This window comes from Myotis myotis, unplaced genomic scaffold (genome assembly GCF_014108235.1).
Source record: "Myotis myotis isolate mMyoMyo1 unplaced genomic scaffold, mMyoMyo1.p scaffold_m19_p_1, whole genome shotgun sequence".
Classification (NCBI taxonomy): domain Eukaryota; kingdom Metazoa; phylum Chordata; class Mammalia; order Chiroptera; family Vespertilionidae; genus Myotis; species Myotis myotis.
In genome coordinates, this window is record NW_023416313.1 from 151,488,098 (window position 1) to 151,560,186 (window position 72,089).

The window sequence follows — 72,089 nt, forward strand, 5'->3', positions numbered from 1 at the left end:
ATTTAGATTGTTTGTTTGTTTGGTGTTGAGTTGTATGAGTTCTTTATGTATTTTGGATATTAATCCCTTGTTGGAGCTGTTGTTTGCAAATATCTTCTCCCATTCAGTTGGTTGCCTTTTTCTTTTGTTGTCAGTTTCCTTTACTATGCAGAACTTTTTAGTTTGATATAGTCCCATTTATTTATTTTTTTGCTTTGTTGCTACACAAAACTAGCCTCAAAAATTTTAATGAGATTGAAATCATACCAAGAATATTTGACAACCACAAGGCTTTAAAATTGGAAATCAACTGCAAAAAGGAAGAAAAAGTCTCCGACAAATATGTGGAGATTAAGCAACATGCTATTAAAAAATGGCTGTGTCAAAGAAGAAATAAAAGATGAGGTCAAAATATGTAGAGAGACAAATGAGAATGACAATACAACATATAAAAACTTTTGGTATACAAAGCAGTAATAAGAGGGAAGTTTATATCATTTCAGGCCTATCTCAAGAAACAAGAAAAACCCCAAATAAACACTATAGCATTACATCTTAAAGAACTAGAAAAAGAAGAACAAAAGCAGCTGAAGTCAGCAGAAGAAATGAAATAATAAAAATTATAGCAGAATTGAATGTAATAGAGAAAAAAAGACCATCATTTTAAAATTTAATTAAAAACATTTTTAGAATAATTTTAAATTTACAGAAAAGTTGCAAAGATAGTACATAGAGTTTTTGCATACCTAACTCCATTTCTCCTTTTGTTGACATCTTATATTACTCTGGTATATTTGTAACAATTAATGAGCCAATACTGATACATTATTATCAACTAAACTCCATATTTTATTTATATTTCAATAGTTTTTACTTACTGAATAGGCTTACCCAAATTATCTAGTTTTATTATCATGGTAGTTATTGATTTATTGTCTTTATGCTCTTTATGTTCCTAAGAAGCATTTTGCAATTATTCCATGAACAAACACAAGCATGTGGTGAGTTTCTTTTACTTAAAGGAAATGGCAATATATATTATGTAAATACAGTGCAGTCAGTTTCTATCTCTTCAGTGAATACTGGTATATAGTGCAGTCCTTGCTCAGGCTAAAATCAAACTAACTGCAGCTGGGTTGGGGAGCCCCAAACTTATCAACAAAAGGCCCAAGACCTGGCACCAGCACCAGCCTGCCTTGCTTCATAGCTGGGCTTCATCTGGGCACTTCCGAACCCAGTACAAAGAGGAGAAATCTGCAGATCTCTCTGTAGCTCCCGCTGGGTGACCCCAGGCAGTGGCTGACTTTGCACTTCCCTGGAGACCCAAGAGCCAGTGTACAAAGTGGTCAGTTTCAGACCATATCAGATTGCAACTCTACACATCCATAAGAGACACACTCAAGGGACAGAATTAGTGAGCACCAAAGTCCCACTAAAGCAAGTCCTGCCCCATAAGGGTGTCTCCTTCATAGCAGCTCTTCCATTGTAGACACAGTTGGTTCTCATAGCCAATTGTCCTAAAGGCCAATTCCTCCCAGTGACACCAACAGCAATCAAGTCTCAACTACAACAAGACTGTGCTCACAGCCAACAAAGGGGCACACCTAGAGGGCCCAGCTCAGGTGACTGGGGTCGCTGAGCCACTGGGCTCTATAGGACACCTACTAGGGCCACTCTACTGACTCAAGGAGACATAGAAGCTCTACCCAATACAAAAACAGATAGAGGGAAGCAGCCATGATGAGGAGATGAAGAAACATGTCACAAATGAAAGAAGTAGAAGAAAGCAAACTACAGGATATAGAGTTCAAAACCACGGTTATAAGGTTACTCAAGAATCTTCTAGAAAACTCCAAGGAACTTAGTGAGACCTCCAAGGAACTTAGTGAGAATGCCAAAAAAATGGAAAGGACCAGTCAGAAATTAAGCATACACTGACTGAAATAAAGAATAGTATATAGAGTAGAGGATCCTGAGAATCAAATCAATGATTTGAAATATGAGGAAGCAAAAACCACCCAACTAGAAGAGCAAAAAGAATAAAAAAATATGAAGATAGTGTAAGGAGCTTCTGGGACAACTTCAAGTGTACCAACATCCGCATTATGGGGGCGCCAGAAGAAGAGAGGGAGCAAGATATTGAAAACCTATTTGAAGAAACAATGACAGAAAACTTACCCTACCGAGTGAAAGAAAGAGACTAAGAAGTCCAGGAAGCACAGAGAGTCCCAAACAAGAGGAATCCAAAGAGAACCACACCAAGACACATCATAGTTAAAATGCCAAGGGCTAAAGACAAAGGGAGAATCTTAAAAGCAGCAAGAGAAAAGCAGTTAGTTACCTACAAGAGAATGCCCATAAGACTGTCAGATGATTTCTCAACAGAAACTATGCAGGCCAGAAGGGAGTAGCAAGAAGTATTCAAAGTGATGAATAGCAAGGACCTACAACCAAGATTACTCTACCCAGCAAAGCTATCATTTAGAATTGAAGGTTAGATAAAGAGCTTCACAGACAAAAACAAGCTACAGGAGTTCATCACAACCAAACCAGTATTACATGAAATGTTAAAGGGTATTCTTTAAGAAAAGGAAGAAGAAAAAGAAAAAGATAAAAATATGAACAACAAAATGGCAACAAATACATACCTATCAACAATTGAATCTAAAAATCAAAATAAATGAGTAAGAAATCTAATGAACAGAATAAACGTGAATAAAATAGAATCAGAGGCATGGAAATGGAACAGACTGATGATTCTCAAAGGGGAGGGGGGTACGGGCCAGGAAGAGATTAAACAAAGATCTTATATGCATATATGCATTACCTATGGACACAGACAATAAGGTGGCGAAGGCCTGGGATGGGGCTGGAACCAGGTGGAGGGGGTTTATGAGGGGAAAAAAGAGGAACATCTGTAATACTCTCAACAATAAAGATTAAAACAAAACAAAAATGACAACAATAAAAAAGCAATACATGGTACAGTATTGTTAATTGTAATCACTATGCTGTTCATTAGATCTCCAGAATTTATTCATCTTCTAGCTGCAAGTTAGTACCCTTTTAACATTGTCCCAATTCTCCTTCCCCTAATCCCTAGTAACCAACATTCTACTCTCTGATTCTACAAATTTGACTTTTTTCAGATTCCACATATAAGTGATATCATACATTATTCATCTTTGTCTTGATACGTTCTTTTTGAGTGAAGAAAGGAAGGGAATAAAAAAAGAAGGAACATAGAAAGGAAGGAAGATAGGAAGGAAGGAAAACATAGGACAAGATAAAGTCCTTCATCACAAAATGAATTGAATAGAGAACCCAGTAAAACCAGGACTCCCACAGTTAGCCATTTCCTTGTATAAACAGCCCATTTACTTATAAAGCAGAGGCATAGGATAATAAACTGTTGCCAATTACAAAAAAGCACTTTATCCTACAACATGATAATCCTTTTTGTCTTAAAAGGTCACTAACAAGGTGAATGTTATTTGGATTACTACATATATTCTATTGTATGGTTGTGCTATTCAAACACATGGAACTTCAGGCTTGAACTGAAAGTTTATGCTATAATTTAGTGATATATTTTATAATTGATTCCAGAAGTATAATCCTCATCTCCAACAAGCTCCCTTGACCTACTTACCTTAGAAACTCATTCATGTAATAGGACTGAGGCAGTATCTACACAGTGCCACTAAATTAAACATTGTGCTTGTCTACTTGAGCTTTAACAAATCTATATATTTAAAACCCTAATATGCAAATAGACTGAATGACAGAACAACCAAACAACTGAACACCCAGTCACTATGACGTTCGCTGACCACCATGGCGCACATGCAGAACATGGCGGGTGTTGGCCACAGCAGGATGGTGGAGCAGGTGAGCGGGGGCGCCAGACCAAGGCGAGGTGCTGGTCGCTGTCATCGGGGCAAGCCTCGGGTGGTTACTGGAAATTCTTTGCTCCCATGTGTTGCAGTCCTGCCTGGTGCTCGCACCTATTGCCGGCACCAGCCCCACTTGCACCCACTGCCGGCGCCAGAGCCACCACTCTTACCCACTGCCAGTGCCTGGAGCCAGCCCCAATCACTCGGTGCTGCCAGTGGGTGTGAGCAGTGGCTGCTGGCCCCAATTGCTCCTCAGGGCTTCTCCACCTCTCCCTGCTCCTGAGGGGAGATTGGAGTCAGCAGCCACCTTTCGCATCCACTGTCAGCAACTGCCCTACTTGCACCCACTGCCGGTGCTGCCCCGCTGGTACCTATAGCCAGTGCCGGAGCCGCCATTCGCAACCGCTGCTGGCGCCCAGCGCTGGTACCAATCACTTAGTGCCGTCAGCGGGTGCAAGAGGTGACGGCCGGCCCTGATCGCCCCTGAGGGCTTCTCCATCTCTCCCTCCTCCTGAAGGATGATTGGGGCCAGCAGCCACTCGCAGCCGCTGCTGACTCTGGCCCCAGTCACTCCGTGTTGTCAGTGGGTGCAAGTGGGACCACCGCCATCAGTGCATGGGAATGGAGGTGGCGGCAGAGGGCTGCTGGCAGGAAGGGGGGGGGGGGGGGGGGGGGGGCTGCAGCTGGAGGGGCTGGGCGTGGGTGCGGAGGATGGGCCAAGATCCATCCCTGTGCCCAGGGCAGCCTTGCTGCCCACAGTTCCTTTCAAGGTGCATGAATTCGTGCACTGGGCCCCTAGTTTTAAAATAAAGTAAAATATTTTAGTAGTTTTAATAAACCAATATTTTGTTGTTCAGTTAGTGGTTCAGTATGGTGCCAAACTTTAGAAATAGCCTCAATATTTATCAACTACTTACCAAGTAGCCTTTTATATATTTTAATAAGGAGTCATTTAGTGGTAATTACACTTGCATTTTCTCTGCTTAACAATACTCTCCAGCTGCTACCCAGTCACTGTCCCAACAATTCCCTCAAGGTTGTGATGAGGCATAAAGCTTGCTTATGGTTTTTCTCTCTTGAAATCAGGAACATAAAAAGCAGTTCTTGCAGACCAAGATCAGAAGCCATGGTATAATGATAAACTTATAAAATTGAGAAGGGGTGAGGTTGCTCAGGACCTATTGTTAGGCTGCAGGCATAATCATTTTTGTGAAATGTGGCACATATATAAAAGAATCATCACTAGATGTACTTCAATTTTTTTAGTGTGAATATCTGGAAATAGATCACATTTCTACCTCAGAAAAGTTTATTGATCCCATATCTTAGATTGTTTAGATCCAAGTGGTGGGACCACTCTCAAGAAGACAGCCGAAGTAAGTTTTCCAACTGGAATGGCAAGTTAGCCAGTGAAAGAGGCAAGTATAATTTTCATTGATTCAAATCATATTCAAGGATAAAGAGGAATTTTCAAAAATTTTACCTACTTTGCAACATATGTTCTAGTAATTCTATTAAATAGTGCAAAAAGTAGTTTTAAGTGTGTATAATATTATTTCAATTGGAATTTAGCCTTTGCTGTAACACTAATAGTGAAAGCTAGATAATTCAATTTCTTCTCTGCTCCTAAATTATTGGAATAAAGTCAAGTGATCTTTAAGATTCCTTTAACCTATATGAATATAGAGCTTTACATAAATCTAAGATGATTTGAGGAGGTTATTTAAAGGTATTACTGTAAGATGAATGACTTATGCCAGGAATAGGGTTTTATTTATCCTTTTATATTTATATCACAGTACCAAACACAGAGAATGTGTACAATAAATATTTATTAAGTGAAAAAAAAATATTGGTGCTGTGTGAAATGTAGAAATATGTATATATTGGTCTATATTGTGTTGCATTAACTTATTTGCAGATGTCTCAAGACATTTGCTCAGACATAATTGCCCAAAGAGCTCACTGTGAAGCTTGCTGTTAGGGAAGAGATCCAGAATATTTGATCTCTGCCCTTTGCAAATTGCTCATAGGCGAAATTAAGACTCAATCTCTTTACAGAGGATTTCAGGGAGCTATTTGTTCTACTTGAAATAATTAAGCTTGGCTCATGGTGGTAAATAAAAGATCAACCTTGTTTTTTTTTTTTTTTAACAGTATAGATCCTTTCATAACTAGTATATATTCTTTGGCATCATCCTAGAAAGGTCAAATTTGACCCAAGAACCTGGGAGGACCTGTGGAAATATTCAATCCTATGGAGGCTCTGGTCTATAGAGTTCAGATGTCTGATTCTAATGCTTTTGAAATTCCACCACTAAAGTGATTATGATCTAGATGTGCAGGTCACTTATTGCTTTATGTCTATTATTGTAACTATTGTCTAAGAGGGGAGGACTCAAGTTAACAGAAATGAGGAAAATTGTGTTAATATCACACAGTCTGTAAGAGGCAGAGCTGTGAGTAAGCCCAGTTACTCTATTTTTAAATCCTGTGCCCTTTCTCTCAGTAGAAGCAAGTAGAAAAATCTTGGGTCTGAGACTTGGATTAATTTTTTGGGTTTCTAAAGGATACCCCAGATAAAGTAACGATTATCATCATTCTGGAAGAATAGAGCAGCTGCCTAACCATTTTTGGGTATCCCTGCTAAAGACAGCCATGGAAAGGATATGGCCTATACTTTAAAGAATATATTTGAGAGAGTGGATTTCAGAAGCAGATTAAAATTTTCTGTAATTTTGACAAGCATAGAAATACGCATAATGGGAATTAGGAGATGAATGGTGTAAGGAGGTAAGTGTTTTAAGATGACTCCTATCCAGGCTTCTCTCTTCTTGCAGTTGGCATGTTTCCTAGTTACTAAAATAGGTAATGAAAATTATATATTTACCTACAGTGTGCTGTGTACATAAGTGCTTTATGTGTAGCACACTGTTAAACTATAGAAATTATGTGGTATGGGATATTCTTACCTACATTTTACACTTGAAAGAATTGAGGCCAAAGAAAGTTAAGTAATTTACCTGATGCCATAATGTTAGCAAGTAATAGAGAATTTGAACCTAGGCCAACTGGGTTTCAAGCTTCTTCTTTTTTTATTTTTTATTCTTTAGAAAATACTCTCTACTACCTCTATTGCTGTTGCCCCCCTGCCATGGGAGAGATCTTTCTTTATGATCCCTCAAATCATTCAAAATACATTTCAACTCCTCAACTTGTCAAACAAAACAGGAGACCGTGGTATGTGACCTGGGCGTGAGCAGGCCTGTGCTTGCCCGCTGGTCAGTGTCTGTGCTTTCTTAAGACTGTGAAATACACATTCCCTCACTGTGAAAAAAAAAAAAAAAGACTTTATGATCTGGGTGCTCCTCTTTTTTAGCCTCATTTCTTGACACTTCTCTTCATGGATTCTGTGATGAGGCATAGAAAATCTGTTGGCATTCTTCACAGAGGATGCTATGATGATTTGTACCCTTTATCTTCATATACATATTCAGTAGTCCTGGTATGTCCTTCCTGCCCCATCCACTCTTCTGTGCCTATACCCTGCAGTCTCTTCAAGTTCTACTCAATGAAGACCTTCTCTGGAAAGGTGTCCCTGACTCATATGGCTTTTTTACCTTTATCTCAGGGAACTATGATTGTGAGTTTACACGCAAGCTTCCTCTATTTGATGGTCAACACATGTCAAATGAAATAATGTCTAGATTAGCAGTTAATTCACATAACTTGTTATTGCATTCTTATTGTAAGCTTAATTTGAGCAAACTTGGGAACAAACTGTGTATGTTGTCATGATCTTGCCAGTTGCAACCATAGTCTTTGTCTCTAAATACGGGATGTAATTAAAAAAAAGACACCCAACTCTTCATAATTAGCAGAAGATAGGTGACTTTAATACCATCAAACTCAGGAGCATGCATATTCATTAACAAATAAATTTTGAAGTCCCATTGCCTAAGTTCAAATGCTAACTCTGCCAGTACCTAGCTCTATAGATAGGAGAACCAAGATTCAGAAAAAACCAAACAGAAATGGATTTAGCCAAAGGTACCAGTTGGTGAAGGTGCTCAAACTCGACTCACTCAGCTCCTGGGCAGTGCTCTTTCCACTGTCCACGCAGAAATGAGATGTTCCTACTAAAGATGAAGAATGGTCAATACTTTGCATGACTCAGAGTGTTATCTTTATTCTGAACAATTCTTTATTTTTTAAAATTTTATCTTTATGGTTGAAAGTATTACAGATGTCCTTTTCCCCATGTAAGGAACTTCTTTAGATCTTGTCTCATAATTCATCTTTTCAAGAATTCTTTCCTGATTGTTTTTATCCAATAGTTTTTTTGTATGCCTTAGGTATTTTTGTATATAGTTTGTAAAACAGCATCAGACACTTATTTTGTAAATGCCATTTATAACATCATCTGTATAAAAAATTTATTACTAATACTAATTCTTACCTAAGATTGCACGGATAGAAAATTATCTGGGGCTTTTTCAAGGCAAAAGGATTGAGGATGATAGAGACTTTGATAGCTTTTCAGCTTTTCAACTCTTTATAGCAACATAGGAAAAAGTATTTCTCTGTATAGTTTGACCACTCCTTATGTATTCCTTACTGGCAAATAATATTGAATTTTTGCACGTAGTTCAAGTCTTAGGTCTCAAACTGCTCCAATGTTGATTAATAAGCATAGGATGTTGATAAGCAGGAGGCCATTGCATATGCTATTTTCAGTCCCTAAAAATGACTTAATTTCTAATTGTATTGAAAATTCCAACCTAATTTAGAAACTGGAAATGGAGTATTTCTCACTTGATTAAGTAAAATGTTATTATTTTAAAGTCAATCTGTATATATTATATTAAAAAGATTTAGCTAGGAATTTTAGAAATCATATCTCAGATTCCAACTTCTTTTATCTCCAGCTTCAAAAATTAATTTGTCCATTTAATAATTAATTTAAGTTTTTCATCCCAAAGAGAATTTCTGATACGAGAAAGAGGGAGGGAAGGAGGAAAAGAGAGAGATGATTAGGAAAAAGCCATGAAATTCAATAGAAAAAAATTCATATTCTCTAAATTCTTGTTTGGGAGAAAGAAACTGTCAGTCTAAATGTAACAGAAAATTAAATGTAAGTCAATAATGTGGTCAGAAAATTAATGAGAAAAATGTCCATTAAGACATTTAAGAACTGTGAATAACTTTTTCTACTATATTTAGCATCACCTAAATATTTTTACAAGACTTGTTTGTTTCAGCTTTACCAGACTTACAAGGTTCATAAACACTTATTTACTTTTGCAGAGAGCCAGAGCCACTCTACCAGTCTTACGTGGGTCCCCATGGACGTGGCCAACAATGTCACTGAGTTTATATTCCTAGGACTTTCCCAAGATCCTGGAATGCAGCTGATGCTCTTTGCCCTATTCCTCCTCTTCTACATCGTGACCACGGTGGGAAATCTACTCATTTTGCTTACAGTCTTCTCTGTTTCCTGGCTCCACACACCTATGTATTTCTTCCTCAGTAACCTGTCTTTTGTGGATATTGCCTATTCCTCAGCCACGGCACCCAAGATGATTGCAGACTTTGTTTCTGACAAAAAGACTATTTCCTACTGGGGCTGTGTAACTCAGATGTTTACCTTCCACTTTTTTGGTTGTGCTGAGATTTTCGTTTTGACTGTCATGGCTTTTGACCGTTATGCTGCCATTTGCCAACCTCTCCATTATACTACTATTATGAGTGCCAATGCTTGTATTGTGCTGGCATCACTGTCCTGGTTGGGAGCCCTGGGTCATTCCTTTATTCAGACCCTCCTGACCTTTCAGCTGCCCTTCTGCAATGCTCACGTCATTGACCACTACTTTTGTGATGTCCACCCAGTTCTAAAACTTGCCTGTGCGGACACAACCCTGGTAAATATGTTGGTGATTGCCAACAGTGGTGCCATTTCCCTGGGGTGTTTCCTCATTCTTCTAGCCTCCTACACAGTCATTCTATTGAGTCTTCGGAAGCGGTCTGCAGAAAGCCGGCGCAAGGCTCTCTCTACCTGTGGGTCTCATTTTACTGTGGTAACTTTCTTCTTTGTCCCTTGTATCTTTATCTATCTTCGTCCATCTACTACTTTCCCACTGGACAAGGCTGTCTCTGTGTTTTACACAACCATCACCCCAATGCTAAACCCACTCATCTATACTCTGAGGAATGAGGATGTAAAGAATGCCATGAAACGGCTATGGAGTCGCAAGTTCTCCTTGAGAGAAAAGCAGCATGGGTAGATTGTCAGAACTGCAAAATCAGAGAACTAGCTGATACATTCAATCATGCCTAACATTAATTTTAAGGAATTGTCTCTGAAATTCAATTATCTCATACTTTTAATTTAACAGGAAATACTTCATTTCTCTGCATTTAGGTGGGTTTATTTTTCCTTTATTGATTAAGGCATTACATATGTGTCCTTATCCCCCCATTGCCCTCCCCCCCACTCATGCCCTAAGAAACTGATGAACAAAAACAAATCCGTCACACCTCAGAGGGAAGGTAGGGGAGGGTGGGGGTAAGGGGGAGAGATCAACCAAAGGACTTGTATACATGCATATAAGCCTAACCAATGGACACAGACACGAGGGTGGTGGTGGTGGTGAGGACATTTAGGTGGGTTTAACCTTAAATCTTTCCATATTGGCAAGGTTTATCCTCTCATACTTCTAGAGTGGGAGAGTAAACACTCCTACTTGGTATTTCATTTAGTCCCTTCAATTCAAATCAAGCTCTCTTAAGCTATCATTTAATGATTTAGAATGGGGATACATGAGAAATATATCTCTGAGGAATCTAATAATTTCTCCTAAAATCAAAAGTCCAACTTGTCTATCCTCTCTCACTGCCACTTCTCTTTCTTCTCTAGTCTTCCTCCAGAAATATCCTATAATATAGTAGAGGACATAGATTCATAAAGAGAGAATTATAATACAATATAAGAAATGCAGAACATGTAGACATAGAAGTATACACTGCAGGCATGGAAGAGGTAAATATGAACTGACAAACTGCACAGTGGATGGTTTCTGTATGAGTGGGAAGTGAAGAAAGGAGCATTTTACATATTTTGGTCTTGAGCATTTTTAAAAAGAACCTATTGGAGAATTCAAATACTCTATATCATCCCAGAATCATATTATTTTTATTAAAAGTAATCTTATTTTATATTTTTCAATACATGGAAAAGACTATAAGAACTAAAAAGAATTGACATTTGAACTACTAAAATTACTAGTCAAGGAGATATATTTTTATTATAAATTTTTAGTTAAAATATTTTCTTTAAAAATATTTACTAATCATTTTATTAGAATAGAATAATTACATATATCATTAAAATTAAAAGACAAAATGGATTAAGCACATTTTTTTCTTGTGTTCTTAGTAAAGTTGGAAAACATCTGGATATTCTCAATTTTTCAGAACAGACATTTTTGTCCTGAGGAACTTTCTAGATATTATTTCATTACTCATATCCTTCAAGAATTGTGCCCTAATTTTTTAATCTAAAATTTATTTTTTGTACTTCTTAAGCATTCTGTATATATTTTATAAAATGGTATTACATACTTATTTTTTCTGTTTATTGTTTAAATGTTTTTTAAAATGTCACTTCCATATATTGAGGGTATAAATAATGTATCTTCTTTGATATTCCCCCCAAATGGCATAGTACTGGATGCACAGCAGATACTGTGACAGAGTCTGCTGGTTGTTACACAATACTCATTGTTCCTTTTTTTCCCTTAGTAGCACAGACTTAATATTATTCATGGTGACCCCACTAAAATATTGCATTTACCAGTATCCCCTTTGCAGCTATGGGGTGGAAAATATGATGTTAATAGTAGCTGGTGAGTGGGACTTTTGAAAATTCTTTAAAATGAATAATCTGCACCTTCAGCCTTTCCATGCATGATCACCACTTTGTTGCATTTCCCTATAGTTATTTTTCATATTGCCTTTCCTCTACAAAAAATGAACATTCTATCCTCTTTATAAATACATTTTTAAAAAATCTTCACTTAAGGATATTTTTCCCCATTGATTTTTTTAGAGAGTAGAAGGGGGGGGGGGAGAGAAAAACAGCAACAACATTACATTCACATGAGAAAGACACATCAGATTAGTTGCCTCCCCGGCTCACCCCAACCCGGGTGGGGAATCCAACCTGAAATGGAGGTATGTGCCCTTGACTTCCAATTGGATTGCTGCGACCTTTCAGTCAGCAGTCCCACTCTCTAACCATTGAGAAAACTGGCCAGTGCAAATAAATACTTAATTTTTTGCCCATATTCCCCTCACTTATCTCACTGTATTTATTTTTTAAATTATATTTATTGGGGTGACATTGGTTAATAAAGTTTTATAGGATGCAAGTCTGTGATTCTATGAGACATCATCTATATATTTCATTGCATGTTCACCACCCAAAGTCAAATCTTCTGTTTCCATATATTTGACTACCTTTATCCTTTAATACCCATCCCCACCCCTTTGGTTTTTGTTTTTATTCCTAAGAGCCAAACAAAATAACAATGATAATAGTAATAATAATACAAACAACAATAAAAGGGGGGAAAGTTTAGACTCATAAGAACAAAGAAAACAAGACAGAAGTTAGATGCAGGCAAAAGATTCTAACAAATGTTTGGAAGAGACAAAAGCATGGTTACTGATTTGACAGAGTAGGGAAGGCTAGCTGTAAAGTACCAGCCAAAAGGAATACTCAAGAGAAATACAGAGATTTCTCTACCAGAATCTCTGTCATCTTTGGGATATCAAGACTCCAGGGAGAGAAGATGGTGGCATTCATGGCTAGTAATAGAGAGACCAAGATAAATTATTGGTTCAATCTCCCATTCTCTCTTTTCACCCATCACTCCCAGATGCTCACACAGTCATATGCTTCCCAAACAGAGTGTTGACATATTTGCAGTATAGAAATTGAATGATATTAGAGAAAAGTCTTTCACATTCTACCTTCGGAGATCACAAATGAAATGGCTGCCTCTCTTGAAACCCTCATCAGAAGGTTCTCTTTTAGAGAACATTTGGAAGGACAACAGGATGATTACTTAGGTTCTCTGACCTAGTGCAACTGCCATGCATTCTTCAATTGGTCTCTGTTACATGAAGCAGTTCTAGGGCATGTTACATGTTAAAATCTTGTTAGATTAAAAAAATGAATTCAGCATTATTTTATCATTAACTAGAGGCCCGGTGCATGAAATTTGTGCAGGGCGGGGGAGGGTGTCCCTCAGCCTGGTCTGCACCGTCTCCAATTTGGGACCCATCAGGGGATGTCTGACTGCCTGTTTAGGCCTGATCCCTGTGGGCAGTGGGACATTTCTCTCACAATCTGGGACCGCTGGCTCTTAACTGCTTGCGTGCCTGCCAGCCTTATTGCCCCCTAACTGCTCCCCTGCCAGCTGATTGACACCTAACTGCTCCCCTGACAGCCTGATCTCCCCCAACTGCCCTCCCTTGCTGGTCTGATCGCTCACAACTGCCCTCCCCTGTGGTCCTGATAGCCCAAAACTGCCTTCCCCTGCTGGTCCGATCGCCCCCAACTGCCCTCCCCTGCCATCCCAATCGCCCACAACTGTCCTCCCCTGCTGGCATGATCGTCTACAACTGCCCTCTCCTGCCACGACCTGCTTCCTCCACCTGGCTCTGCCTCTGCTGTGCACGTGGCCATCTTGTGATGGCCATCTTATGATGACGTTAGGGTGTGATGCATGAGGGCGTGATGACCACCGAGGCTATTATTAGTATAGATTAACACTTATTCTCACTAGAACTTGGAATACATTATTTGTTAGTCTTAATCACACTTTCATTTTTTTTGTTATCATGATTATAATTTATGGCATTAATATGTGCTAGATTCTGTTCTGGGCATGTGACATATGTTTTCTTAATTTTATTTCATAATTTTATATGCCCTTAGCATCTCAATTTACAAATAAGAAAAATGTTTTTCTAAGAGGTAGGAACTTGCCCAAGGAAATTGAGTTAGAAAGCCTTCTAAATGAAAAATCAGTTGGAAAGAAACTCAAAATTTTCTACTTTTGTGATAATCTGGTAGATTTATAGATAATATCACACTTTCATTGTTTGTGTATCTTTATGTGCATTTAATAAGAAGTTGGAGAAAACTTAATTGAAGTTTTCAACCATTAAAAGTGAATATAAGTGGAGAAACCAAGATGGCAGCATAGTAAACACTGGAGTTTGCTGCCACGCACAACCACTTCAAAATTACAACTAAAAGACAAAATGGACATCATCCAGAACCACAGGAAGGCTGGCTGAGTGGAAATTCTACAAATAAAAGGAAAGAGAAAAGCACACTGAGACTCAGAGGAGGTGCGGAAGTAAATTGCAGAGGTACGGAGGCACTCGTGGAAAGGGCTGGCAACTGAGGATGTGGTTGTCTTGTACAATTGGGAGGGAGACACAAGCTCCCGCTCTGAACTCCAGTTCCAGTGTGTCTCTGGGGACCCAGACTCATATGGGGAGAAACTGGACTGTTTGGCATCGGGTGGAACTTGAGGGCCGCTCTCTCTCAGAGGTGCTTGCAGTGATTACCGCAAGACACTGAGACCCTGGGCCTCTTAGGGCAGGACTGAGGACCAGCCATAGCTGTTTGATCTGCCCTGTTGATTCCCCGAGACCCTGCCCCACCCAAGCTGTGCGCAGAGGCTTTTGCATATGAATGACCTGGCCCTTTGCAATCTAAAATTACCTAACAAACTGCAGCTGGGTCAGAGAGACCCAGAACATCCAAAAGAAGGCCCAAGGCCCCACAGCAGCTTGCATTGCTTCACAGCTGGGCCTCATCTGGGCGCCTCCAAATCCCAAACAAAGAAGAGGAATCTGCAGATTTCTCCATAGCTCCTTCTGGGTAGCCTCAGGAAGAGGCTAAATTAGCACCTCCTTAGAGATCCAAGAGCCAGTGTACCCAGTGGTCAGAGTGGGACCATCCAGATTACAACTCCTCAGATCCATAAGAGACACACTCAGGGGGCAGACTCAGCTAGCACCAAAGCCCCACTGAAGCAAGTCTTGCCCCAGAAGGGTGTCTCCAGCACAGAAGTTCTCCCACCTTAGACACAGCTGATTCTCACAGACAATTGGCCTGCCTGGACGTCAATTCTTCCCAGTGATACCAACTACAATCAAGGCTTAACTACAACAAGACTGTGCACACAACCCACAAAGGGATACACCAAGAGTGTCCACCTCAGGTAATTGGGGAGGTTGAGCTACTGGGCCCTATAGGACACCTAGCACAGAAAGCCACCATATCAACACAGGAAAGCAGCCAAACTGTGGAGACAGAGAAGCAGGTCACAAATGACAGAAATGGAGGAAAGCAAACTACTGGATAAAGAGTTCAAAACCACGGTTATAAGGTTTTTCAAGAATTTTCTAGAGAGCAGCGCGCGGCGGGACCGGGAGACCATGGCGTCGCTCAGTGGTGGCACCGTCGTCTGTGTCATCTGCTTGGAGAAGCCTAAATACCGCTGCCCCGCCTGCCGCATGCCCTACTGCTCGGTGACCTGTTTCCAGAAGCACAGAGAGAAGTGCAATACCGAAACTCATCTTGTTGAGGAAAAAATATCAGCTTTTACTGCAAGAACTATAAAGCCCAAGGAAAACAAAGATGATGATGACGACTCTGTAGCTGATTTTCTCAATAGTGACGAGGAACAGGACAGAGTTTCTTTGCAGAATTTAAAGAATTTAGGGGAGTCTGCAGCATTAAGAAGCTTACTGCTCAATCCACACCTTAGACAGTTGATGGTCAGCCTCGATCAGGGGGACGACAAGGCCAAGCTCATGAGAGCCTGCATGCAGGAGCCCTTGTTTGTGGAGTTTGCCGACTGCTGTTTAAGCATCGTGGAACCATCCCAGAATAAGGATCCTTAAAATGGATTATGGTGCTGCTTGCTCCTTCTCCCAGGAGACCAGCTAATGTGGGGCCCCAAGCAAGGGCAGTGTTTCCAGGACGAAGACCTGCTGATGTAGGGTAGGTCATGCGAGTCTTCACCTCCATTGCTGTGGGCTTAGGTGTCAGACAGATGGGGGCACTCAAGTGGCACACATTCAAATGGTTGTTTTTAGGTTATTTATTTTTGGTACAGTTAAGGTAGATATCATGAGATAATTTATCAAGTTTCACACTTGTTTGAGTGAAAACTTGCTCAGTGTTACTAAATAAAATTAAGGTGTGGTTCTGTGGTATTTTATTTAAAAAAAAAAAAGAATTTTCTAGAAAAAAAAATTCGTGAGACCCTCAATAAATCTAGTGAGACCCTCGAGGATATGAAAAAGGACCAAATAGAAATTAAGCATAACTGACTGAAATAAAGAATATTGTACAGAGATCCAACAGCAGACTAGAGGATCACAAGAACCATCAATGATTTGAAATACGAAGAAGTAGAAAACACCCAACCAGAAAAGCAAAAAGAAAGAAGAATCCAAAAATATGAAGATAGTGAAAGGAACCTCTGGGACAACTTCAAGTATACCAACATCCAAATTATAGGGGTGCCAGAAGAAGAGAGAGAACAAGATATTGAAAACCTATTTGAAGAAATAATGACAGAAAACTTCCCCTACCTGGTGAAAGAAAGAGACTTACAAGTCCAGGAAGCACAGAGAACCCCAAACAAAAGGAATCCAAAGAGGACCACACCAAGACACATCATAATTAAAATGCCAAGAGCAAAAGACAAAGAGACAATCTTAAGAGAAAAACAGTTAGTTACCCACAAGGGAGTACCCATACGAATGTCAGCTGATTTCTCAACAGAAACTATGCAGACCAGAAGGGAGTGGCAAGAAATATTCAAAGTGATGAATACCAAGAACCTACAACCAAGACTACTTTACCCAGCAAAGCTATCATTCAGAAGTGAAGGCCAGATAAAGAGCTTCACAGATAAGAAAAAGCTAAAGGAGTTCATCACCACCAAACCAGTATTATAAGAAATGCTGAAAGGTATCCTTTAAGAAGAGGAAGAAGTAGAAAAAGGTAAAGATACAAATTATGAACAACAAATACACATCTATCAACAAGTGAATCTAAAAATCAAGGGAATAAATAGTCTGATGAACAGTATGAACTGGCGATTGTAATAGAATCAGGGACATAGAAAGGGAATGGACTGCCTATTCTTGGGGGGGGGGGAGAAGGGGTGTGGGGGATGCGGGAAGATACTGGACAATAATCATGCACCTATGGATGAGGACAGTGGGTGGGGAGTGAAGGTGGAGGGTAGGGTGGGAATTGGGTAGAGGGGAGTTATGGTGGGAAAAAAGAGTAACTAATGTAATAATCTGAACAATAAAGATTTAATATAAAAAAATCTGATGAACAGAATAAACTGGTGAATATAATAGAATCAGGGGCATAGAAAAGGAGTGGAGAGACAATTCTCGGGGGGGAAGAGGTGTGGGGGTGCAGGAAGAGACTGGACAAAAATCGTACACCTATGGATGAGGACAGTAGTGGGGGTAAGGGCAGAGGGTGGGGTGGGAACCGGTTGGAGGGGATCTATGGGGAGAAAAAAAGAGGAACAACTGTAATAATCTGAACAATAAAGACTTAATTTTAAAAAAATTGAATATAAGCTAAAGTTTTTGAAAATATTTTGTTCAACCAAATTCTCTAAAAATACACATTTGTTCAGATTTGTCCTGTTGAGGTCATTAAAAACAAATTACATTTAAGCTCTCTCTGACTCTTTCTTTCCATCTCACAAGGCATCAGAAGTTTATGGGGAAATACCTGATAGACTTTAATGGATCACCGAGAATACAATTTTTTAAAATCACAAGGTAATTCTCATCCTCATTTTATAAACATCAAGTATGGTCATTGAGAGTATAATTTGGAGATAACTTTAGGAGGATACATTTCTGAAAGATTTGAGGTGGAGATCATATTGATAGAAAATTGAGATAGAACCTAATTTATTTCTCATAGAATATTTCTAGATGAGGGATACAGTCAAGAATTTGTAAATTCATAGGTGGCAGAGTTAATTATAGGTTGATTTAGGGAAATAAGGACTGTTTCTTGTTCATTATTATATGCTTTGCCTCGTACTGTGTCTGACATGTAGTAGATAATGAGTAGGCACATGTAGAAGACTCTCCTCATCCAAGGAAATTAGCCATTTACCTTGTCCTGGGCAATTCAAATGTTGTGTTTCTGTGGTCCTTGGATGAAGCACACATCAACTTTTAAATTATTCCCTCAGGGTTTTGATTCCTAGCTGGGTAGACCTGGCCTCCTGAGAAATGATTTTCCTAGTCACAATCCATGGTGCTAGTTAACTCATTGTTACATCAGAGAAGAAACTAATATATACCAAGATAGAAGACAAAGCTTTCTGTGTGGATGGGGTAAAGGCATCTTCCACCTCCTCTATTGTTCCTGACTGCACCAAGACTAGCAACAATAATTGGTAGGTGGAAAAATGGTATAATAATATTTACATCAACCCCTCTATTTTGGGGACAATGTGATGAATGTAACGATTGGAATAACTATATAAAATACTCATGGAATAGTGTTAAGAAGTCAGAAAACCTTTAGTAAGGAAAGGTGTTAGAAAAACATAGAGCAGCGGTTCTCAACCTGTGGGTCATGACCCCTTTGGGGGTCGAATGACCCTTTCACAGGGGTCGATGAAGACCATCACCATCGGAAAACACATATGTAATTACATATTTTTTTGTGATTAATCACTATTCTTTAATTATGTTCAATTTGTAACAATGAGAATACATCCTTTATATCAGATATTTAAATTACGATTCATAACAGTAGCAAAACTACAGTATGAAGTAGCAACGAAAATAATTTTATGGTTGGGGGTCACCACAACATGAGGAACTGTATTAAAGGGTCGCGGCATTAGGAAGGTTGAGAACCACTGACGTAGAGATTGAATACAGCAGATCTTAAACATAGAGCTAATTAACAAACTTTCTTTTCTTGCTTGATCCCCACAACTAACCTATATAAACTCAAGTCTGAAAAGAGCATTGAGAAGACACCTTGGTCATCTCATACTTGCAGTATAAACCATTCTTAAACAATCTCAAACAGAGAAGGTTGTTCTGGTTTATGGTTCTTCAGAGTGCCAAATAATTAAAATAATTTTCCAAGCATTTCAACCCTGTCACTCCTGAAATGAAATCAGGAAAAAACAAACTTATGGTTTTTCAAGATGCCCACTGTGAGGAAGATGGGGGAGATAGGGCATGAGATGTTTCATTTTGAAGGGATTAGAGTTGGTAGTAACAATTACTTTGGAAGTAAATAAGAAAAAAAAGAGACTTAAAAGCAAAGAGCCTCTTGTTTGAAATTAGTATGGATAGCATAGGTATTTTAAAAAGAGGTTCCAGGAAACAAAATTAGAAATAATGAAGCAGCATCAGAAAACACCAAATGAAATATAAAACAATTATATTTGGAAGGATTTGACAATTTGTTCTACTAAGTCATCAATTATGTATTTATTTACTTGAAAATCTGTTTTATCATTCATTCATTCATTCATTCATTCATTCAATAAATGCATATTAAGGATCCTAGTTTGCCAGGAGCTATCCAGGACCCCTTGGGGGATGTTGGGCTGCTGGTTTTGGCCCAATCCCCGCAGGCCAGGCCAAGGGAGCCCACCAGTGCACAAACCAGTCGAATGGTCACTTAGGCTTATATATATATATATATAGATTTTTGAATGATTTTCCCTAATATGGATCTTACAGAAGTAGAATACTCTCTAAAAAAGTAAAACTTCACATATCTTTATTTTCTAAAAATTTAGTGCCTTCCCTTTGTACTTACCTTCACACTCCCTCCCTCGCCGGGCCTCACTCCGAATTTCTGTGTTTCCTTTGCTCCTTGCCACAGCTCAGGCGAGCTAAAGCTCTACTGCCTTCACCACATTCCCATGATCAGCAGGTTTGAAAGACTAGTATCTTCTCTGGGAAAGGGTTTTCAATAAATCATCACTTGAATATATTTATAAACAGTTTCCTTTTTATTTTATAAAACTATTTGTTACTTTTTTATTTAAATAACAAAATGGCAATGTAACCCATAAAGATGGGCTGTTTTCATCCTCAGAAGAAATACAGGACTAATAACTTCTTTTTTTATATATAGCATTCTTTCCCTTCATCAATACAACATTTTTCTTTTCTTCCATTTTCCTGCTTTTCCAGTTTTAGCTTAATCCTTCTACGTGAAGTTATTGAAGTAATTTCTAAAAGCATTTCTTTTAGCTATGAGGTATTTTGGGATTTTCTAGAGGGGTTAGGATTAGTGCCTTTTTCTCAGGGAAATATGGGCTTCTCCAGTCACATCACCTAAGAAAAAAAAGGGAACAATGGTTACAAATGATAGCTATTTTTTTTAATAAGCTTCTTGCATGAATGTAACCCAGTATCTCTCGAGTCATTTAATCTTTTACTAGTTCAGGATCTATGTGATACCCTCCCTAAATTTCTCGAATTAGCAAGGTAACTATTCTCCATGTGATTACCAAGAGCTTGCCTAGATGCATGGATGAACATCGCCTTGTTAGTAAGGAAGAATCTCTACACAGATTCTTGTTTTTCCACCAAAGCTTTTGTTCCCTTGAGGAGAGTTCATAGTTCATTCACCTATGGGAATGGCCTCTGTAATCCTAGTTATCTTCATAGTCATCCTCTAGATACTACATCCCTGCAGATTAAGTACAGAATGGAAATTCATTAGATGTTGTGCAAAGAGGACCAGGCTTTTTAAGATTCCACATGTAAGTGAAATCATTCAGTGTTTGGCTTATTTCACTTAGCATAACACCAGTTTCAAACAGGTTGTTTCAAAAGGTAGGATCTTCTATCATCTATCTATCTATCTATCTATCTATCTATCTATCTATCTATCTATCATCTATCTATCTTCTATCTATCTATCTATCTATCTATCTATCTATCATCTATCTATCTATTCTATCTATCATCTATCTATCTATCTATCTATCTATCTATCTATCATCTATCTATCTAGCTGTCATCTATCTCATATTTTTATACATTTAAGAGTAGAATGGTGTTTACTGGATGGGAGAGAGGTAAGGGAAATAAGGGTTTGTTGGTCACAAGGTACAAATTGCAGTTATGTATGATGAGATCTAATGTACAGAATTATGACTAAGATAACAATACCATATTAAATACTGAAAATTTGCCATGAGAATGGATTTCAGATGTTTTCATCACAGAAAAAAGTGGGAACTATGTGAAAAGATGTTAATTAGCTTGTACTCATTAGGTAGTACTCATTGCATTATATATATGTATATCGAATTAGTGTGCTATACATCTGAAATATATACAATTTTTAATTTAAAAAAAATAGCAAAAAGAGAGAGAGAGAGGAGTAGGCTTGCATCCAGAAACTTAAGAGGTGTAGATGGGTGAATGTAGGATGAACTAAAACCCTCTTGACTAACTGATACAGATGCTTTAAGAGTAAGCACTCATAGATACAGAGCGTTACTAGAGGGAAGTGGGTGGGAGGGTTGATAGTAAAGAGTAAAGGGGGTTAAATATATGTTGAAGGAAGATGATTTGACTTTGGGTGGTGGGAACACAAAGCAATCTACAGATCATGTATCATAGAACTGTACACTTGAAACCTATATAATCTTATAAATAAAACTTAAGCTTTAAAAAAAGAATAAGCACTGGTTTGGAATAGCTATCCCTCTCTAAATGGAAGCCTTGGAAAGAAATGCCCTAACTCAGTGTCCATGGATGGCTTATCTGCCCAAGAAACCCCTTAAAACATAATTCCTTGCTCTGGCTTTTATTGGCATAATCCCAAGCTTTTCTTAGAGTGTGACAGGGCATTCTTAAATATTTATGGAAGATTCAGTCAAATTTTATTAAGAATCTTGCCGAAACCGGTTTGGCTCAGTGGATAGAGCATCGGCCTGCGGACTGAAAGGTCCCGGGTTCGATTCCGGTCAAGGGCATGTACCTGGTTTGCGGGCACATCCCCAGGAGATGTGTAGGAGGCAGCTGACCGATGTTTCTCTCTCATCGATGTTTCTAACTCTCTATCTCTCTCCCTTCCCCTCTGTAAAAAATCAATAAAATATATTTAAAAAAAAAAAAGAATCTGGAATGTGCTGGTTGAACCTCATTTTAGATACAATATATAAAGAAAGGTAAGTTCCTTAGAAGTTTGCACTTATGGTGCTCAAATTCTAGCTGACTTTGGTAGTTAATAAATTATATATGTTTCAAATATACAATTCTATAACCCATCATCTGTATATTGTATTGTTTGCTCACCACCGAGAGTCAAGTCTCCTTCCATCACCGTTTATCTTCCCTTTACCCTCTTCTATCTCCTCCGCCTCCTTTCCCTCTGGTACTCACTATACTGTTGTCTGTGTCTTCTTTTTTTCTCTTAATTCCTTTCTGAATGAATTTCACCCAGCATCTCAACTCCCCTCCCCTCTGATAGCTGCCAGTCTGTTTTTTGTATCTATGAATTTGTTTTTAGTTTGTTTATTTCAAAATTCCATTCAATTCCACATATAAGTGAAATCATATGGTAAATACAGCCTTTGTTTTCTTCTAGGAGTCTTATGTCTTTCTCTGACTGGCTTATTTGACTCTCTAGGTCCATCCATGCTGTCTCAAAAGGTAAGATTTCCTTTTTTTTTTTTTTTTTTTTTTTTTTTTACAGCTAAGTAGTATCCCATTGTGTAAATGTACCACAACTTTTTTATCCACTCACCTACTGATGGGCACTTGGGTTGCTTCCAACTTTTGCTACACCAGTCTGCATTCCCACCTAAAGTTCACAAGGGTTCCCTTTTCTCCACATCCTTGCCAATACTTCTTGTTTGCTGATTTATTGATGATAGGCATTCTGACAGGTGTGAGGTGGTATCTCCTTGTGTTTTCAATTTGCGTTTCACTGATGATTAGTGACACTGAGTATCATTTCATATTTTTACTGGATGAGGGCTGGGCCAGGAGCGGGCCTGCCTCAGGCCAACCTGTAGTGTGTGGATTCTTGATTTTGTGCAGGAGAGATTTCAGAACACAAGTCCAGGTGATTTTGACAGTTAAGTTTATTAAAGCTAGGGGTAGTACAACAAAGGAAGGACTTAGGGTAAAAGAAGTAACAGGAGAGAGACTAGGTAGTACCTTGCTTTGACTCTTTAGAAATGTTATAGGAAAGAAGTGATTCAAGATGGGGCTGCTGTTGGCTACTGGGAAGTAAAAGTCACAGACAGAAGTGAGCTAAAATGGGGCTTCTTTTAGTTCACTGGAAAGTCAGAGAAAATGGGGGTCCTTGGAGACAGGTTCAGGAGGTAAGCCCAGGCTGAGCTGTTGCTGCCTGCTGCTTCCCTGGTTGCAAGTTTCATGGTAAACCTTAGAGTTTAGAAGTAAGAAAAATTTCATGCCAGAGAAAAGGAATGGGTAAGCTTCAGAGTGGACCCATGCTGGTATCCTTTGTTTTGAGAGTTTTTATCTTTCTGCAGGCAAGAATCTTAGGGGAGGGTTTCATCAGAATATCCAGCAGCTTTCCAGGTTCATTTTCAATATGCTGATGCATCAAAAGGACCGTATAGGGAAGCTTGGGATTCTCCTCTGCTCAGCTTCAGTGCTTTACTTTTATCCTGGGTCTGTCTGGCTCTAGTTGGGTTTTTTTTATTTGTTCCCCTGCCTTCATCCGTCTTGGTGTGGCTGGATAAATGACATTAATTTGGTCTCTGTTCTCTGTCTCCCTGGCCAGCGTGGTTTATTCTCTGGTCAGGGAGGAGAGGTATATGCTATTTGTTCTCAAATGTTCTTGGTTGGGGAAGATAAGGTCTTATGATTCCCTTGCTGGTTGTCAATTGGTTAAATTGTTTGGACTTTCTAAACTATTTTGTCTCAGTTTCCCCATTCTACCTCCTTACTATCCTGCCTCAGTATGTCTATTGACCATTTGTAAGTCCTTTTGGAGAAATGTCTATTTAGATCTTTTGCCCACTTTTTATTTTCTTATTTTATTTTCCCAGTGTTCAAATCACAATTTTGGAAAGAATCCTATTTATTCTGGATTTTGCTCAATTCCACACATACTTCAGGGTAGAAACATCCATAGGAACAGCCAAAAATGTCATTTTACCAAACTCTAACATGGGATTATGCTCTGCTGGAGAGTACCAGTCACATCTACAAAGTACAAAGGCAGAGGGTTTCAGGTATAGAGACCAATTTGCTTTTGCTGCTACAGTGATTCATAACCATCATCTTGGATATTTCCATGCTGTTCTAGAATAAGGAGTAGTCCTTTTTTAATCTGGTGGCTTAAAGTAGGAATAAACAGGCACTGCTGAGTACTCGGCATCGGGATTTTCTGCCATCATTTTCAGCTTTGCTTCAATGGCTTTTATCTTTGCAGTGACGCTTAGGTTAGATTGAGTGGGCTCAGTGCTAGAGGATGGCTCAAGGATGATTGGAAGGATCTTATCATTCTTGTTATGACCATATCTCTTGACTTGAGTATGGGCCCATCGCACCACCAGCTTCTTAGACAGAACCAGCTTGCCACTGAGACACTGGATGGCTTGTTCTGCTTCCTGCTTGGTTTCAAGGTTAATGAAACAGTACCCTTTGGGCTGTCCCTCCAAAGCACCTGACTTGTGGAAAGGCAGTCCAACTGCTTTAGCATGCCAAACTTCTGGAGGAGCTTCAGGAGGTGGTAGTCTGTGATTTTGGGGTCCAGATTGCCAATCCATAACCGGTGCCCTTCCTGTAGGGAACCCTCTGACAGGATGGATGCGTTCTCCAGGGGAAGAGTTTTGGTTTCTGCTTCCATCAATCTCTATTACTCTTGGCCTCGGCGTCTTCCCCTTGGCTCATGCCGCTAGAGCGGGTCCCCACCCTGCGGCCCACCGCGCTCCAGACGCCTCCGTCTCGACGTTACCTGCCGCCAGGCCACGGGTGACGCACTACCCATCTGCCCACTTTTTAATTGGATTGTTATTTTTTTTTTCTGTTTTTGTTTTTGGTGTTAAATTGCATATTTTTTTATGTGTTTTGGATATTAACCCCTTAGCAGTTGTATTATTGGTAAATAAGTTCTGCCATTTAGTGCGCTGTCTTTTCATATTGTTGATGGTTTCTTTTACTGTATAAAACCTTTTTAGTTCAACTTAGTCCCATTTGTATATTTTTCTCTTTTGTTTCCCCTGCCCAAGGAGATATATCAGAAAAATATTGCTATGAAGAATGTCCAAGATTTTACTGCCTTTTTTTCTTCTAGGAGACTTATGTTTTCAAATCTTACATTTAAGTCTTTAATCCATTTTTTGTTTATTCTTGTGTATTCTGTAAGGAGGTGGTCTAGTTTCACTTTTTTGCATGTATCTGTCCAATTTTCCCAACATCATTTATTGAATAGACTATCTTTATATCATTGTATGTTCTTGCCTCCTTTGTCAAATATTAATTGACCATAAAGGGATTTTTTTTTCTGGGCTCTCTATTCTGTTCCTTTGATCTTTATGTCTGTATTTATGCTAGTAGCTACTGTGGAAAACAGTATGGAGTTTCCTTAGGGAAGGAGGTTGGGGGTAGGCAGATGAGAGTAAAAGGGGAGTAAATGGTGATGGAAGGAGACTTGACTTGGGGTGGTAAGCACACAATATATTATACAGATGATGTGATATAAAATTGTATACTTGAAATCTATATAATTTTATTAACCAATGTTACCCCAATAAATTTAATTTTAAAAATAAAAGTTTTATAGAAAAAAAGTAAATAAATAAATAAATAAATAAAGGAACAGCCTCATGACCCAGCTATTCCACTTCTTGAAATATATCTAAAGAAATGTGAAACATTGATTTGAAATAATATATGCATCCTTATGTTCATTGGAGTGTTATTTATAATAGCCAAGATTTGGAAGCTTCTCTCCTACCTTAAAGTTAGATGAAATATCACCAATTCAGAGAAGCTTGTCTAAAAATGCCAGTAACAAGCATCACTACAACATGCCACCATCGTTTATCCTCTATCATAATTCCCTTTTCATTTCCTTCTTGTCTCTTGTTCAATAGTGGTAATTATTTATTTTACTTACATTTCATTCATTTACTTATTGTTTGTTTAATAATTTATTTTCTGTCTATATTTCTAAAATGTAACTTCAATGAGGCAGAAACTATCTTCCTTGTTCATTGTTGTATTCTCAGCTGTTAGCACATAACTGATACTCCCTAAATATTTGTTGAATAAACAAATAAATAACTTTAGAAGAAGTGACACAGAGGATATACATTTTGGTGTAGAGCTTTCAATGTCATATGTGAAGTTTTGTTCTGACATGCATTAAATCACAAATGCAGGCTAGGGTAAAATTGTTATGGATTTTATAGCATTTCAGGCCATGGTCATGTTCATGTAGAAAATATATGTGTTGGTTTGTCCTTCATTGAAGAAGTAGCATATCTTGGCTTATCAGACATAAAACAAATGTGTCCTAGTGTAATCTCTTAAGGACAGAAAACAGCAAATGATTTTGAAGGCAGTAATATAATTCTAGTTTAATGCTATTTCTAATAATTATAATCTCTTTATTTTTCATAGCCATATTATGAAAAAAAGCGAAGAAATGGAACCTGCAAATTATACCCGGGTGACAGAATTTGTTCTCACTGGTCTATCGCAGACTCGGGAGGTACAACTAGTTCTATTTGCTATATTTCTATTCTTCTATTTGTTCATTCTACCAGGAAATATTCTTATTATTTGCACCATCAGGCTTGACCCCCATCTGACCTCACCCATGTATTTTCTGTTGGCTAATCTGGCCTTCCTTGACATTTGGTATTCCTCCATTACAGCCCCTAAAATGCTCGTAGATTTCTTTGTGGAAAGGAAGATAATTTCCTTTGGAGGGTGCATTGCGCAGCTCTTCTTCTTGCACTTTGTTGGGGCCTCAGAGATGTTCCTGCTCACAGTAATGGCCTTTGACCGCTATGCTGCTATCTGCCGTCCACTCCACTATGCTACCATCATGAATCGACGTCTCTGCTGTATTCTGGTTGCTCTTTCCTGGATGGGAGGCTTTGTTCATTCTATAATACAGGTGATTCTCATTGTTCGACTTCCCTTCTGTGGGCCCAATGAATTAGACAGCTACTTCTGTGACATCACACAGGTTGTCCGGATTGCCTGTGCCAACACCTTCCCAGAGGAGTTAGTGATGATCTTTAGCAGTGGTCTGATCTCTGTAGTGTGTTTCATTGCTCTACTGATATCCTATGCCTTCCTCCTGGCCATGCTCAAGAAACATTCACGCTCAGGTGAGAGTACCAGCCGGGCCATATCCACATGCTATTCCCACATCACCATTGTGGTGCTAATGTTTGGGCCATCCATCTACATTTATGCTCGCCCATTTGACTCTTTTTCCCTAGATAAAGTGGTGTCTGTATTCCATACTGTGATATTCCCTTTACTTAACCCCATCATTTACACATTACGAAACAAGGAAGTAAAGACAGCCATGAGGAAGTTGGTAACAGATATATTTTATGTAAAGAGAAGTGAAAGATAAATGGACTATTCTATAGTCCTTCTGAGGATCACTGCCCTAAAGTAGGAAGCACTTGCAGTGGTAATAATGCTGCTTTCGCTAACTCCTTTCTTCTGAGTTTTTAAAATAGCACTAGTTTTTTCTCTATTTGGTGAAGAAAAAAACATACAAGGAAGTTAACATGGAAATAAATTTACTCACACCACCCCTAAAATTTCTGCCAGATCACTGTTAGAATTTACAGTGTAATCATCCTCTACTAAACATTTTTTACTAATAGTTTACTGAGTGACTACACTGGAGAAGCTTTGACTGCAAGGAGACAGCTGAGAAATAACAAAATGCCTAAAACCTGAGAGGCATGCCCACTGTGAATATGAGGAAGTAAGTAGCTTTAAGTGACCAAATTATATATTGCTGTCATGTCTCAATCTTATTGTAGTGGCATGGTGAGTCATCTTCCTGGACAGTAAAAACAGATTATTTTCTCCTTTACCTCTTCCCCTTGGCAGAATTAATGATCAAAATTTAGGACTCATTTATATAAGTTATTTCAACTGATATTTCAGTTGGAAGTCACATAGTTTTGGTGTCAGAACATAAGTTTGCTAGAAACAAATTTTATGAATTCAGAACAGAGCGTAGTACCAGAGACCCCTCTCTTTCCAGAGTAAGTCTCTAGCCAATTAGTGGTTTTTATAGCCAGTCTCTACTTATATCTTCCAGAATGAAAGTAGACTTTGAGGAAAGGGATTCTAGTTTGACTGGGAATGATAGACATCTAGCTATGTGATTTTTAAAAGACTGATATCACCTTTGCCATTTTTGTATGTTTTCTGTATTTGCTAACTCTGCCTTTTGTGTTGGAATTAAATAAGTAGGGTGCTGCTTTTATTAGCACTATAATACAGAATTATCTTTCATGAAACCATTTTTAGTACACATGGAAGAAACCTAGATATATTGGTTTTCATAATCCTCCTATAAATTATTTATTAATGATCAGTTTGCTATTCCCTGGCACTCAGATTCCACCTATTGACTATGTTTCAGAATGTAAAAGATAGATTAGAATATTTTAGTTCATACAAATTTATTTACTTAAGTTAACTTTTCAGTTTCAGAATGAGAGGTCTCTCCATCAAAGGGTGAGAACACTTTGTGTGCTTTGAGCTTTAGTCTTATATTTTATTTGACTAATTTATTTATTTATTTAGTCTTATATTTTACAACATGGCTAGACTTTAAGGAAAATAGATTCCTGTCAGCATCAGAAATAAAGATATGTAAGTGAATGCTGAAAACAGTTCTAGGATAGTTTTTACTTATATTTGATTTATTAATTGAAGAAGTAATTTGTGTCTGACTCAGTGCACCCCAGGTACACAGGATGGAATGATGGTACATAAAGTTTGTTCTTTGCTTTGGGAATTTTTCTCTATTATGACACTCTTTCATCTTCCATGTTACAGTGACTTTCCTTCAAAGCACCCAAAGGCGTTGATTAAAATTATAATTCCTGAATTTTGAGTTGATTTCCCATTGCCTGGAAATGTATAAAACAGTAGACTTCTTTAACATTTTACAACAGATATGAAAAAAGAACATTAAAATGCACATACATAATAAAAATTATGAGTTGTTTCTAGATTTTATGTTACCTTATTGTTATTTCTCTGTAGCTGAACAAGCCAGATTTCTATTCATGTAGTCACTTATCTTTCATTTAGCTAAGATTAATGTTCTTGAGAAAAAGACTACTGACTTAATATGTTCTTCAAACATTAGTATATTGCTACAGAGCATATTTGTGGAAAATATTGAAGCTAGGAATAAGAAGAAAAACCATCAAAAATAGTACTGTAATGAAGAATTGCCTAATTAGAAATCCTATCTGGAATTAATATTGGTAAAGAAGTGGGAGCTTTTGGTATTCTGGTGAGAAGAGACCTAGCTTGATTCATGGAGGACACAATTGCTATAAAAACTTAGATCAGTAGTTCTCAACTGGGGCAATTTCAACCTCTAGGGTTACATTTGGCCATGTCTTGTGACATGTTTGGCAGTCACAACTGGGGAATGCAATTGGCATCTTGTATATAGAAGCCAGAGATACTGCTAATCATGTCCCAGTCACTCCCCAGAAATTATCTGGTTCAAAATGTTATAGTAGCAAGATTTTGAATACTACCTTAGACAGTGAACAGGGATATAAGGCAGGCTATTGTAGGGAAAACAGGTATTAGTACCAGGTATTATCTTTTCATGCTTCTAAAAAACCCCATATCCTCAGTTATGTGGGTAGACTCCTTCTCCCTATGTAACTCCTCCTTATTTCTTCCCCGTTACATCTAAATGTCTTTTAATCTTTTATTGTTTTTTGTCTTTCAGTCTCTTCTAGTTCTCCTTCCTTCTAAAACTACTGTTGAGCTTCTATTTTCAATATCAGCAATATCTGGATTGAGTAAGTTAGTATCTTTAGTTCCAGATAATTATACTTTCAATTACTCACTGACCTACCTGAGATTTTTAGAACTCAAGTTTCACTCATCTCATAGCTTTTTTCTAATCTCAATATTAACTAAAAAGACTTTATATTGCACCTGGTTAAAAAAATCTTTATTATATGAACAAAAATAAAGTTCTCCTGTGATTTGTTAATTACTAAAATAATACATGTTCATTACAGATTAAAAATATATGAACTATTTTAAAAAAAACCCCACAACTGTTACTGGCAATTCTTTCCCCTCAGGAATTAGGGTTTCCCTTTAACAAACTTTGTGAAGTCTCACCCACCAGCTCCATTGGAAGCAGGCCAGTTTGCCTATCTTGATTGCTACGGAATATAATTATCTATCTTTAAGTAAAGGGAGGTAAAGTGGTACAAAAGGTACAAAATTCTTCAGATTAGTAAGTGTAAATCTTAGAATTTATTTCTAACAAAAGTGGCATTTAAATTAAAGATCTACAAACAATTTCAAACATTAAACAAAAATCTGTGAATGTTGTTTCCAAGAACCCTTTTGAAGAAACTACCAGAACAAACTTCAATCATGTGAAGACTGAGAAACTAGGACAAAAGACGGGCACTGAATATTATTGTAGACTATATCTAAGGCTGAAACTAATGTGAGGATTTGCATGACTAACCAGTATGAAATGTCACATGCCTCAACAACATAGAAACTATATAGTTGCACTCCATTTCCATCCTCTGTCACATTAGGTAGCTTTACCAAACCTCTCACTAAAAAATAAATTCACATGTTGGACAAACATTTTTTGAAATACTTTGATGAGATGCCTCCCCCCAAAAGGAGATGGTATGGAATATTGAGAATCTAAAAATCAAATGAAATTGGGAATCCAGGGAAATATGTGTTGAATAAAAATCAGCTTTCACTGTGAGGACTTGTGTTCTGTTTTCAAGGCCACAAGTATTCGTGGTAGAGACAGAGATGCATAGGAGACAAAGCCCAGCTCACCCAAGGATATATTACACAGCAAGCTGAGGTCTCAAAAAACATCTTCTCAGGGTAAAATAGATTTTTAAAAACTCACCACCCAAAAAGCTGAAAAGAGAAAAAGAATTATATTACTGAGTCCTCTGATTCACTGCTAGCTAATAATTTTGTTCACAGTTTCTGGTTCCAAGGTTATAATGCCTCCTGATAGAAGAAAACACAAATATCCTTTATTCGATGACTCAAAGTATTCTATAAACTTTGAAGAAATAGGAGCTTATAGTCAAACAACAATGAACAGAGGGAAGGGCATGGTAACCACCATGCTATTATTGTCTGTGTCTATGAGTTTTTGTTTGATTTTCTTGTTTGTTCATTTGTTGCTTTCAGTTTTATATCCCCCATATGAGTGAAATCATATGGTTCTTAACTTTCTCTATCTGACTTACTTCCCTTAGCATCACATTAAGTTCCATTCATGTTGTTGCAAATGGCAATATTTCATCTTTTCTTATGGCTGACTAGTATTCTATTGTATATATGTACTACATCTTCTTTATCCAGTCATCTGTTGAAGGGAACTTCAGGTGTTTCCATGCCTTGATCACCATAAATAATGCTGAAAAAAACATAGGGGTGCGTATATCTTTGCAAATAAATGTTTTCAATTTTTGGAGTAGATTGCCAAAAGAGGGGTTGCTGGGTTATATGGTAACTCTATTTTTAATTTTTTGAAGGACCGTCATATTGTTTTCTATAGTGTATATACCAGTCTACATTCCCATAAGCAGTGAACGAAAGTTCCTTTTTTCTCCACAACCCCTCCAACACTTATTATTTGTCTTATTGATAACAGTCATTCTAATAGGTGTGAGGTGATATGTTGTACTTTAAATATACATATCTCTAATAGCTAGTGAAGTTAAGCATCTTTTCATATATGTGCGGGAAATTCATATGTCTTCTTGAGAGAAGTATCTATTCAGGTCTTCTGCCCATTTTTCTAAATGGATTGTTTGGTGTTGACTTGTATGAGTTCTTTATATATTTTGGATATTAATGCCTTGTTGGAACTGTTGTTTGCAAATGTCTTCTCCCATTTGGTCAGTTGCCTTTTTGTTTTGTTGTTGGTTTCTTTTGCTGTGGAGAAACATTTTAGTTTGATATAGTCCCACTTATTTAATTTTTGCCTTACTTCCCTTGCCTTTGGAATCAAGTTCACAAAAATATTCTCTAAGACCAAGGTTTAATAGCACCTATGTTTTCTTCTATGTGATTTATTGTTTCAGATCTTGTATTTAGGTCTTTGATCCATCTCGAATGAATTTTTGTACATGGGGACAAACTGTACTCTACTTTCATTCTTTTGCATGTGACTTTCCAATTTTTCCAGCACCATTCATTGAAGAGGCTTTCTTTTCTCCATTGTATGTTTTTGGTTCCTTTGTTGAAAAGTATTTGCCCATTTACATATGGTTTTCTTTCTAGGCTCTCAATTCTGTTATATTGGTCTGTGTGTCTGTTTTCCTGTCAATACCATGCTGTTTTTATTATTGTCATTATGTGGTATAGTTTGAAGTAAGGGAGTGTGATACATCAGGCTCCATTCTTTTCTGTTGGGATTGTTTTGGTTGTTTGGGATATTTTGTGGTTCTATATAAATCTGAGGATTTTTTTTTTTTCATCATTTGCTTTAAACAACGCAACTGAAATTTTGAGGGGGGTTGCATTAAAACTGTATAGTGCTTGATACTATACATAGAAAACCCCAAAGACTCCATCCAAAAATGACTAGACCTAATAAGTTTGGCAATGTAGCAGGAGACAAAATTAACGCCCAGAAATCTATGGCCTTTTTATACACCAATAATGAACTCACAGAAAAAGAAACAAACAAACAAACAAAAAACAATCTCATTTACCACTGCACCAAAAAATTAAGATACCTACGAATAAACTTAAATAAGGATGTAAAGACCTGTATGTGGAAAACTGCAGGACATTGAAAAAAGAGGTAGAGGAATACATAAACAAATGGAAGAACATACCATGTTCATTAATTGGTAAAATCAACATCATTAAAATGCCCATACTACCCCCAAAAATCTACAGATTCAATGCAATCTCCATTGAAATACCAACAGCATACTTCAAAGATCTAGAAACTCTCCAAAAATTCATCTGGAATTCAAAAAGACCCCAAATAGCCACAGCAATCCTGAGAAAGAAGAATAAAGTTAGAGGGATCACAATACCAGATATCAAGCTATATTACCAAGCCACAGTTCTCAAAACTGCCTGGTACTGGCACAAGAACAGACATATTTACCAATGGAACAGAACAGAGAACCCAGAAATCGATCCAAGCCATTATGCTCAATTAATATTTGACAAAGGAGGCAAGAGCATACAATGGAGTCAAGACAGTCTCTTCAATAAATGGTGCTGGGAAATTTGGTCAGATAAATGCAAAAAATGAAACCAGATCACCAACTTACACCATACACAAAAACAAACTCAAAATGCCTAAAGGACTTAAATGTGACATGGGAAACCATAAAAATCCTACAAGACTCCATAGGCAGCAAAATAGCAGACATATGTCATAGCAATATCTTTACAGACACAGCTCCTCGGGCAGTGATGGCAAACCTATGACACGTGTGTCAGAGGTGACACGTGAACTCATTTTTTTGGTTGATTTTTTTTTATTAAATGGCATTTAAATATATAACATAAATATCAAAAATACAAGTCTTTGTTTTACTATGGTTGCAAATATCAAAAAATTTCTATATGTGACACAGCACCAGAGTTAAGTTAGGGTTTTTCAAAATGCTGACACGCCAAGCTCAAAAGGTTCGCCATCACTGTCCCAGGACAATGGAGACTAAGGAGAAAAATAAACAAATGGGACTACATCAAAATAAAAAGCTTCTGCATAGCAAAAGAAACCATCAACAAAACAACAAGAAAGCCAAAGATATTTCAGATAAGGGTTTAATCTCCAATATTTATAGAGAACTCATACAACTTAACAAAAGGAAGATAAACAATCCAATAAAAAAATGGGCAAAGGACATAAATAGACACTTTTCGAAAGAGGACATACAGAAGGCCCAGAGACACATGAAAAGATGCTCAAAGTCACTAATCATCTGAGAGATGCAAATCAAAACAACAATGAGATACCATCTCACACCTGTCAGAATGGCTATCATCAACAAATCAACAAATGACCAGTGCTGGTGAGCATGTGGAGGAAAAGGAAACCTCGTGCACTGCTGGTGGGAATGCAGACTGGTGCAGCCACTGTGGGAAACAGTATGGAGTTTCCTCAAAAAGTTAAAAATGGAACTGCCATTCGACCCAGTAATCCCACTTCTAGGAATATATCCCAAGAAACCAAAACACCAATCAGAAAGGACATATGCACCCCTATGTTCATAGCAGCACAATTCACCATAGCTAAGATCTGGAAACAGCCTAAGTGCCCATCAGCAGATGAGTGGATTAAAAACCAATGGTACATCTACGCAATGGAATACTATGCCGCTATAACAAAACAAAAAAAGAACTTTTAGCATTTGCAACAGCATGGATGGAACTGGAGAGCATTATGCTAAGCAAAATAAGCCAGCTGGAGAAAGATAAATATCACATGATCTCACTCATATGTGGGATATAATAATCAACATAATTTAATGAACAAGAATAGATCCAGAGACAAATGGCACTGGATGTGGGCTGGGGGTAGGGTGGGGGGGCTGTTTAGAGAGCAACCAAAGGACTTGTATGCATGCATATTAGCATAACCAATGGACACAGACACTGGGGCTGTGGGGGCTTGCCTGCGGTGGGAATGGCTGGAGGGGGGTGTTAACTGGGGAAAAAGGAGACATATGTAAAACTTTAGACAAAAAATATTTTAAAAAAACCTGTATAGTGCTTAAAAAAGAAAGAACTTTTATCATTTGCAACAGCATGGATGGACCTGGAGAGTATTATGCTGAGGGAAATAAGCCAGTCAGAGGAAGATAAATATCACATGATCTCACTCATATGCAGAATCTAATGAACCAAATAAACTGATGATCAAAAATAGACTCAGAGTCATAGAAGCATGAACAGTCTGTTGAACCTCAGAGGGAAAGCAAGGGAGGATGGGTGGGAAGAGATCAAGCAATGAACTTGTATGCATATATGCATGACCCATGGACACAGACAATGGGACGGTGAGGGTCTGGGTGGGGGGATGGAGGACAGGAGCCGGCTGGAAGAGGTTAATGGGGGGAAAAAGAGAAACTATGTAACACTTTCAACAATAAATATTTTTAAAAAACACACACAAAAACACCCCTGTATATTGCTTTGGGTAGGTAATATGCTGATTCTTTCAATCCATGAAATTTCATTGGGTTTATACATGAAAAGTTTATTTCTTTATTATGCAAAGCCTGTTGCTGGTTTGAGTAACTCTCCATAACAAAGAAAATAGAAAAAAGTTAACAGAAAAAATAGCATATAAATTAGAAAAACTATTATTTTAAGTGAGTAAGATTCTTGTATTATTCTAGAGATATACTAATAAAGTAGCTACATGTGACTTTTAAAATTAATTAACAGTGTGAAAAAGGTTAAGGAATTAAACAAAAACAAACAACATATCATAGAGATAGAAAACAGCATGGTGATTACCAGAGGGAAAGGGGCTGGGTGAAGGTAAAAGGGTATAGGGAGAATGAATGGTGATGCAAGGAGACTTGATTTGGGGTCATGAACACACAATACAATATACAGTTGGTGTATTATAGAATTGTGTACCTGAAACATATATTATTTTATTAACCAATGTAACTTGCAATTAAAAAAGAAAGAAAATAAAAAATGAAATTTATTTCCTTGTTCATAGCCAATGTCAAGTGCTCAATAGTCACATATAGTTAATGGCTACCATATTAGAAAGTACTACATACAATACAGCTGCTTTTAGCTTATAAGATTGTCTAAAATGATAATTTTTTCCAGCAGAAATAAAAAGTTTTCATTCTGAAGAAAACTTTAATTTTAAGTATTGTGGCAAACTTTAGGGAGCAAGGTCCCAGATTATGTCTATAATTATGAACAAAAATTACATTTTGGTGGCAATAAAGATTGCAACATACTCCAAGGTTTGATTTTTTAATAAAAATGTTTCTTTTATTTGTATTGAGTTTAATTGTATTTATATTTTATAGAATATGTATTTCTATGCCTGTCTTCTCCTGTTCATTTCCTAATTTCCTAATATAGTCTGTATTTGTTCCTGTTCTTTAATTTCCCATTTCTCTTTATATTTATCTCTCTCTTCCATTTTTTACTCCCATTTCACTTTGAACTGGACATAAATTTGGATGAAATATATTTTATTATGCATTATATGTATTTTTAAAATTTTATGTCAAACATTTACTTTTTAGTTAGAAAACCTCTTTAAAACAAAATGAAATCTACTAAAATTTAAATTATGTTTCCTTCTGCTACACGATTCTTAAATAATTTTCTTCTGTTTAAAATGATTTAATTAAATAAGAAGTAGTTCCTCATAATTGTTCTAGCAGAACAAAGGAGGCAATTATCCTAAAATGAAAGACACAAATACCAAGACTGCAATAGGGTCTATTAGGAGGACATCTCCCCTACAGGAAGTGTCAGTCTTACAACATGCAGTTCTTTTTTCCTAAGAAGGATTATGTAAAGAAGTCTTTGTGAGCATCATTTAAATTCTTTTTGCCTATCTCTTCACCAGTAATATGTCGAATCTAACATATTTACTACCTACTTTACCACTTTATTTTCATTCTTAACATATCAATGATTTCCTTTTAATTATACTATTTTTTTCTCTTTTTGAATTGCTGTGTAAAACATAAATCAATTCCTTTAGCAGTCCACTTACTCAGACCTAATACTAGCAAACATGCTTGATATTCCATTATCTCAGTCACTGATGGAATGTTGATTTTAGAACCCCAAGTGACATGGTGTCTTTTAACTAATATATATTTGTATATTTGTACCTAACAGATCGCTAGTCTAATTTTTTTTTTTTTACTATATCTTGTTGGTATTCCAATAATTCCCATTGAAAGTGTTCTATAGCTTTGTTAGTCTTCAAATTCCCAAAGCACATTCTTCGTTGCATCACAAATTGGTTGTGTATTTCAAAAGGTAAGAGGCCCCTCTGTGAAAAAAAGATATTTAAGAGCAAAGGTAGGAATAACTAGCAATTGTCCCTTCCATTAGAAGGTGATGTCTGCTGTGTGAGAGTGGTGTTAGATTGTTGGGGCAGGATAGATAGAAGCTAGGAAAAATCCTAGGTGAGTGGAATAGGGAAACTGGCACTAGATAATTAAACAAGGTCAAACAATTTGACCAATTTACAGCCAGCTAGTGAATCACAATACCTTATCTTCCCTAACACACTTGAGAGCAAATAGTTTATTCTTGTCCTCCCTAACCAGAGAATACATAGCTTTAATCACCCTGGTCAGGGAGATAGAGGACAGAGACCCAATTAATGTCATTTGTGCCAGCCAAACCCAAGAAGATGAAGTCAGGGAAACAAATAACAAAAACCCAATTAGAGCCAGACAGACCCAAGATAAAAGTAAAACAGTAAAGCCAACCCAAGAACAATCCAAAAAGCCCCTATATGCTCCTTTGGATGCATCAGCATATTGGAAACGATCTTGGAAAGCTAATGAATATTCTGCTGAAACCCTCCCCTAAGATTCTTGCCTGCAGAAGAAAGATAAAAACCCTCAAGACAAAGGATACCAGCACAGGCTTGCTCTGGGGCATGCCCATGCCTGTTCTCAGGCATGAACTTTTTTTTTTTTTTTTAAATGTTGGTTATATTGTATTTTATTTTTTTAAAAATTTATTGATTAAGTTATTACATATGTGTCCTTATCCCCACATTACCCACCCACCCCCCACTCATACCCTCTCCCCCCTGTTATCTGTGTCCATTGGTTAGGCCTATATGCATGCATATAAGTCCTTTGGTTGATCTCTCTCCCTTACCCCCACCCCCCACCTTCCCTCTGAGGTTTGACAGTCTGATCGATGTTTCTCTAAAGGCATGAACTTTTTATTTTTCTTCTCCTAAACTCTAAAGATCCCCATGAGACTTGCAATCAGGGGATCGGCGAGAGGCAGCTTGTCCCAGGCTACCCCCTTGAACCTTTTTCCAAGGCCCCCCTTTTCTCTGATTTTCCAGTGAGCCAAAACAGCCCAGCCTTGGCTTCTTTCCTATAAGGTTTCCAGGGAGCCAACGCAAAGCACTTCCTAGGCTCTCTCCTGTTGCTTCTTCTACCCTAAGTCCTTCCTTAGTTTTACTATCCCCAACTTTAATAAATATACTCTCAAAACCACCTGGACTCATATTATGAACTATTTCCTGCACAAAGTCAAGAAGCCACATTCTACAGGCTGGCCTGAAGCAGACCTGCTCTGGGCTTGGTTCCTATCTGGTGACATTGCTAGAGAGGTAAATGCTTTTGTCATTCTTCATATTTATAAGGAACAAAGAGAAGAAACAAATGGAAACATATACAACTCTTTGGGTGGGACATCTGCTGTCTTGAAATGAAATGATCAGAATGACAGGAGAAAGAGACCACAATATGAAATCTGAATTCAACAATATAACAGCGCCTTTTATCTGTTTTTTTAGTAGTATAGCTCTAGTTCCTCTTAATAGTTAGAATGACTTTTATAAAGCCCTTATAAAAATACCAATTGTCTTGGGGATGTAATACTTGGCCTTAAGTTTATATATCATATATAAACTGAAAGAAGCGAGGGATGTTAGATGGTAATGAAGCCCATCTGTTAAAGAGTGAGTTATTTAACTGTTTGACCGTTAAATAATGTGGAAAAAGAAATAGAACAGAAATACATAAGAAATAAAACACAAAGCACAGTGGAAGAGTCTGCAACTTTTAATCTTAGAGGTATTTAAAGGTTTCTTCTATGTTCTAAGGACAGTCTCAATGTTTGCAAGAGTGTGCAAAAACTAACAGTATAATAGTTTTCAAGATGAACAATACTTAGGAGTAAGTTCAGAGGGATTCCTGATACTTATCTAACAGCAAGTTTTATACATGGAAGAAATGATAAATATCAAAGCCAATAAATGCCTAAGGAAAGAAGGAAGGAAGGAAGGAAATGGGGGGGGGTGGAGGATGAAGGGAACAAAAAAGCTAATTTGGATGGTTCCATTTGTAAATTTTCATGCTTCAGTTTTGCTTAGGAAGCAATGCGTGTGCTGGTGTATAGGTATATGCATGTGTGTGCACATAAATTTGTACTCACATATATGTGCCTTTGTGATGTAAAATATGTTTTTTATAATTCCTAATTTTGACTATACAAGAAAACCTCTACTATTAATATATTTAGATTTAAACATACACAAAGCAGATATTTTTGTTTTAAATATGTGTTATTGTAAATATTTTTTTGATTTGAGACTTTTCTGTTTTTCTTTTCCTTCTTTCCATCTCTTCTCTTTTATTCTGTCTCCCCTTGCAATTAGTGAGTGGAACCTTATTTTCCCTCCTCTCTACACTCCATGTTCCACAACACGATTTAAAAACAAGTGTGCTGCCCTAACTGGTTTGGCTCAGTGGATAGAGCATCGGCCTGCAGACTCAAGGGTCCCAGGTTCAATTCTGGTCAAGGGCATGTACCTTGGTTGAGGGCACATACCCAGTAGGGAGTGTGCAGGAGGCAGCTGATCGATGTTTCTCTTTCATTGATGTTTCCAACTCTCTATCCCTCTCTTTTCCTCTCTGTAAAAAAATCAATAAAATATATTTAAAAAAACAAACAAAAAAACCCCAAGTGTACCATGTAACTGAAAGCATGAGAAATATTGTTTTATATTTTGTTCTAGTTTGAGTTGTCAACCTTTTAAAATTTTTATCTCAATAATAAGCCATTTTGAGTGTGCACTAGCAATATATATATATATATATATACACATATATATATATAATTTGTATATTTTATATTCAATTATATTGATTTTTTCTATATAAACTGTAGAACTTTCTAAAAATAAACTTTAAATAATGGGATATAACAATATATGTATAGAAATTTTACTATTATTGTTTTCATACCAGTAACCTTTAATGTTTGTTGGGTGAGCACATTCTCAATATGGAGACCCCTGTACAGGTGAGCCTCAGATTTTAATTTCTCCAGAATAATCAGGATTATTTTTTTAAAGATTTATCTTTATTGTTGAAAATATTACAGATGTCCAGATTCTTTTTATGTAGATTAAGTTGAAAGGCTGATGTTCTATAGAGAAAAATGAAATATTTCAGGTAAATACAGGTTTGGGTTTTTTTTCTAGCTTTTTAGGTAGGTATTCCTAAGGTATAATTCAAATTGACTAAATGTTCAAATATCTGTATAGTTTAATAGTTCAATAAATTTTGGCAAATAGAGACTTGTGCCATTATAATTAAGGTATAGAACAAATCTGTCACCTTAAAAAGCTCTGTCATTTCTCTTTGCTGTCAATCTCCACTTCACCACCATTTAAATAAAAGAAACCTAAAGAACTTAATAATTGTGGTTACGTTTTTCTCAATCAGAAAAATTTTCATTTGCTTAATGCAAATAATCAATCCTGGACAGAGGCATTCCAGACTCCCAAATGAGGGAACATAAATAGAAGCATAGGACTGAAGCAGAAAAAGAGTGTGGCTTCAAGACCACACTCTTGAAGTTAAATAATGTAAACAAATAAAGGGAAAAATATGTCTTAGGTTCTGGGAAAATGAGGACATCATATAGATGTGGCATCCACTGATGTTAGTTATAGAAGAAGTATGACCTAGATGAAAACGATGGAACTAAACTCTACTCCTTGATGTTCTGTAGGCAGAGGAAATGGAGATAGAAAATAGCACAGTGGTGAAAGAATTCATCCTCCTTGGTCTGACCCAGTCTCAAAATATTCAGCTGCTGGTCTTTGTGCTAGTTTTAATTTTCTACCTCATCATCCTCCCTGGAAATTTCCTCATCATTCTCACCATCAGATCAGACCCTGGCCTCACAGCCCCCCTCTACTTCTTCCTGGGTAACTTGGCATTCCTGGATGTATCCTACTCCTTCATTGTGGCTCCCAGGATGCTGGTGGACTTCCTCTCTGAGAAGAAGGTAATCTCCTACAGGGACTGCATCACTCAGCTCTTTTTCTTGCACTTCCTTGGAGGAGGGGAAGGGCTACTCCTTGTTGTGATGGCCCTTGACCGCTACATCGCCATCTGCCGTCCTTTACACTATTCAACTGTCATGAACCCCCGAGCCTGCTATGCCTTGCTGTTGGCTCTGTGGCTAGGAGGCTTTGTCCACTCCATCATTCAGGTGGCCCTCATCCTCCGCTTGCCCTTCTGTGGCCCAAACCAACTGGATAACTTTTTCTGCGATGTGCCGCAGGTCATCAAGCTGGCCTGCACAGACACCTTTGTGGTGGAGCTCCTGATGGTCTTCAACAGTGGCCTGCTCACCCTCCTGTGCTTCCTGGGCCTTCTGGCCTCCTATGCAGTCATCATCTGTCGGGTCCATCGGTCGTCCACTGAGGGGAAGAACAAAGCCCTGTCCACTTGTACTACTCATGTCATTATTATACTTATCATGTTTGGACCTGCCATCTTCATCTACACTCGCCCCTTTAGGACCTTACCAGTGGATAAGGTGGTTTCCTTTTTTCATACAGTGATCATTCCTTTGTTGAATCCTGTGATTTATACCTTTCGCAATCAGGAAGTGAAATCTGCCATGAGGAGGTTATTGAGTCAATATGTGGTCTGCTGAATGGATTGTATAATAAGTCAGAACAGGGGAAGTTGGCTGTACATTATTTATTAATTTAATAAATATAATTTTTCATTGATTCCCTCCCATTTGTCAGGTATTATTATGGGCAATGAGGGAAAGTTATGAAAAAACATGATGTGTTTGAAGACTATAAAAGAAACACCAGAGTGGTTGATGTATAAAGGGTGATAGAGGAGTTAAATTTTATCGGACTATAAGGATCAAATCACAAAGGCCTTTTAGGATAAGATAAGAAGTTTTATTCTATTCTAATTGCAGTAAGAGTTCATCTTAATATTTTAGGCAAGAAGTCACTCATTCACAATGATCTTTTCATTGGTTTAGACTGAGCAACATTAGATTCTGGACAGAGATCAATAAGCTGAAAAACATCAGTAAGAACAAAATATTATTTGCAGACCTATATATGTTTTTTCTATATATATTTTCCTCCCCTCTGCTCAAATTTAGTAGAGGGATAAGATACAAAGATTATTGATTTTATGGAAAAATACTATGACATTGATTTTATTAATTTTTTTAGAGCTTCAGGATTATTACTAGTGGGTTTTTACAAATACTCCCTGGATGTTAAAACTTGTCCTTAATTAATTTCACTCTGATTATGATAGTGATAGTTAATTAGTACTACAGATTCTATTGGAGATTACATAAATCAAACTAGTTTTTACTACAATAGGGTTTAATGCAGGAAATTAGGTATATAGAAATTGTTTTAAGAGGTAGAAAATCACTCTCTATGCTGGGCACCCAGACGTAATTGCCAAAAAATACACATAACTGCCAATAAAACAACTAAGCTGCCCAGTGATCTATACCTACAATAGATAGGAGGCTGGGAAAACAAGACGCCACTTTGCTAGCTCCTGACTGAAGGAACATACCACTTAGCTGTGGTCTGGGATCAGGAGCATGATATGCCTTTCATGTTATTGCCTCTTTCCAATTAATTTTTTTCTAAATTCAAGTTTCACATGAAAACATTTGATATGAACCTTAGATACAAAGGTTCATATGTTCACAGCTTCTTTGGAAAACTAAACAAGGCAAAAAATAGTGGTAAATATAGGGTTATAGATTTATAATATTTTTTCTTTTTCATTATTGATTAAGGTATTACATATGTGTCCTTATCTCCCATTGTCCACTCTTGCCCCACTCATGCCCTCACCCCTCTGGTGTCTGTGTCCATTGGTAGATTTATAATCTTATAAATGAGAAAGTTCAGTGAAGTATAATATAAAAATAAAAAATGAAAAACAGTTACAGTTGACATGTTAAAAAATATATGTGTAGGCTAAGGTAAAAAAGTGATAAAATTCTGCCCACCACATATGGATGTGTGGATTAATATCTGCACAATTATAGAGGTTTGAATGGAAATGGAATTGAATGTTCATTTCCTACCACAGGATGGTACAAGGAGGCGTCCATACATAAGAATTAAAATTAAAAACCCCATTAACTACGAAAATTAATATAAATGATAAGAAGTTAATTCACTTAATGCTTTATAAGTGAATATGAAGTAGATACATGCTCAGAAGGAAATATGTGCAATCAAAACTAATAATGAATTAATGAAGGAAAAATGGAAAGGTTTGTAAATATAAAAATAAAAACAATTTTATTCTCAAAAACCAACCATGAGAATAAAGGTCACTGATTCTGGTAAGTTTGTAGAAGAATGTTGCTCATGTGTTAGCAACAATTAGAAAACTACAAAATTGTCCTAGCTGGTTTGACTCAGTGGATAGAGCATCAGCCTGTGGAAGGAAGGGTCCCAGGTTCGATCCCGGTGAAGGGCACATGCCCCGGTTGCAGGCTTGATCCCCTGTAGGGGGTGTGCAGGAGGCAGACAATCAGTGATTCTCATTATTGATTTTTCTATCTCTCTCTCCCTCTCCCTTCTTCTCTGAATTCAATAAATTTTTTTTTTAAAAAGAGAAGCACAAAATCAAAATTGTACTTTTTTATAAGACTATCAAAGAGTGAATGAAGCAAGGAAGCCTTATTGTCTTGAGCTCCATAGAGAGACAAGGTCTGTATAGATGAACAGAGATCCATGGCAGCTTCCATATCAGCAGGAAATTATCTAGTCTGGATATTGGCAGATGGAAAAGTGATCCTGCCATCGATTGAGATATTTTTTTAGGAATGAGAAAAAAACAAGCTGAATTTTAATGACACGTGGGATTTAGCCAGATTAGAATCTTAAAAAGTTTCAAACACAAGAATAAACAGCTCACTTATAAATTCTTGCCCCCAGACATCTTTATCAGTGATTTGCTCAGTAAAGGGGCAGTGGAGGAAGAAATGAAAACCAGAGGGGATTTGCACATTCTTGGACATTATTGCAGTGCTTCAATGTTGATGTCTACAGAGTTGAATCCTAAGGGAAACAAAATCATCTAAATTGTGACTGAAATCCCTCCCAGCTGCAAATACTGACAAAATCAAAGATATTAGTTCCTTGGTGGCACTTGGCAGATGTTGAAGATAAAACTAATCTGAGCTAAATTTAATATAATTAAGATGATTCCAAGCCTCAGCTCAATTAGAGTGTGAAGGAATTCTAATGATTAGATTAGCATTTTAATTTCAGGACAGAAGAAGGGTATTTAACTATGTGAAAAACGAAGCAAAATAAAGTAAATATATTTCTTTATCTTCCACTAAATTATTGTGTGAAGAATATAATTTAAAAAATTAGAAGCTATGCCACGAAAATAAAACAGGGAAGACTCTCTCATAATTAATAGAAAAATGTTGTAGACAAAGACTATCAGTTGAACCATATAATGGAATTATCAGACAAAGCCTTTTGAAAAGTATTATAAATATATATAATATATAAAGAGATGAGGATTTCAGGACAGAAGTGCAAACCCTAAATATAAATGAATATGGTATAACTGAAGAGAACAATATTTGAAATCAAAAGAAGTTCCTTAGATTAGTTGAACAACATTTTGGAGACTACAGATAAAATGACTAATGATTTTGAAGATAGGTTTTTAAAAATAACCCAAAGTGAAGGGCAGAAAGAAAAGATTAAAAAACATGAATAGTGTTAATATACTTTGGGGCAATATCAAATAATTAACTAAGAAGAGGAAAGAAGGTAACAAAGAGAATAACAATATAACTGCCAAGAATTTCACCAAATTTCATAAAAACATTAACCCAAATATCCAGGAAACTGAGGATAATCCAAGCAATATAAATACAAATAAGACCATGACTAAGAAAAAACTTTTAGCCGAAACCGGTTTGGCTCAGTGGATAGAGCGTTGGCCTGCGGACTGAGGGGTCCCAGGTTCGATTCCGGTCAAGGGCATGTACCTGGGTTGTGGGCATATCCCCAGTGGGGGATGTGCAGGAGGCAGCTGATCGATGTTTCTCTCTCATCGATGTTTCTAACTCTCTATCTCTCTCTCCCTTCCTCTCTGTAAAAAATCAATAAAATATATTTAAAAAAAAAAAAAGAAAAAACTTTTAAAAGTAGCCATAAGATAAAAAGACAGTTAAGAGCTATGGCAATAAGAACGGTGGTTGATTTTTTAAATCAGAAACAATGGAAACCATGTCAATGAAATTACATTTTAAAAATTATTAAAGAAAAACAAATGTCAAGCTAGAATTCTACATCCAGTGAAAACAAAATTTAAAAAATTATATTAAACAATGAATGGGTTACCAATGAAATCAAGGAAGAAATAAAATACTTCCTGACAATAAACAAAAATAAACACATGACAACCCTAAATTTATGGAACACAGCAAAAGCAGCCTAAGAGGGCAGTTCAGAACATTACAAGCCTACTTCAAGAAATAAGAAAAAGCTCTAATAAACTATCGAACATGGCAGTTTATTAGAAAGGATTAGAAAGAGAACAACAAGAAAAGCCCAGAATAAGTAGAAGGAAGGAAATAATAAAGATCACAGCAGAAATAAGTGACATAGAGATAAAAAAAAAAAAATACAAAAGATCAATGAATCCAAGAGCTGGTTAAACGAGCTGGTTGAAAGGATAAACAAGATTGATGAATCTTTAGCCAGACTCATCAAGAAATGAAGGGAGAGGATCCAAATAAATTAAGTCAGAAATGAAAAATGTGAAGAAGCAACTGACAACACAGAAATACATAGGATTGTAAGAAAATATTATGAACTACTATATACCAACAAGCTGAACAACCTGGAAAAAATGGATAAATTTTCTGGAAAAAGACAATCTTCCAAAACTCAATCAGGAAGAATCAGAAAACCTGAGTAGGCCAATAACAACTGATGAAATTGAAGCAGTAATTTAAAAACTTCCAGCAAATAAAAGTTCTGGACTGGATGGGTTTACAGGAGAATTTTACCAAACGTTCAAAGAAGAACTAACACCTATTCTCCTCAAACTATTCCAAAAAATCCAAGAGGAAGGAGCACTTCCAAGCTCTTTTTACAATGCCAGCGTTATACTAATCTATAAACCAGATAAAGACACTACAAAGACTGTGAATTACAGACCAATATCTCCAATGAACATAGATGCAAAAATCCTCAAAAAAATATTAGCAAATTGGATCTGCAATATATTAAAAAGATTATACATCATGACCAAATGGGATTTATTCCAGGGATGCAAGGCTGATACAATTCACAAATCAATAAATGCAATACATCATATAAATAAATTGAAAAACAAAAATTACATGATCATATTAATAGATACAGAAAAGGTATTTGACAAAATCCAACATCCATCCTATATAATAAAAGCCTAATATGCTAAGTGTCTGGTAGTCTGGTCCTTCGTTCAACCAATCAAAGTATAATATGCTAATAATATGCTAAGGCCGCTCAACTACTCGCTGTGACATGCACTGACCACCAGGTGGCAGACAGTCAACCGGTCAACCAGTCGCTATGACATGCACTGACCACCAGGGGGCAGATGCTCCAACCAGTAGGTTAGCTTGCTGCTGGGATCTGGCCAATCTGGACTGAGTGAGACAGGCCAAACACGCCCTGGAGCCCTCTGATGGTCCCTCCCTGGCTGGCCAACCTCCTGCGTCCCTCCGTGGCCCTGATTGTGCACTGGTGGGGTCCCTCAGTCTGGCCTGTGCCTTCTCGCAATCCGGAACTCCTCAGGGGATGTCAGAGAGCCAGTTTCAGCCTGATCCTGCAGGCTGAGGGACCCTACTGGTGCATGAGTTCGTGTACCAGGCCTCTAGTTTTTTTATAAAAGCTCTCAGAAAAGTGGGAATAGAGCGATCATACCTCAACATAATAAAGGCCATATATGACAAACCTACAACCAACATAATATTCAATGGACAAAGCCTAAAAGCGTTCACCCTAAGAACAGGAACAAGACAGGATGTCTGCTTTCACCACTCTTATTCAACATAGTACTGGAAGTCTTATCCACAGCAATCAGACAAGAAATAAAAATAAAAGGCATTCAATTTGGAAAGGAGGAAGTAAAACTGTCATTCTTCACAGATGACATAATAATATACATAGAAAATCCTAAAGACTCCACCAAAAAAAACCCACCCTAAATTTAATAAATGAATTTGGCAACATAGCAAGATACAAAATTAACACCCAGAAATGGGTGGCATTTTTATACACCAATAATGAACTTTCAGAAAGAGAAACTAAAAAATAATCTCATTTACCATTGCAGTAACAAAAAAATTAACATATTTAGGAATAAATTTAACCAAGGAGATAAAAAAAAAACCTATACTCAGAAACCTACAGGACATTGAAAAAAAGAGATAGAATATATAAACAAGTGGAAAAATATACTGTGTTCATGGATTGGTAGAATTAATATGATTAAAATGGCCATACTACCCAAAGCAATCTATAGATCAATTCAATCCCTATTAAAATACCAATGGCATATTTCACAGATCTAAAACAAACACTCCAAAAATTCATATGGAACCAACAATGACCCTGGATAACTGCAGCAATCTTGAGAGAGAAAAAAAAAAAGAACAAAGTTGAAGGGATCACAATACTGGATAGCAAACTATACTATAAAGTGCTATAATCAAAACAGCCTGGTACTGACACAAGAACGGGCATATAGATCAATGGAACAGAAAAGATACCCCAGAAATCAACCCAAGCATTTGTGCTCAATTAATATTTGAAAATGGAGTAAAGACAGTCTCTTCAATTAATAGTGTTGGGAAGATTGGAAAGATACATGCAAAATAATGAAACTAGACTACCAAATTACACCATACACTCAAAATGAATAAAAGACTTAATGTAAGTGTAGAAACCATAAAAATCATAGAAAAACACATAGGTAGCACAGTATTAGACATCTCACATATCAGACTTTTCACAGATACATCTCCTAGGGCAGTGGTCGGCAAACTCATTAGTCAACAGAGCTAAATATCAACAGTACACTGATTGAAATATTTTTTGAGAGCCAAATTTTTTAAACTTAAACTATATAGGTAGGTACATTGTTATTAACTTAATTAGGGTACTCCTAAGGCTTAGGAAGAGCCACACTCAAGGGGCCAAAGAGCTGCATGTGGCTCGTGAGCCGCAGTTTGCCAACCACAGTCCTAGGGCTAGAGAAACAAAGGAAAAAATAAACAAATGGGACTACATAACACTAAAAAGCTTCTGCACAGCAAAAGAAATCAGCATCAAAATGAAAGTGGAACCCACTGTATGGGAGAACATATTTGCCAATGATACAACTGATAAGGGATTAATTTCCAAAATGTATAAAGTACTAATACAACTCAACAAAAGGAAGACAAACAACCCAATCAAAAAACAGGCAGAGGACCTGAATAGGCACTTCTTCAAAGAGGACATACCAATAGCCAATAGACATGAAAAAAATGCTCAACATCACTAATTATCAGGGAGATACAAATTAAAATAACAATGAGGTACCACCTCACACCTGCCAGAATGACTACCATTAATAAATCAAGAAACAAGTGCAGGTGAGGATGTGGAGAAAAAGGAACCCTAGTACACTGCTGGTGGGAATGCAGAGTGGTATAACCACTATGGAAAACAGTGTGGATTTTCATCAAAAAATTAAAAATTGAACTGTCATTTGACCCAGTGCTCCCACTCCTAGGAATATATCCTACGAAGTCTTAAATACCAATCAGAAAGAATATAGGCACCTTTATGTTCATAGGAGCATTATTTTATAATAGCTAAGGTCTGGAAACAGCCCAAGTGCCCATCAGTAGATGAATGGATAAATAAACTGGTACACTTACACCATGGAAAACTGTAAAAAAGAAGGATCTCTTACCCTTTGAGACAACATGGATGGACCTAGAGAGTATTATGCTAAGAGAAATAAGCCAGTCAGTGAAAAACAAATATCATATGATCTCACTTATATGTGGAATCTAATGAACAAAATAAACTGACCAACAAAATAAATCCAGAGACATTGAAGGTTGTAGAGGACTGACATATTTCAGAGGGCGGGGGAGAAGGAGCGGGGAAGAGACTAACCAAAGGACTTATATGCATACTAGAGGCCCGGTGCATGGATTCATGCACCAGTGGGGTCCCTCGGCCTGGTTTGCGCCTTCTCACAATCCAGGACCCCTCAGGGGATGTCGGAGGCCTGGTGCACGGATTCAGCTGATCCCTGCAGGCCAGGCCAAGGGACCCCACTAGTGCATGAATCTGTGCACAAGGACTCTAGTATGAATATAAGATCTTTGGTTAATCTTTTCCCACCCTCCTCCTCCTCCCTTCCCTTTGAGATTCATCATTCTGTTCCATGTTTCCATGCCTGTGTGTTGAGTGTCTGCCCCCGGTGGTCAGTGTGCATCATAGCTACTGGTTGAATGGTCAAATGGTCGAACAGTCGCTTAGGGTTTTATGTATATAGATATGCATAGCCCATGGACAGACATGTGGAGAAGGCCTGGAGCTGGGTGGAGGTGGTCAATGGCGGGTGAGGGGGAAGGGGAATTCTATAATACTTTTGACAACAAAGATATATTTTTTAATAAAGTGCAGCAGGCATTTTAATATTCATAAAGCTGAGAGAAAATTCATTGTGAGTAGACCTACACAAGAATTGTGTTAAAGGAAATTCTTAATGCTGGTGGGAAAATATACCAGATGGAAATCTGATTTTATGGGCAGAAATGAAAAGATATGGAAGTGGTAGTAAGTATGTAAATATGGAAAAAAGTCTATCTTTATCTTTACTTATGAAGATAATTTACTGCTTAAATTAAAAATAATAAAGTACCATGAGACTTATAACTAATGTAGAAGTTAAATATGTGACAACAATAGTACAAAGGATTTAAAAGAAGATAAAAATTTATATTTTTGCAAAATACTTATGTAAAATACATAATTGTTCATATTTGAGTTTATGTCCACATTAATTTTTGTTTCCTGTTTATCCCATCTCTTCTTTGTTCCTTTGCATTTCTCTTCCTTCTTTCAAATATTAATTGAAGTTTTTAATATTCCATTTTCTTTAAGAAGAATTATGCCTTGAAAATCATCATGAGCATTATTTATATTCCATCTCCTGAATCTTACACATGCATTACTGACTGGGCCACATTACTTGTTTTTAGGGTCAACATTAAAAGATTAAAATTAATTTTTAAAAATCCATGATGAACAAAATAAATACCATTTTTAAACATTTCATTTTCCAATGGGAAGAAAACAATATGTTTGCTTTTTTCACTTTTTAAAAGAATATTTTTAATTTTTTAAAAATATATTTTATTAATTTTTTACAGATAGGAAGGGAGAGAGATAGAGAGTTAGAAACATCGATGAGAGAGAAACATCGATCAGCTGCCTCCTGCACACTCCCTACTGGAGATGTGCCGGCAACCAAGGTACATTCCCTTGACCATAATCGAACCTGGGACCTTTCAGTCCGCAGGCCGACACTCTATCCACTGAGCCAAACTGGTTATGGCTATTTTTAATTTTTTAAAATATATTTTTATCCATTTCAGAGAGAGGAAGGAAGAGGGAGAGAGAGAAATATCAATGATCACAGAGAATCATTGATCAGTTGCCTCCTGCATGCCCTCTACAGGGATTGATCCTGCAACCTGGGCATGTGCCCTGACTGGGAATCAAACCATAAGCTCCTGGTTCATGGGTCAATGCTCGACCACTGAGCCACACTGACTGGGCATAAATGCCAAATTTTAAATAAAGGCAGGATCAGTAATAGTGTCATGCTGAGCCATGTTGGAACCTGAGGGAAAAGGAAAAATCTGCCATGTTGATGTCTTCATTTGAAAAAATTTGATAATGGGTTTATAATTTTTACATTAACTTTGATTTTTAAAATATGTTGCACTCAATATTATTGAGAGTTTCAGGAGGTATAGCCAGAGGTGAGAGTTTCAGGAGGTATTGCCAGAGGCTAAGGTCTAAAATTGTCTAATTTAGTTGACATTCTAATAACTCCCTTTGGAGGTATTCAGTATAGTAGTGGTAGTCTCAATTCTCCAAAGAACTTTCTCCACTGCATCTTAAAGAGGTAAAGGAGATTTCAAAATCTAAGTTCCCCTATGTGAGAATAAATATTTATGAACAATGACAAGAATGGTCAGTTAATGTTTCATCAGGATGGGAGGATGGCTATTTTGTGAGAATTATATAAAACTTTTGGAGACTCGAATTTTCAGAAGGAGACTTGAAACAAGAAGGAGAAGACAATATAAGAAGATTGCAACTTTTCTACTGGCTGCATTGGAATGCAATGCAATAGAGGTGAGAGTTTCAGGAGGTAGAGCCAGAGGCTAAGGTCTAAAATTTAGTAGTGTGGCATTCTCAACTCCCCTTCCCCAAGTAGATCTCTGTCTGCTATTGATTCCTTAGAATTACTTTAATGGTGGACAAAACTCCCATTCTATTATCACAATTAAGTAAAGTATCAATAGGCTTCAGAGAGTTGATGTCTGGTGTTAAAACCAAGGAGCATACAAATACTGACATGTTTTATTTTCTTTGTAAAGTACAGATGGAAGGGAGGAAGGTGCAGACAGGGTAGGCTAAAGGCTCCAGAGAAAAATTTAACAGATTTTATAGTTTTGCAGATTAGCCCAGATCTCTGAATTTTCACTCAATATGTTTGTGTTTCTTCTATTGCCTATGGTTCTATTATTGATCAACATAGAACTTTGGCAGTTAGAGAGAAAGTTGTGAAACTGAGAAAAACTTTATGGACAAACAGCTGGCTGCATTGGTAATTTTACATCAAAGCTTTAATGCATTGCCACAATTTCTTCTATTAATTGCTCAGATTTATGCAGCTACCATTACTAAAGGTTTACTCTAAAGACATTGAGAAAAGATCTAGTGGCAAATCTTTCCATTCAATAGAGCTGCCTCTTATTTATTTATTTACTTGCTTTTTTATTTACTTATTTTTAAAATTTATTTTTTCAGTAACAGTTGGAATACAATATATTAGTTTCATGTGTGCAACATAGGGGCTAGACATTGATTTAACTTATGAAGTGATCACCTGGTAAGTCTAGTACCTATCTGACACCATACATAATTATTACAATACTATTGACTATATTTTCTATGCTGTAACTTCACATCCCTGTGACTATTTTTTTTATAACAGGCAAGTTGTACTTATTAATCCCTTTCATCTTTTTTCACCCATCCCTCGAAGCCCCTTTCCATCTAGAAATTATCAGTTTGTTTTCTGCATCTATGAGTTTGTTTCTGCTTTGTTAACTTATATTGTTTTTTAGGCTTAACATGTAAGTGAAATCATATGGTATATATCTTTATATATTTGACTTATTTCACTTAACATAATAACCTCTAGGTCCATTCATGTTGTTATAAAAGGCAAATTTCTTTGTTGTTGTTTTTCATAACTAAGTATATACCTTTGTATATATTTACCACTTCTTTATCCATTTACTTATCAATGGACACTTAGGTTGCTTCCATATCTTGGCTATTGTCAATAAATGCTGCAATGCACATAGGGATGCATATATCTTTTCAAATTACTGTTTTGAATATCTTTAGATAAATACCCAGAAGTGGAATTTCTGGGTCATATGGTAGTTCCATTTTTAATTTTTTGAGGTACCTCCATACTATTCTTCATAGTGGCTGCACCAATTTGCAATTCCATTAATAAGACACAAATGTTCTCTTTTCTCCACATCCCCATCAACACTTATTTGTTGATTGATAATAGCCATTCTGACAGGTATGAGGTGATATCTCATTGTGGTTTTGATTTGCATTTCCCTGATGATTAGTGATGTCGAGCATCTTTTCTTATTTCTGTTGGCCTTCTGTATGTCTTCTTTGTAGATATGTGTCTAATGGAGCTACCTCTTAACAGCTAAATGTTTTCAGGTTTGGTTTTGGTTAAAACATACTTGAATGAATTACTTATTATTACCATTGTCACCTCATTTGATCCTCATCAAATAGATCCTCATCTATCAAATAGAGTCAACACATTATTTATTTGATAGACGAAAACTCAGACTTTTGAAAGGTAAGTGACTTTTCTAGGGTCATAAAGTTAATGAATTGCTGCGCCAAGGCATTAGGATCAGATAAAATGATCCCAAACCAAGGATATTTCTAACATTGCTTTAAAAGCTAGCATTTGAAGGACATTCAGAGATAATTTACTCTAACCATTCCATTTTATTGATGTGGGAATTTCCTGGCTCAAGACCTATACATTTTCTCAGTGTTTTATATGTCTATCATCAGCATCAGTGTTAATTAAATATTTGATCATATTATTCAACCTTATCCAGGTTTTCAAGTATATATAGAACTTGTTAATTTATACTTAAATAATTTACAAGCTTCAATCAACATGCTGATAGATACTATACTCAAATTTTTGGAAAATTTGTTACATATATTCATTTCATTAGAATAATACTGAAATTTACTTTTCATATGAAAATGCTGAACTATTCAAGTGTACTTAAAATGTGTGAAGGGTGTAGTATGTGAATTACCATACAGATGCTACCAACAAATAGACTCTAAATATGGTAGTAAAGTCCAAAAACAAACCAAAAAAAAGGAAAAAAATCATCTCATTTTAAGGGTTTCACTTATACGCAGGAAAAATACCATTCAAGAGAAAAAGGTAAGTATTGAAGAATGAATTATACATTTTTATTTTATAGACCAAATGTTTAGAATGGAAGATGGTGGAAAGCACACATATTGCTCGTTCTTGCTTGAAAGTAAACAACAGTAAAGTTTGTTTTGTTTCTGTTTTTAGATATGATGACAGGATAGGCCTGGGATATAATTGAGTAGCAATGAACATGAGGACAAGTGGAAGGAGTGAAAAACTTTCTATGAGGGAGAGGGAAGAGAAAATGATAGAGCTAGATTTAAAGAAAACAAAACAAATAGAGACAGAAAATTAGGGGACTATACGAGACAATAAATCAACAGGGAAAATATAACCAAACAAACAGAAAAATAAATTAGTGAAATATAGGCTTATTGATGAGTGAAAGGGAAGAGGAAAAATTAGAAAGGACGCATGAGGAAATGTTTCACAGAAATGGAGAAATGTACTCCTTGGGTCTCTTCTAAACACCTGGTTCCAGGAGCTGGTCTGACCACTGTTTGTACTCCAGGCATGCCCAGTGTTGCCTGCAAATGTTTTTGTCTCCATCCTAAGAATAAGGAGAGCCCATCTCCCTCACCTTTCTACTCCTCTACTGTATCTTTATTGCCAGAGTCAGATGAATCTCAGAATTAGCTTAAATGGCAATGAAAATTAGAGATATAGTAGCAAGGATTTTGATTTCTGTTTCAGCCTTTTCTGACAAAACTTTTCCCATTAATTTGGTAAAAATTGTATATTTTATTCTGAAGAGGGCTGTGATTTGTCAACTTTTTTAAAGAAACATTTTATTTTACCTAGAAAAATTCTCTCTATGACAACCACCATTTCAGGATCACAGGTACAGAAGGTACATAGATGAGCATGGGAGATGGAAAGAAAATGCATCAAGTATGTTAGGTAGTATGGAATCCCATTGGTTAGATAGGAGTGGAAAAAACAGGTGAAAAATAGGGAAGAATGGAAGAGCCTACAACCTTCAATTGCAAAGCCCTTCAAAAATCCTCTGATGTCTTAGAGATATTATTAAACACAAACACATCATGAAATACCACTCTAAGTGAGCTTATAGAATTCACAAGAAGAGGGCTCTTGACTAACATTCCTAAGTGTATTTTGTATAGGCAGATAATGGAACAATGTTGAGACAAATGGCTGTCTCAATGGAGAAAAGAAGTAAGCAGAGAAGCTAATTGGAGAGCCTACAAAATAGTTTTTAAATTAAATTTTGTGTAGGGTTAACTTCTCTCTCTCTCTCTCTCTCTCTCTCTCTCTCTCTCTCTCTCTCTCTCTCTCGCGCGCGCGCGCATAGTGTTTGTATTCATATCTGTTGATATGTTGAGGTATGACTTTCATAAGTTCCTCTGATTGCTAGTAGTAGTACATGGGAACATATATTAACCACTCTGTTCAGAACTAGGGATAGTTAATGTAGATACTTTTAATGTTTTCTAAAAGATGTAACTTTAAAACAATGCATCATACAGACTTACTGCTTTTTTCTTTTATTTTCTTTCTCACCCTCAGCCTTCTCTTTTTCTTTATTTTATAAGTACTGACTCAGTAACATTTTCTGTCAAAGATTTCCCCCCTCTTTGCACCTTATGTTCCATAGAACTTACTTAAAACAACTGCATTATTTAGTTAAATAGTATGGGGATCATTGGTATACATTATATTGTATTTTTCTGTAGATTATCAATTTGCAAACTTTAAGAACATTTCATACCCATAACAAAAAATATTTTGAGTATGTACCTAAGATATACACATATTTACTTATAAAGCATATATATATATCATTATAACCAATATATATTATAAATATTTAAAAAGAATAAAATTAAAATGCACTGATATGCATATATGTGATTAACTATATACATGTAATAAATATTTATAAAATAATATTTTCTTTTAACCCATCAATGGATAATCATATGGCCCTTCTGGAATTAGCTCCCAGCACTAAACAGACTGAGCCTTAAATGTGATTTTTTTCCCCCACAATAACTAGTGTTCTATTTTTTAGATACGGTTCAACTTCTAATTCTAAGCTCTGTAAAGGAGTTATTTTAGACTAGAAATATTATTTTTAGTTATTCAAATATGCAAAATCATCAATTAATAAAGCTGTGTAAATAATTTCTTTATTTGTTTAAACTAAATAGTAAATACCTGCATTCTTCTATTACTGGTCAATATAATGAAAAATATCTCATTCTAGACTTAAATAATGTAACCACAGTCATCTTAGTTTTCTTTTTTTGAAAGGAATGGATTAGACTATAGGTTCTTTATTGTTACTTCCACTTCTTTTATGCTATAATTTTTATGATTTGAGATAATTAATTTAATATTTTTATACTGGAAAATTTTATATTATACTAAATGGTTTGTTGAAAGACTCTCCCTTGGGTACCATACTGAGACTCAGAGAAAGAAGATTTGGAGTACAGAATAACTGAGATTCAGATAGTGACCATTAAGCTGCATGAACAAGTTATGAAATGGTTACACGGTGGTACTTAACCAGGGATACAGATAGGTTACTACCTCTAAGTTAGGTGAAAAGTAGAGTATTTGTTGGGATCCTGATGATCAGTTTGGAGTTAGGGTAGTACAAGGATACCAGAGGAAGGGCAAAGAGATTATTACTAAGAGAACACAGAGAGCAAAGCAAAGAGTTAGCTGGCAGAACATGGAATTCAGAGGAACTGAGGAGAGAAAATACTTAGTAAAAATTTTGAGTTAATGAATGAGGGTTCTAATTCCAAGAAACTGGCTAAGCCTCAAGCACAGTACAACCACAAAAGAGCAAAGACCTTGATAATTGGAGTTATGTTGTATATCAATCAGAAGCTTCTCATATAACTCAAAAATGTAGGAATCACAAGGTTTAGAATGCCAGACTCTTAAAGTGGAGAGCAGTTCTATGGAAGCCCATTGGTGAATGGGAATAAGAGTCTGGCTTTAAGAACGGCATTTTTATTTGCTTTCCTGCTTTAAGTCTGGAAGAAGGAAAGGTTCAGAGTTTAACCAGGATATTGGAGAGGGTTGAAACATGTTGTTTTTAATTGAAACAATAGACATGTAAAATATTTTACTGGAGAAAAACTAGAGTCTATGGAAGAAATAATCATAATAATAAATTCTGCTTCTTAATGTACTGCAGGCAGAGGAGATGGTGATTGAGAATAGCACAGTGGTAACTGAATTCATCCTCCTTGGTCTGACCCAGTCTCAAAATATTCAGCTGCTGGTCTTTGTGCTAGTTTTAATTTTCTACCTCATCATCCTCCCTGGAAATTTCCTCATCATTCTCACCATCAGATCAGACCCTGGCCTCACAGCCCCCCTCTACTTCTTCCTGGGCAACTTGGCATTCCTGGATGCATCCTACTCCTTCATTGTGGCTCCCAGGATGCTGGTGGACTTCCTCTCTGAGAAGAAGGTAATCTCTTACAAGGGTTGCATCACTCAGCTCTTTTTCTTGCACTTCCTTGGAGGAGGGGAAGGGCTACTCCTTGTCGTGATGGCCCTTGACCGCTACATCGCCATCTGCCGTCCTTTACACTATTCAACTGTCATGAACCCCCGAGCCTGCTATGCCTTGCTGTTGGCTCTGTGGCTAGGAGGCTTTGTCCACTCCATCATTCAGGTGGCCCTCATCCTCCGCTTGCCCTTCTGTGGCCCAAACCAACTGGATAACTTTTTCTGCGATGTGCCGCAGGTCATCAAGCTGGCCTGCACAGACATCTTTGTGGTGGAGCTCCTGATGGTCTTCAACAGTGGCCTGCTCACCCTCCTGTGCTTCCTGGGCCTTCTGGCCTCCTATGCAGTCATCATCTGTCGGGTCCATCGGTCGTCCTCTGAGGGGAAGAACAAAGCCCTGTCCACTTGTACTACTCATGTCATTATTATACTTATCATGTTTGGACCTGCCATCTTCATCTACACTCGCCCCTTCAGAGCCTTCCCAGCTGACAAAGTGGTTTCTCTCTTCCACACTGTGATCTTCCCTTTATTGAATCCTGTGATTTATACTCTTCGCAATCAGGAAATAAAAGCTTCCATGAAGAGGTTGCTTAATCAGCACTTAGCATGATGAAAGGGAGGAAGGGAAGAATATGAAAATAAAAACTGAAGAATTTCTTCTGAAATTAATGTATACATTCCCAAAAAATTTCATTTATTGAGCATCTCCCATTGTCAGAACTATTCTAGGCACTGGAGAAAGAGTTATTAATGAGATAAGTAAAGTTACTGATCTCCTAAAGTTACTTCTGGTGAAAATAGACAGCCATTAAGATAGAAAATAAATAGCATGGTTTCAGGAAGAATACCGTCCTGAAAAATTTATAGAGAGTGTGAAGTTGGAGGGGGTAATCAGTTTACTTTCAGTTTATCAAGACAGGTCTTCTTGAGGAGGTAATATTTTGGTTGATATCCAAAAAAGCAAACCATACAAATATCTACAGGCAGAGCATTCTAGGCAGAGGAAACAGGTAGTGCAACAGTCTGAAGATAGTATGAACTAGGTATATTTAAGAAACACAACAAAATTCAAATTGACTGATATATAATAAGTGAATGTGTAAACAATTAGAGTTAAAGTTAGAGATACTGCTGGGTGTATAACATACATGTGGGTCTATAAACTGAGTATAGAGTTACTTTTTTGTAATAATAATGTCATTCTAAGGTTTGAAGCAATAGTGATTTCTCTAATATAGTTTTATAAATTACTTAGGGCTGTAAACACTTAATTCTGTGCAAATATCAATAAGGGAGGAGCAAAAGTAGATTTTTCAGTTCCTCCTTTGGAAAAAAATACAATCACTAATAAATAATAATATAATAATAAACTTTGTGTTTTGCATCCTCACAACTGTAAACCTACCAATGGGGAAATTATGTTTATAAATATATTTTCCCCATAATTAGAGAAAGGGAAAAGAAAGCTGGTCATTTTTTTTTTTTGCAGGATTTTTCTTTTGTATATATATATATATATATATATATATATATATATATGATTGATTTTTTACAGAGAGGAAGGGAGAGGGATAGAGAGTTAAAAACATCGATGAGAGAGAAACATTGATCAGCTGCCTCCTGCACACTCCCTAGTGGGGATGTGCCCTCAACCAAGGTACATGCCCTTGACCGGAATCAAACCTGGGACCCTTCAGTCCACAGGCTGACGCTCTATCCGCTGAGCAAAACCGGTTAGGGCAAGCTGGTCATTTTTATGTGAAAAGGTGATGGAAACATTTCACTTTCTTTTCTCCAGAATGTCATGATTACTTCTAGCAGATTTTTATGACTCATAGCTATTTGTTGATCTCATCCTCTGTTGATTTCACACTGAGTATAATGATAGTTCTTTAATGAACCAGTTGGGAAGCTATTGCATCCTAGTTATTTTAAACACAGTATGATTTAATATACACAGTTTTGTGCTTACAAAATAGTTGAAAAGTCTGGAAGAACATACAATATGCTGGGCATCCAGAGATGACTTCTAGAACAATACAAAGACCTAGACTATCAAGACAGTGGTTTTGCCTACAATCTTTGCTATCTGTTGTCCGAAAAATGCCACCACGTTAGCCACAGAACTGGGATGGGATCAAGATGATGATCCAGAGCCAATGTGTACATATCAGGTCTCCTCTAGCCAAACAAAGCCTTTTCTGCTACTGCCTCCCTGCCTAATTAACTTAACCAAATCAAGTCTCATGAATACACTGAGTGGGCAGCATCCAAAGAAAATCTGTTACCAAAAAATACAAGGGACTAATTTTTATTTTTAAAAATAATCAAAATTACAGTGTTTGTGAATATAATTCATGTGCATGGTAAAAATATTCAGAGTATAGAAAGTATTCTAATTTCTTCTTTCCCATCCTCACTCTTAGCTTATCATCTCACTTCCTATTTCACTGAGAATAGGAGCAGAAGAAAATTCCACAAGCTCCTACCACTACATCTACCCATACACCTGCACCTGGACCATGCTTCCTTTTCTCTCTCCTGAGACTGGGTGACAAATACTCTCCTACAGAAGCCGATTCCTTCATCTGAGCTTCAGAATCCATCTCCTCTTTACTTCTCAGGGCATTTACTTTGGTAATTCTCCTCTGTCTCTTCTGCACCATTATTTTTTTTCTCCCTATTGAATTTCCCCCTCAGCATATAAGCACATTTCTTTCACCTTAAATAGAACCCTTTGTCACCTTTCTCCTTCTACATATTACCCTATTTCTCTCCTCTTTACAGCAAAGCTCTCAAAGTTGTTTATACTTAAGAAAAGTAGTAGATATTTTAAGAACAGTTTAGCTTTATAGAAAAGTTAAGCAGAAAATATAGTTTCCATATAATCTGCCCCCCACAACACCCATGTATTTTTCCCTATTAATATCTTGCATTAGTGTGGAGCATTTGTTACAACTGATGAACTAATACTGATACATTATTTAAAAATGTCAGTGGTTTACATTTCTATAGGTTTTGACAAATAGCATTGTCATATGTCCACCATTATAGTATCATACAGAATAGTTTTACTGTCCTAAAAATTCTATGTGCTCTGCCTGTACATTCTACCCTCCCTTCCCTTTACCTCAAGCCTTGGGTGACCACTGACCTTTTGACTTTCTTTGTAGTTTTGCCTTTTGCATAATGTTATATAGTTGGAATATACAGTATTTAGCCTTTTCAGGCTGGCATGTTTATGCCCTCTGCTTCCAATTTCTTTCCTTTTCAACTCATCTGATCAGGCCAATAAAACAGCTCTTGTCATGAACGTCAATGATATCAATGATCTTTATTTAGGTCTTGTATTTGATTCCTGAGCAGCATCTGACACAGTGGATCACTGCCTTCTCGGGAATCCACTTTCATAGTCTCCCTCCACTAAACCAGCTGTTTTCTCATTTTTCTTTGAGAGTTTCTTCTTAGCTGTCCAGCTTTTAATTTCAACTACACGTTGATTAACTCTATACATATCTATCTTGTGAACTCTAGGCTCCTGTCCCAGAGCCAGCATCCTATGCCACTGCAACAGCTCAACTTTAATGTATTAGTGTCACCTCACACATAATATTCCAGACTGACGCTTCATCTTTACTACACCCTTCTCTCCACCCCACAACCCATCTTGGTGAATTGTAATTCCACCCTTCCAATCTCTAGTCCAAAATATTGGATTCATATTTTAGAAACTTTTCTCTCATATTACACATGCAATGTATTAGCAAGTATGGATTAGCTCTGCCATCATAAAACTGCTAGAATAGATGATCTCTCCTTCAAATTCTACCATCTGAGCCCAAACCATCATCTTTTATGGCTGTAGCCTCTTTACTAGTCTCAGTTTTGTTCTTGTCCTATTTTAGTTTATTTTTAGCTGAGCATCTAGAATCACCTAATTAAAATACGGTCACATCATCACCCTCCTTTTCTCAAAACCCTCAATAACTCCCATCTTACTTAAAGTAAGGGCTGAAGTCCTTCCTTGTTATCTACCATAAAAGTCCATACAACCCAACCCTTTCTATATCAAAACTCCTCCCCCGTGCCGAAACCGGTTTGGCTCAGTGGATAGAGCGTCGGCCTGCGGACTGAAAGGTCCCAGGTTCGATTCCGGTCAAGGGCATGTACCTGGGTTGCGGGCACATCCCCAGTAGGAGATGTGCAGGAGGCAGCTGATCGATGCTTCTCTCTCATCGATGTTTCTAACTCTCTATCTCTCTCCCTTCCTCTCTGTGAAAAATCAATAAAATATATTAAAAAACACACACACAAAAAAACTCCTCCCCGGTTCCTCTCTCTGACCTCTCATCCTACTCCATTCCACACTGTTCAGCCCTACTGGCCTCCTGCTCCTAGAATGTGCCACGTTGTCCCAGCCCCTCCCAGGACTTTGGACTTACTGTTTCCTCTGTCTGGAATGTGCTTTCCGAAGGTGTTGATTGGCATAACTCACTTCATAATTTATTTCAGTCCTTTCCTTAAATATCACCTTTCCATGTGAGACGTTCCCTGACCACCCTCTTAAAAGTTGCAACCCACTCTCACAATTCTCCATATCCCTCTTCCCTACATTACTTTTGTCCACAGTATTTATCACCTGTTAACATGACATATGTTCCACATATTTATTTTATTGCCTGTCTTTTTCCAATATCCATGAAAGCAGGGAGTTATTTGTCAACTGCCTGGCAGAAAGTAGGTGCTCATAAATATTTGTTAAATAAATGAATTTAAAATAATGTGAAAATTACATACAATTCCACCACTCAGAAATATCTAATATTAAAATTTTGTCAGTTTTACAGGTATAAACTGTGGGGCCCGACTATAGGGTTAAGCCTCGGACTGACTTGTTGGCAAAGCCACAAACAAGTCCCAGCTTAGAGGGCACAGTCCTCTTAGTATAATTAGGCTTGACCTTATGATGCTCCCTAGATCTTATCTGGGAAGCTAATGGGCTGAGGGAGATGTAGCAAGTGCTGCCAAAACAAGTGAAACTCACAAGAACATTGTAACTATGGTGACCACTACCTTGTTTACGTCTGGCTATAAAATAAAGGCTCAGCTTGCCTCTGGATCTCTCTCTGTGGCCTCAGCCAGGCACAGGAAGATCCAGACCCAGCTTATTCTCTTTGTCTGTCATTTCTTCATCCTTTGCCACCCTCCCTCAGGCTTGCGGAACCCTTGGCTGAGCTGGCTCGGCACAATAAACACCTTCTTCTTCACTGAATTGCTTTTGCTCCTTTGTCAAAGATCATTGCCTATACTTGTGTGGGTCTATTTTAGGCTATGTAGTGTGTTTCATTGAGCTATGTATTCTTTCATTAATACTATGCTGTCTTGATTAAAGTGTCTTCAGAATATGTCTTAAAGTGGTTAGTGTGAGTCCTGCCACTTTGTGCTTTTTTTAGTGCTGGGCTGGCTATTCCAAGATTATTGTCTTCCCTTATAAATTTTAGAATTATTTCATTGATATCTACAAAATCCCTCTTTCACTTTTAAAGACTCTTGTGTTTCTATTGAGTTACCAGGATAATGCTGAATGATCTCCCCATTCTAAGTTTAGTTTATCAGCAGCCTTAATTTTATCTGAAAAATCTCTTTTGCCAATTAAGGTTATAATACTGTAAACATTATCTATCTATATAAAAGGCTAAGTGACTGACTGTATGTCTGTCCGAACGGCTGACCGGCCAGCCTGTACATATGATGGACACTGGCAATTTAAAAATCGATGGAGATTTTCACACCTATTTGAATGATGATTCCATCGATTCAACGGATAATGCGGAAAAGGGAAAATTTCCCATGAATATTTTAATAGTATTACTCCTTCAGGAATGCTGTGTCGTAAATTAAAATTGAAAGTAGGTGCAATCATCATGCTACTGAGAAATCTTAATAGTAAATGGGATCTTTGTAATCGTACTAGATTTATTATCAAAAGATTGTGACCTAATATAATCAAAGCTGAAGTATTAACAGGATCTGTGGAAGGAGAGGTTGTTCTAATTCCAAGAATTTATTTGTCCCTGTCTGACACTGGCCTCCAGCCACAATCTGCATGGTGGGGTTCAGGATCTGAAGGAGGGCCTGCTGCACAAATGAAAATACTATACAAGAAATATGAATTTAGAAGGCATGGGGGGCCAGGTAGAGACCTCTTTCTTGAAGAGACACCCTGACCTCTGGCCAGTCCGCTTTTAATTTACTGGAATACACATTTGCCCTTTAGCAATGCATACAGGCATATCAAAGGTAAAGTTTGGTAAATAGTAAAAGGATTATCAGGTTAGGAAACTGCCTTGAGCCACCACTATCTCAACACTCAGTGCTTATCATCAGCTCTGCTAACGCCCAAGGTCCATTGGCCTATCACGTTCCTTGGTGCACTAACAGTATTGGCAAGCGGTAGCTTCCCGCAGCCTCCCATTTAAATTAATTTGAAGACAGTTTCCCGTGATGCCAGCATTTGCGATGACTATTAATAAATCACAAGGACAAATTCTAGACAGAGTAGGAATATTCCCACCTGAACCCGTTTTCGGACATGGTCAGTTATATGTTGCTTTCTCTCAAGTTTGAAGAGCGTGTGATGTTACAGTTAAACTTGTAAATACTTTATCACAAGGAAAATTAGTCAAGCACTCTGAAAGTGTTTTTACTCTTAATGTGGTATACAGGGAGATATTAGAATAAGTTTAATCAATTTATCAGTCATTGTTTTTTATCAATGTTGTTTTTATATCATGTTTTTGTTGTTTTTATATCATGTCTTTGTTGTTATATCATGTTGTTTAGTTATTAATCAATTTATATATTATTTTCATATACATTTGACTAATTTTCTTTCCTCTCTGACACTTCTATTATAGAGAAAGGGTGGATAGCTGTATTAAAATATTTCTTCTAATTAATTTCCTTTCAATGTGCATGAATCCGTGCACCAGGCCACTAGTAATATTATAAATTCTTACATATTTTTGCATCTATATCTATTTTTCAGTACTCTCAGGTCCCTTACATTAATTTTTTCATTGTGTCACATGCTTCTCATGAGTCATTTAAATATTATGGCTTTATAATACTTTTGCATATTAGAAATATTATTTCTAATTCTTTACTACTCACATCTGACTTTCTTCTAGAAATATTTTGAAAATTATTTTGTTAAATCAAAAAACTTACATAGCGTTTATAGGACTTTATGTATTGAATGTTATTGATTTTTTTCCATCCAATAACACAGTATATGTTTCAATTTATTCCAGTTGTTTTATTTTTTTTATAAAGTAATATAGTTTGTTGTCACACAAATACAACATATTCCTGATTCATATTATTCCTATTTGTATATCTTAATGTTCATCTGAATAGGCTGTGTTTTATTGTATACTTAAACAGGTAATTGATTTATAAGAAGCTATTGGTTTTATTTGCTTATTTTGTAACTGGCCACTGTACTGAATTACCTGATTTTGCTTTTTAAAATTTTACTTTATAAACTATCTTAAAGTAAAATTGATTTTAGTTTCTTTTGGTATGCAGTTCTATGAATTTTAGCACATGTGTAAATTCATGTAACCACTACCACAACCAATTACAGAACCGTTTCATAATGCCGCAGAAGCCCTTCATGCTCTTTTAAAAAATTTATACTTATTTTTATTGTTGAGAGTACTACAGATGTCCCCTCTATTCCCCCACCACCCCCTCCACCCAGCCCCTGTCCACCCCAGGCCCCCACCATACTATTGTCCATGTCCATGGGCCACACACACACATATATAAGTTCTTTGTTTAATCTATTCCCCCCACCTCACCTTTTCTCTGAGATTTGTCAGTCTGTGCCATGCTTCCATGCCTCTGGGCCTCTTTTGTTGGTTAGTTCATTTTGTTCATTAGCTTCCACATATAAGTGAGATCATGTGATACTTGTCTTTTTCTGACTGGCTTATTTCACTTAGCATAATATTCTCCAGGTCTCTCCATGCTGTCTCAAAGGGTAAGAGAGCCTTCTTTTTTTTACTGCTGCATAGTATTCCATGGTGTAAATGTACCACAGCTTTTTTTATCCATTAATCTACTGATGGGCACTTGGGCTGTTTTCAGATTTTAGCCATCCTATATAATAAAGAGCTAATATGCAAATGGTTGTCATGCCTTTGTGCCCTCGTGCCCTCACACTGGGGCTGGGGTACCTGAGGTTGTGGCCCCTGCCTTGGCACCAGGGCTGGAGGACCTGAGGCCAGGCTGGGGGACCGGAGGCCATGCCATCCACCCCAGTGCCAGGGCCGGGGGACCTGAGGCTACATGGGGGGGCCTGAAGCCACACCCCCTGTTCAGCACCAGAATGGGGGACCTAAGGCTGCACCCCCCACCCGGTGGGACTTGACAGGGGACCTGAAGCTGTGCCCCCTGCCTGTCACTGGGCCGGGTGACCTGAGGCTGTGCCCCCCACCCTGCAGGGCTTGATGGGGGTATGGCCGGCTGGGTCTGGGTCTTGTGCGATCTCAAGGCATGCGTGGATGGGCGGGGACTTGACTCTGGGTCCCACAGCGCACCCCAGACTCTGATAGGAGGGAGATTTTCATATACATTTTACTAATTTTCTTTCATCTCTGACACTTGTATTATAGAGAAAGGGCAAATAGCAATATTAAAATATTTCCTCTAATAATTCCCTTTTAATGTACACGAATTTTGTGCAGTGGGCCACTAGTTGTAAATAATGCTGCTATGAATATAAAAGTGCATATATTCTTTCTGATTGGTGTTTTGGGATTCTTAGGATTTATTCCTAGAAGTGGGATCACTGGGTCAAACGGCAGTTCAATTTTTTATTTTTTTGAGGAAACTCCATAATGTTTTCCACAGTGATTGCACCAGTCTGCATTTCCACCACCAGAGTACTAAGGTTCCCTTTTCTTTACATACTCATCAGCACTTGTTGTTTGTTGACTTATTGATTGTAGCTATTCTGACAGATGTGAGGTAATACCTCATGGTCATTTTAATTTGCATCTCTTGGATGATTAGTAACTTTGAGCACTCTTTCATATGCCTCTTGGCCTTCTGTATACCTTCTCTGGAGAAGTGTCTATTTAGGTCCTTTGCCCATTTTTTAATTGGATTGTTTGTTTTTCTAAATTATCTTTTATTTTTATTATTTTTCTGTTAATTTTCTTGCCTTTTCCATGATAACTCCAGTAATAATGATATACACTTACCTTTTGTTTTAAACCAGGGCAAATACTTTAGAATTTACCAAATCTTTGTGTGTGATGGTTGGCTTTTTTATTTTTCTTTCTTTTTGGGGGTCTTTTTAGTCATTTCCTTTCTCTCTCTTTAACAGGTGAAAACATTTAAAGATCTTAAAGACTTAGTCACTTGTTTTCTTATTTCAGAGTCATAAAGGAATGTGATCAGCTGGGAAGACTATGTTGGGCTGGTTTGCTAGTCCTGTGGGGAATGTAGAGTAGGTATGGTAGCTGTGAAGGGTTCAAATCACTGAGCTATTTGGGAAGAAAGTTGGGTTTGGAGAGCAAGTCACAGATAAATGATTGGCCTTCAGGTAAACATAGAAAGATTCTCAGTTATGGTTTTAAGTTGAGAATCCACATCTAGTATTTTCCTGGATTATGTTTCATGGACACTTCAAAAAATAATGTTAATAATTATAATAATCTCCGCTATTCCTTCTACCATATTTTATCCAGCAATTCCTCTGTGCCAGGTATAGTGCGGAATGCTTTACGTTTGTTTGTATAGTTCAATCCTTACATCCTCCCTCTAGGGTACTTGCATAGTAACTGTTTCACTTCTTCCAGGTACTTTGGGTTTTCCAACTTGCCCTACCTCTTCCTCAGATTTCAGCCACCTGTGGCAGCAGCTATCATACCTTTTAGCCTGTACTAATTTTTAATGTCTTTACCATAAAAAGAGTAATTTTCCAACTTTGGCACATAGAATACTGGGGCAGAAAGGTAGCAATATTTCCATATTCAAAGGAGCAATGTTTTGCTCCTTAAATACTTCTTAAATGGCTTCGCAAAGCTCTCCTCCTAGGCCAGTGCCAGTTGTGCTGTTTCTGTAATCACACTATCTCAACATGATATGCATCTTCACTTTCAATAGCAAAGACACTCCTCACAGTTCTTCTTGTAACTTTGGGGAAAGTTGCTAAACATTTTAATAACTCCCTCTGCAAATAGATCGTTGTGTCTAATCCCTGATCTCCTAAATGTTGCTGTCTTCGAGTGGCTTTCATACCAAGACTAGAGAAAATATATATCCATATTCCACACTTCTGATGCTTACTAAGGACCATGGTGATTTCAGTAGGCTTGTGAATCTTGCAGGATGTGGTGTTTTTGATCCCTGATGAGTAGCTGGTAGGTTAACAGCTGGAAATAATATTAAGGATCTTGAGAAGCAATTTTAGTTTGTGTTCTTCAGTTAGCAAAAAATATTTGTTTATAATTATATAAAGCAAAAATAATAGAGGAGTAGTAAAGAATATATATATATAACTTGTCTATAAGGATGAATGATTCCACTAAATAGGTACTGGAGGTACCCTTTTGAAACGAAAGGAGGTAAAAACCTGACAACTCTATTCACTGACAATGAATACATAATACATTTATTATGTATGTAAACTGAATATAGTAAGAGTTTCCACGCTCTCATTAATAACTACATTATTAAGTCAGGAAAGTAGGAGAAATAATATATAAGGCTGAGAATTTTCAGTGCATTTAATATATTAAGGTACTCATATAATTTTCATATGAAAATAAGTAATTTAACTTTAAAAAGATGAAGTTGTTTTGGAAGCATATATCTGTTACTAATTTATGAATTGAAACTTAGAATATTTTTACTGCAATTATTACTACTAGTATTAATACAATAAGTCAAACTGATTATTTTTGAACAGTATTCTTAAATTTGCTTTGGGAAACCTGGAGAGTTCATGAAACTTACCCAGAAAATATTTTTACTGCTTTATATAACCACCTAATTTAATTCTCACAGACAAAGAAGCAAGTCTCTGAGAGGCTACTGAGGAATGATCAAGATCACAGAGCAAGTCAAGAATACTTTAACCATTAGCCCTTTTGCCACAGTTCAGTTTTAAGATTTCTGGAATATTGTTCTCTGAGAAATTAAGAAAATATTTATCAATATTGATAGAACAATTTGAATATGTAAAGTATATGAGGGTGAAACCATATATTTTTCCAATTGGGAAAAAGGGAGGTCGCCTAGATGAAAAGTGCCATAGGACATATTTGCAGAACTTGAAATGTGCTCTAAATTGAAAAGTCAATTTTGAAATGAGTCCTCTTTCAGTTGGCTCTGGTGTCACTTTGACATGCTGCCATCAATGTGGGTTTTTTGTTTGCTTTGTTTTGTTTTTAGCATCTTATATTCTGGTACTACAAGATACCCAACACTCATCTTATGCATTTCCTGGCCCAGTCCTAAAACCTTTTTTTCCCTAATCAATAAAAATAGATGTATTTGAGCAGCATGAGGAAAATTGAAAGAGGGATTTCTTCTTTTTTTAAAATGTTTCTATGAGATTATGAAGTAACAAGGTTGAGAATAACTCTCATATGTTATGGATATATCATTTGGTCATCAGTAGTTTTATGGAATTAGAAATTAATTTATCATTTAAATTTTAATAGATAAAAATAGTACTTATCAATACTGACAAAACACTTTGAAAGTAGGCAAGTGAAATGAGAATGAAACTGGATTTTTCTGTAGCTGAGAAGATTGGGAATTCACTTAAATGAAAAATCATTTATCACCCTCGTAAACTAAGTGAGTCCTCTGAAATCATGTTAAACTGTTATTTAAATCCAGTACTCAACAATAATGGATTCAATATAATTGCTTTTTTCTTTTGGTTTAACAGAAACTGTTGCGATTTCCACCTTTATTTAACTTTTTTATTTATCTGGTTTATTAAGTAGAGCACACTAATTCAGTGTAATCTTCCTCTATAAATATTGATTATGTAACATTCAGAACAGGAAATTATAGTGTGGGTATGTGATGAATATAAACCAACATGTACTAATGCTAGTCAAAACCAAGAAGTTGTCCATTTGAATTGATATCTCATAGCAATTTTTAAGTGATTCCAAAAAGAAAAAATTGTTACTGAGATAGTTATTAGTTGGATTTTAGGCAATAATCAATACTCTAGTAAAGTATTAACTAATATCATAACTCCTTATTATGTACTTATAGAAGTGTCACATTTTCTAGCTCTATCATTCTGTTCCATTTTGTCATTTTAGAGCAAAGTCTGTAGATCAATGGAGGGGTTCAACCATTCCAGAGTGTCTGAATTTGTGTTTCTTGGACTTACTGATTCTCCTGAGCTCCAGATTTTCTTCAATGTGATATTTTTCGTTTTCTATTTAATGACCATGTTGGGTAACTGCCTGATTTTGTTCACGATCCTGTCCACCCCACACCTTCACTCCCCCATGTACTTCCTACTCAGCAATTTGTCTCTCATTGACATGTGCCTGTCCTCTTTTGCCACTCCAAAGATGATCATGGACTTCTTTGCTCAACGCAAGACCATCTCCTTTGAGGGTTGCATTTCTCAGATCTTCTTATTGCACCTCTTCACTGGGACTGAGATTGTGCTGCTGATCTCCATGTCTTTTGACAGGTACATTGCCATATGCAAACCTCTCCATTATTCAACTATTATAAGCCAAAGGGTATGTGTTGGGCTTGTGGTAACTTCTTGGATGGTGGGCTTCCTGCATACGATGAGCCAGTTAGCTTTTATTCTCTATTTACCCTTCTGTGGCCCCAATGTTATAGATAGTTTCTTCTGTGACCTTCCTTTGGTCATCCAGCTGTCTTGTATAGATATATATGTCCTTGGGGTTTTCATGATCTCAACCAGTGGTGTGATTGCTCTTATAAGCTTTCTGCTTTTGCTCACCTCATACATTATTGTTCTTATTACTATCAAGGACCACTCTTCCATAGGATCATCTAAGGCTTTTTCCACCTGCACTGCACATTTCATTGTTGTGTTAATGTTCTTTGGGCCCTGCATCTTCATCTATGTGTGGCCTTTCACAAACTTCCTAGTGGACAAAGTTCTCTCTGTTTTCTATACCATCTTCACCCCTTTTTTGAATCCACTTATCTATACTCTGAGAAATCAGGAAGTGAAAACAGCTGTGATGAAGAAACTAAGTAATCAATATTTATATCTTGGGAAAAGGACCCCAAGATATCCAGTGCAGTGAACAGAGACCTCCTGTCTGAGATTTCGTATCCTGAGTTCTGTCCTTAGTGCAATAGAAAAATTAAACTCACTAGCTGCCTTTTAAGTTATTTAGTCTAAATTCATGAAAATAAAAAGCCAAGGTTGAAAATATAAAATATCTTGCTTAAAAGTCAGTGCAGTGTTTACAATCCTTTTAAGATTATGAATCCATTTAAAAATCTGTCAAAAATCTATTTTTTTTCCATAGAAAAATGTGCACATCAAATTTGTGAACATGAATTCAGGTTTTATAGATAGAACCCTATAAACATACTTAGATTAAGACTACTTAGAGAAGGCTGAGATAAAATATTCTTCACTAGTATTCTAACTCAGAACATATCACTCAGCTGCATAACCTTGTGGTACTCTGATGGTATCCACATGTAGAGCTTTAACTTAGAGTTTTGGGCATAATAAGTTGTTGTTTTTTTTCCATAGAAGTAGAATATTTTCATGAAAAAAATTGACATCATAAACATTATTTTGAATATTGTTGAACAATCTTGATTTAATGGGTCTAATTGTTTTAGCTCTGAGTCAACTTTGAACAAAAGAGAACAGTTTGGAGGTCCTGAAATTTAACAATATGGTTTCTTAATAGGCATATAATTATCACACTTGATAATTGATATAGCAGATAATTAATCAAACTTTTAAAAGTTTAATCCATTAACACCTGGCTGAATATCATAGATATGATGAATTCATTTAATTCAAAGATAAAACATTTGGAAAATTATTAACTGTTAAATTTGTGACATTTTCATCTCAAATAAAATATTCAAAAGTATTATTAGTCTTAGTATGAGTTTTGGGTCTTATTTTCAATATAACATAACCTGTGGAAGAAAATAATTTTTTAAAAAAATATATATTATTGATTTTTTACAGAGAGGAAGGGATAGGGATAGAGCGTTAGAAACATCAATGAGAGAGAAACATCGATCAGCTGCCTCCTGCACACCCCCTACTGGGTATGTGTCCGCAACCAATGTACATGCCTTTGACCAGAATCGAACCCGGGACCCTTGATTCCGCAGGCTGATGCTCTATCCACTGAGCCAAACAAGTTAGGGCAAGGAAGAAAATAATTTAACAAATATAGAGTAGAATTCTCCCCAACTTGGTTTATTA

General features: G+C 36.9%; 6 protein-coding genes and 1 pseudogene across 6 annotated transcripts; 6 read left to right on the forward strand and 1 right to left on the reverse strand.

Annotated features, from left to right (window-relative positions):
* Nucleotides 1–9,220: 9,220 nt before the first annotated feature.
* Nucleotides 9,221–10,159, forward strand: LOC118664285 (olfactory receptor 4S2-like). The gene has a single exon (XM_036324258.1). It carries the CDS (start codon nucleotides 9,221–9,223, stop codon nucleotides 10,157–10,159), a length of 939 nt encoding a protein of 312 aa, XP_036180151.1.
* Nucleotides 10,160–15,372: 5,213 nt separating this feature from the next.
* LOC118649251 (zinc finger HIT domain-containing protein 3-like) lies at nucleotides 15,373–16,178 on the forward strand. The gene has a single exon (XM_036296144.1). The coding sequence runs from the start codon at nucleotides 15,396–15,398 to the stop codon at nucleotides 15,861–15,863; it is 468 nt and encodes a 155-aa protein (XP_036152037.1). The 5' UTR covers nucleotides 15,373–15,395; the 3' UTR covers nucleotides 15,864–16,178.
* Nucleotides 16,179–24,262: 8,084 nt separating this feature from the next.
* LOC118664292 lies at nucleotides 24,263–24,851 on the reverse strand (annotated as a pseudogene).
* A 1,786-nt stretch (nucleotides 24,852–26,637) lies between these two features.
* Nucleotides 26,638–27,578, forward strand: LOC118664297 (olfactory receptor 4M1-like). Its single transcript, XM_036324276.1, is given in 2 exon segments — nucleotides 26,638–27,550; nucleotides 27,553–27,578. Coding segments are annotated over 2 exon segments (939 nt in total).
* A 13,395-nt stretch (nucleotides 27,579–40,973) lies between these two features.
* LOC118664308 (olfactory receptor 4N4-like) lies at nucleotides 40,974–41,912 on the forward strand. The gene has a single exon (XM_036324284.1). It carries the CDS (start codon nucleotides 40,986–40,988, stop codon nucleotides 41,910–41,912), a length of 927 nt encoding a protein of 308 aa, XP_036180177.1. The 5' UTR covers nucleotides 40,974–40,985.
* A 15,354-nt stretch (nucleotides 41,913–57,266) lies between these two features.
* LOC118664318 (olfactory receptor 4N2) lies at nucleotides 57,267–58,202 on the forward strand. Its single transcript, XM_036324295.1, has one exon. It carries the CDS (start codon nucleotides 57,279–57,281, stop codon nucleotides 58,200–58,202), a length of 924 nt encoding a protein of 307 aa, XP_036180188.1. The 5' UTR covers nucleotides 57,267–57,278.
* An 11,770-nt stretch (nucleotides 58,203–69,972) lies between these two features.
* On the forward strand, nucleotides 69,973–70,932 carry LOC118674294 (olfactory receptor 4K2-like). Its single transcript, XM_036345922.1, has one exon. It carries the CDS (start codon nucleotides 69,973–69,975, stop codon nucleotides 70,930–70,932), a length of 960 nt encoding a protein of 319 aa, XP_036201815.1.
* Nucleotides 70,933–72,089: the final 1,157 nt, after the last annotated feature.

What these genes read in the sequence shown, in the direction of transcription:
- LOC118664285 (XM_036324258.1), top strand. Translation starts at nt 9,221, where the DNA reads ATGGACGTGGCCAACAATGTCACTGAGTTTATATTCCTAGGACTTTCC.
- LOC118649251 (XM_036296144.1), top strand. Translation starts at nt 15,396, where the DNA reads ATGGCGTCGCTCAGTGGTGGCACCGTCGTCTGTGTCATCTGCTTGGAG.
- LOC118664308 (XM_036324284.1), top strand. Translation starts at nt 40,986, where the DNA reads ATGGAGATAGAAAATAGCACAGTGGTGAAAGAATTCATCCTCCTTGGT.
- LOC118664318 (XM_036324295.1), top strand. Translation starts at nt 57,279, where the DNA reads ATGGTGATTGAGAATAGCACAGTGGTAACTGAATTCATCCTCCTTGGT.
- LOC118674294 (XM_036345922.1), top strand. Translation starts at nt 69,973, where the DNA reads ATGGAGGGGTTCAACCATTCCAGAGTGTCTGAATTTGTGTTTCTTGGA.